At 38.2% G+C, this 71,514-nt stretch overlaps 1 protein-coding gene across 2 annotated transcripts; it reads left to right on the plus strand.

Annotated features, from left to right (window-relative positions):
* Positions 1-3,241: 3,241 nt before the first annotated feature.
* Positions 3,242-30,680, plus strand: PI15 (peptidase inhibitor 15). 2 transcript variants are annotated; one of them, XM_030971727.1, is made up of 6 exons: positions 3,242-3,535; positions 4,583-4,924; positions 20,179-20,297; positions 20,509-20,641; positions 20,801-20,916; positions 24,686-30,680. In XM_030971727.1, the coding sequence occupies exons 2-6, from the start codon at positions 4,652-4,654 to the stop codon at positions 24,819-24,821; spliced, it is 777 nt and encodes a 258-aa protein (XP_030827587.1). In that variant the 5' UTR covers positions 3,242-3,535; positions 4,583-4,651; the 3' UTR covers positions 24,822-30,680. The 2 variants fall into 2 exon arrangements, with proteins under 2 accessions (XP_030827587.1, XP_030827586.1); XM_030971726.1 differs by lacking the exon at positions 3,242-3,535 and adding an exon at positions 3,755-4,045.
* The last annotated feature ends 40,834 nt before the right edge of the window (positions 30,681-71,514 follow it).

A 71,514-nucleotide genomic window follows, 5' to 3' on the forward strand; every position in this document is an offset into this window, starting at 1 on the left:
CTAAAACACAAGAAGTTCCACCTCAGCATGAGGTAGAATTTCATTACCTGAGGGTGGCAGAGCACTGGAACAGGCTGCCCAGAAGGGGTGGAGTCTCCCCCTCTGGAGACATTCGAAACCCATCTGGACTGTTCCTGTGTCATCTGCTCCAGGTGACCCTGCCTTGTCAGGAGGGTTGGACTAGATCATCTCCAGAGGTCCCTTCCAACCCTAACAATTCTGTGAAATTGTTTCATGAGTCTTCCATATGCTAGTTTTGTCATTGCTGCCACCCAATCCTGCGCCATTGGCTACACAGTATATTAAGGATATTAATGTTTGTGTTTGGTGAAAGTTACGTTTTACCTTATTTGGAAAAAAAGTATAATGCTGAGAATATGATTATCCATATCATACTTATTCTGTCTTCTTTGTTTGAAGCTTTTATCTTTGGTACAGTTTGAAATACTGGATAGGATTTAGTTGAAGATGAAGCCACCAAAAATACTGTCTATATATAATCTGAGTGCTTAAACCTCCAGTGTAATTAACAAAGATATAGTCAACACAATCAATGATGTTCATTCAATCAACCTTCAAGAGTTATTCAAGCAACCTTCCAGGATGTGTGTCTGATGTGATTTGAGAAATATGAATGTGTGAGTTTTTTTAAACTTTACTATGCCTGGAGATACAGAAGAGGAAAAAAAAACCCTGCATTTTTAGACTTTGACTGTATGAATTATTGTCTGCCACTACAGATATAATATCAAAAATATCTCAAATCCCAGGCAGGTATTGTCAAGTTTTTCAGAAGTAAAATAAATTGTAATAAATATTTCAAGCTTAACTGCCTAATATTAGCAATCAGCATAAACTTATTTTGCTGTAAATATGCTATTTTTAAATTGCAATTCAACTTTTATAAATTCTTAATTCATTTACTAAAATAAATGTCACTCAACATGATGAAGTTCATCCCAATTTGTTGAGCAACAGGTAATCACTCATTACTCAGAAATTCAGGATTTATAGTCTTAATGAAAGGAATACATTGCAGAAGAATCATGATTACTGTGAGTAATCCCTTTTATTGTGCAGTGAAGGTAAAGATGCTATATGTAATTAATTTATATCCTATTCTTTATGACCCATGCCTTTGTACATCCAAGCTTTTGTCATAGGCTTGTGGTCCAGGCAAAATCTACGTCTTATGCTAATATGTTATATTGCCATTTCTCCTTTTTTCCCTATTCATGAGCACTGGTTCTATGAAAATGTAAATATTTTTAGTGAAACCTTGAAATCTAGACCATTTCCTGGAAATTAGTCTTTCAGAAGATAACCGAGTTATTTTTCTTTCTTAGTTTCTTCTACATTCTATTTCATTCTTGAAATTTAACTTTTCTCACTGGTAACATTTGCTGACATTAAGTACAAGAATTATTGCCCTTTATTTTTTTCCAGACTGCTCAGTAACCATTCTGTGGGCATCTTGGCTGGCACATTCTGATCTTAATTCGGTTTACAGATATTTTGACTCATTCAAAGTCTCACTAATGCTCTTGTCTCTGGTCCATAACGGTCTTTTATCACAGGTCTGATTGTTTGCTTTGTCTTTTTGGAGATGGCTGAAGAGTCAGGAAATAGTTCTTCTTGTGTATGTTGCAGATGGTTCCATCAACTTCTTGTTTTTCTCCTTGCAGATGTCTTTGATGTGTTTTTTCTTCATTCCTCTTCATTTTAGACATTCCTCTGCTTGGCACAGACCTTCATGAAAATTTCAGTGCGGCTTCATTGGTCTTGTTTGTTAAATTTCATTCCATATCTGGTGATTAACTCTTCCAGAAGAAAACTGAATGCACATGTGCGTGCGATTGCCTTCGCTATCTGACTTGTCAAGCCTGAGAGTTAGTATCATGTTTTCACTATTTGCAACTCCCTCTTGACAACTGAGCAGTACAACACACTTGGGTTGAGATACTCTCATGCTCAAGACCTTTCACATTCAAACAGTATAATGCTTATTAGCTTTGCTCATGACCCTTTTTTTTAACATTTAGGTGAGTAGATGCACTGACTGCTTGTTGACACAGAAGCAAATAATTAACCGGTAAGAGAAATAAAAGATTTTTCTCATAAACTGGTCTGTTCATAGGGAAGTACAGCTCAGTTTTACAGATGTGAAAGCTGTGGTAATTTCACATTTGGTTGTATATCTTTGCTGTTCTGTAGAGTGCCTTGTCATAAGAGCCTCCAAGTACTGCCATGAGGTATGAGGAAATAATTATAGCACTCTAAAATGTGACTAACTAGTAAAATCTACCCTCTGAACTTCCTGACACGTTAAGTTGGTGTCTTCCCTTTGATAACTTATTGCAGCTCAGATGAAATCAAAGGACCTGCGGCAATTCAAAGGAGCTGAGAATTTTTATTGTATTCAAACAATGGGAAGACAGTTCCTGACATTAACACGAACAAATATGAACTTCATTTCAGAAGAAAAAAAATTGAATGAAAGGAATCATCCAACATCTAGTCTTGCAAGGTCAAATTATGTCTTCAAGTTTCTTGTATAATCATGCAAAGGAATACCTGCAGCTTAAGTAGCAGTTTTGGACAGGCTGGGTGTACATACAGTAACGTAATTAATTATGATACTTTATACTTAACGCCTTTCATCACAAAGTAACACTATCAAACACTAGTCATTTGATCCTTACAACATGTCTGTAGAAGCCTATTATACTGTTGTAGAGATTGCACACAGAGATTAAATGGTTTGGGTTAGGCCACACAGCAAGTGAGCAGCAGAGCCAAAAGGAGAGCGTGAGTGTTGGCTTCCAGCCCTGCGCTCCAACTACTGGACTGTGCTTCCCTAATACTTAAATCCCATATTGCTTCTCTAACAGAGCTACTGAAATTTTGAGCACTCGTAAGTTTTGGTGTAACATCAAACCTGTTGTGTGTCTCTCTCCTAGCTCCTTTACGATGTCACAAACCAGTGTAACAGCACTTTTAAGGGCCTCATTTCACAGGCTGCCCTGGGTCGCCCAGCCCTGGTGGGGGGTCAGCCTGACATTGTGTAGCTCCCATACGCTGCCCCAGTACACAATTGCTGGCTGCTGCTGCTGCTGCTTTGCTCGCTTTCGTCATGGCCTCGGTGTTATGCCCTTAGCTCTGCCGTGTGAGTGGCTGGACCATTCTGTGCTTAAAGAATTCCAGCTATAGGCTAGCTAATGAGAAACAGATGTCTCCCTGGCACTGCCGGGAGCTTTCGGTCCTGCCGCTCCCGTAGCTTCCCACTGGCAGACGTTCAGGTAACAGCTTTGGGACAGCCACGGCCGCCCGGAGCTCTGCCCGTGCCTCGGAGGACAGAGTGCGAGCCAGGAGGAGAAGGGGGCGAGCGGAGAGGGCCCGGCCCTCGGGCAGCAGCCGTGCCGGCCATGGATGGAGCGGGGCCGCTCGCCCGGGCTGCCCGGCGGGGCCCGGGACACCGCGCTGCCGGGGGCCGGGGCACGGGGTCCGCTTCCTGGGACCGGGACAACAAACTCAGGTTTGCAAACTCCGCTCCACGCTGCGCCGTGGGGGCTCGCGGTGCTGCGAGAAACAGCGCTTCCCGAGCCAGCATGATGCTGGGAAAATGAGGAGAAAACCAGCCACGGAGGGAAAAAAAAAAAAAAAAAAAAAAAGTACAAAATGCCGAATAGAGAGTCTTGCAGTCTGCTCCTTTATGCTGTATGAGGCGGGGGTGTGACCGAGTCCCCCCAGCACCCACCCTCCGGGTGCCACCCAATGGCTGCCGTGCGCTCGCACGGCCCCTCCCGCCCGCCCCGGCTGAGCGGGACCCGCCGCGGCACTGCCCGCGCTGGCTCGCACAGGCTGAAACATATAAAGGCTGTCAGCAGCTCCTCTGGCCAGAAGCTTCACAACCAGCACGGTTTTGTTCTTTGGGGGGTTGTAATAAGAGACACTTCTTCACAAAGGTTCATATCATCACATAGGAGAGTGCTATATATACTGGGAGAACAATAGACTGTTCTTTTTTTCTTGGTATTATCCAGAGGTAAGCCATTCAGTTCCATAAGTTTGCTTTGCATGCAGTTTTATCAATGCTCATCACACTTGGTGAACTTAAGATTTGAATGCTGTTTCTAGGATGTCCTGCTTTCATGCTGTATATGTTTTCTTTTGCCTACTGGTTTATCTCTGCCACATTATGTCAAAACACTCCATGTCTATGGGGCAGGCATAGACTAGGATGTATTTTTATTTTCAGTGGAAAACATGATGTGAGGTTTCTTGCAGTGTCCCTGTTCAAGATCTGTAGTGTGGTTTATTGGATATCGGGTGTGATAGCACTATTTCAGGAATACTACCAGCTCTGACCATGTACTTCATAATGATACTTCATCTGGTGTGTTGTAGTAAGACCATCATCACTTAATACAGCTATTGAAAATTGCTCAGCAGCACGTGTTCTGCCTGGTTTGTTTTTATGATTGAGCTGACAGAATGATTTTTCTGATCACAGCCTGCTTGTTCACTTTGTCTTGCTACACAGATGTACAGAATCACATCTTTGGTATCTTCTCTTCTACAGATTTGTTTTCTGCTGCCCTGACTTAAAGCAGAGTACCTCTGTGGCCTATCTGTCTCCTTTGGCCCCAAAATGACAGTAATTGCTGCAATCAGTTGTTCTCTCTTATTTTCCATTCTCTGTGAAACAAGCGCATTAGTGTTACCCAACTCCACTGACCTATTCCTGTCAGACAATAATTTCACTGACATCAAGACAGCTTTGGCAGCTCATCTGGACTCTGCAAAAATTCCCAAAGCCAGGCGGAAGCGCTACATTTCACAGAATGACATGATTGCCATTCTTGATTATCATAATCAAGTCAGAGGCAAAGTCTTCCCACCTGCTTCCAACATGGAATACATGGTAAGTGAACTGTTTATTTCAGAGTAAAACAAACTGTAAATCAGTGATCTGATTTTCTTAAACAAATTGTAGTGGTTTAGTTAGCTAAATCAATTTTTTAAAATCTATTATTGCTTATTAAAATGTTCTGTCCTTATGTTTTTCAAGCTGCATTAACTTCAGCAAGCAAAAGCTGAATACTGAACTCTGAACCTCTTACTTGCCCTGTTCAATTTTCATTTCCATGTGTAGTCCCAATGAAATAAGTGAAGTGGTGAGTTAACTGCTTGTTGGCCTGAGGAATAGTATGTGATCACATGCAACCCAAAGTGTTTAAAATGCTGGTCATTAGCCCCATAGTTTTTGTGGAGTACACTGAAAGCCATTGCCCTGATGTGGGCAAAAAGACGCCCAATGAATCTTTCTTATTTATTTCTCACATATTATGTATGGAAGCAATATGGTAAGACTGTTTGCAAAGTAATTCATCTGTCTCCTCTTCATGTGTTTTTCTTACTGCATGTTTTCTGTGTACACCTAATACCTTTATCTTTCCATCAAGTGCAATGCTGCTTTTTAAGGTTTTTCTAGTATGTAGGATTTCAATGTGCTCAAAAAAGTATGTGGCAGGCTCATTTTCTCCTTATTGGAAAATACTTATAGGAAATTTCTGTTCCTGCAGGTATGGTAGAAGTTACACATTTGCTGTGGTCTCATACTGCTTTAGCACTACTGGTTGAAGTAGTATTTGCTACTTCGTATTCTAACTTTGCATACATGCATAATGTGGCCCTCTAATATTAAGCATAGGTTGTGCAGCAATTTTTTTTTTTACATTGTAATTGAGGTATTCACAGTGTTTTGAAAGTACAGACAAGTTGTGTCAGCACCGTAAGAAAGACAGTTTCTCATATGACAGCAGACAGGTAATAGGTTTGAGAAACAGGACACCATCAGCTTGACTAAAAAGGGGATATCAGTAATAACAGCTCCTCCTTTGTAGCAGCTAATGACTAACAATTTGGACATTTTTCTGTCACAGATGTTACCTAAATCTGGATTTCATCAAATAATCTGTTCAGAATATCCCAGCAGCACCTCAGAATGCTGAGTGCTCTCAGAATATTGCAGGATGAAGACCATAGGCTGAGTTTGAATTCTATTTAAGTGGAAAGGTCAGAGACAGAAAGCCAGAGTGGTCAGAAGTCAAGCTCAGTCATCACTTTCATTGCTGTGCTCTCCACTGATGTTTCCTTTGATTCTGTATAAATAAACTTTGTTGTAATGTCTGAGGGAATGGCAGCCTACCATACCCTTCCTTGGCTTGTGTGTTTTAGAAATGTGCTCCTGCAGTTTGCTTAAGTGAAGCCAGCACCCTGTCCTATTCCCAAGGGATTTGTAAGTGCAGTGTTCTTAGCCTGTTCAGTAAAGAACCTTTGTAAATAGAAAGCAAGCTTCCTGGATTTTATTGAACTCATATACATAAAATGCCAAGATTTTATCTATATTGGTGAGTATTCTGCTGCAACAGCTTTGCTGCAACATAGATACAAAATCAAGATTGAAGTCATGCTCTTTACAGCTGTTCTTTTCCTGTTCTTTTCCTTGCCTTTCTTACTAATGCTTTTGCCAGTAGCAACCAGCCATAGGATGTACCTGTGTTCCTGGCAGCATCAGCCCCAACAGTAGCCTCAAGTGCAAGGACTAAAGGCTTTCTTTTACATTTGATTTTCCAGTCTGAAAGTACTTTGTGACTTCATGCTGCAGAATTCAGATCAGCACCTCAAGCTATGTAGGTGATGAACCAGAGTGCAACTTGGGCTTGAATCCCCAAATGGCAGCCACCCCTCTGCCACCAATTCTCTTCTAAAATTGTCAAAGTTCTGTGTGTGTCCCATACAGAGCAAAAAAATGCTCAGTGAGCAGCATCACACATGGTGTGCTCTGCCATCTGCATTGTGATCATGGTACCATCTGTGGAACTTCTTACCTCTCTGACTACAGAAGGATTTTGGTAGGGAGGCCTGGAAGATGGCAGGGTGCTGTAAGCAATACTGAGAATGGAAACACTATTATCAGTAACTGAGTTTCCTTTGTCCATTCTTTGGTGTCTGAATAATTTCAGTGTGTGGTGCAGCAGCCGCTGTTGTGTCTTACAGGGACATGAGGTTGCTGCTGCTATATAAAAAAAGATGTTATGTTTCTCAATATTTATTTTCATAAATAAGACAACAAACACATTATCATTAACAATAGACAACGTGCATTTGTGCTTCAAAGAACCTTACAGAGTGTGTGTTCCTTTCCTGAATATTATGGAAAAGTTCTGGAGTAGTGAAGAAAATGGCCTATCCCATTTTCCCTAACAATGACTGAAACGGATGTCACATGTTAGAGAGCTGGAATTGCTTACAGATGCAGTAGATTGTGGAAATCTTTTTAAGCATGTTGAAATACAGAAAAACTAAGCAGTTTTGAAGCACTAGAAAAATATATTTTTTTCATCTTGTTTATGTTCACTGTCATAGTAAATTGTGTTTTGTTGTTTTTTCCTAATTCTTTTAGGAGCTGCTCATCTCATTAATTACTGTATCACATTCTCACTTCTGTGCAGTTCCATTTGCTTTTATTTCCACCTCCCTGGTGGAAATAAAACGCCTTCAGGGTTTGGTTGCATGGTTTGGTTCTTGTGATTCCAGTTCTCCACACCCAGCCTTTTTTGGGGCTTTTCTACTTGACGCATTCTGTTCCTCTCCCTGGTAGTGTCTGCTTCCTACATGTTCAGTGCAGCCACAGATACTTCAGACTCCTTGGGTGTTATTCTCTCTGCCCTTACTGTCTAGAAGGTTTATGTACTGTAGGACTTTGGGTGAGAGATCTGGAAGAACAGCTTTAAATGCCCATGGGTTAGGCAGGGGAAGTTCAGATAAGCAGAGCTGGGAAGTGTTCTAGTTCTCTTCGGAAGAGGTGGGTCCGAGTGCTGCCCCAGCCTGTTGTTGCACGCAGCCCCCCCCATGAAAGCAGACAGCTGGGGAGTCAAACATGGTGGGAGGCATTGTATAAGTTCCCAGGGAAAGAAACTGGTGTGTCTTGTGCCAGTTACACTTTGGTAAGTCTTTCTGTTGGGACATTGGCCCCCAGTGTGTTAGATTTTAAAGTAGTCCTCCTTTTGGTTCTGGTTCTGGAGGTACTGATGCCTTCAACTGTAAATTTTTCTACAGGTATAAATCTAGTCAGTATATATGTGAAGGAAAATGAAAGAAAAGAAGAACTTCCTGTAGATACAGGCCTGTAATACAGAATTAGTGAGTCTTTTTTTTTTAATTTGGACCTCTATCTTCTTCTTCCTGAGAAAGTCTTTGCTTGTGCTTTAAAAGCTGAGGGCATACCTGCAGAAAGAAAGATGACACCATACGTCTGGTCTGACAAAGAGTGAAAATCATCTACTTGTCTTTGCGTATTTTTTGTGGAGAAAGCAGAAAAATTCCATAAAATTCATGATTCAGAAAAAGTGAGGTGTAGAGTTGCCAGCAGCTGTCTAGTGTGAGAAATATGAATATCTGTAGTTCCAGTGGAAGCATGTGAATGAAGAAATTACTTTTTCTGAACGCTAATTCTGTATTATAGAGACCTATGTTGCCTTTCTGGAACATCTCAGCTGCTTGGTAGGCCAGTAAGTATTTTCAAGATATTGCCAACTGAAATTTGGGTCTCATAAAAAGTCTTTTAATGTGCATTGGCACTATCTTTAGGCTTCCAAAACATTCATTAATGAAATATCTGTTCCTATGAGGATCAGAAATTATTTTTACCTTTCCTATAGTCATTCCCACTTGAGGCCAGTTTCTCGAAAGTCTGTATGGTCTTTGTTGTATCCCACATCATGGTGTTTGTGCAAAAGCTGGTCAAGCAGGTGCTTATGTACAGACGTGCTCTTTAAAGCTTTGCATACAGAAGCAGTAACTTATATAAGTGGGCCTTGATGAGCACTGAGCACCATCCTCCATGGCATTCCCATGCAAAATGGGACAATCTGTTTTCTTTAAGAGTTCTCTAAGGTGATCTGAATGAGTTGTTGAAGAGCCATAGCAAAGGCCAGTCATGAGGAGTTTCATTGCTGGCTCTGCAAGGATGAGTCCTGAGCCCAGTATGGATCAACATAGTTATTAGTGGACTGGCAGTAGCCTGTCTGAAGTGTAATAGAGGGAGTAGGATTGCATACTCAAAAACATGTTTGTGGAATGCTGGCTGAAGATTTTAAGTGCAAAAAGTGCTCTAGATAAACTCGAGCCTGCTGATGTACCAAAGATGTTCAGACAGAGTTTCAATTCTTTTTTGTTCAGTAACTTCACTTTTATATTTGGGAAAGTCTGCCCCTGGTTAAATTTTGTCACTTTGACTCACCTTTGTAGAACTCAAAGTAGTAAAAGATTTCCAGACTAGCCTGAAATGAGTTAGTTTAGCTACCCAGGAGTTATTTCGTGTTTCTCATGAGCTGATGGCACAGGAACTGAAAGAGAATGGAGAATTTCAGCATATTAATTTCTAGTAAATCCACATAAAAGACCATAATAGACTAAACAAAGGAAACGACCTATTGTTGTAAAAGAAAAGTCGTTGTGTTCAAAAAGAAGCTCCTGTAGTCCTGTGAAGGAGTCCCCGTGTGTCATGCTGGAAATATGTATGCTCTGTGTGGCCCAGGGATGACTCTCTTTGCCACAGTGATTTATTTGGATACTTCCTGTCCCAGAAAATTTGCAGGTAACTTCCAAAGTCAGGTCAGAGAAGCAAGGTATAACCCAGTTAGTGCTCACAAATGCAAATAACTTCATTATTATTTCACTTCTAAGTTTGAAAGTCTTGATAAAATTCTTTTGCTGTCAAGGTGATCTTAAAAATATTTTGTGAATATGCAGTAAGTGATGGGTAAGACAAAGTCAGAAAAATCCCAGCAAACCTACTTCAAGTTTTCCAAAGTTCTGCTTAATACCGAAAGCCTTTTGTATGGACATGGAAAGAGTGAGTTAGGTTTTCTCTCCAATTCAATAGCATTTCTCATAAATAAACTTCTCAACCTGTTTACCTTTTTTAAATTTTATTTTTACTGTTTTCATTGTGGTTTCTTACAGACCATTCTAAATCTTTAAGGACATTTTGTTCTTGAGTCATTGGCCCTGGCTTATTTACATGGTCCCACTGAAATCATACATGTCTGTGAGTAAGGATCGCAGGGCTAGTTCCTTCAAGATTTATGTCTAATAAGTTGGATAGAGTCTCTTAATCCATGTACTTAATCCCTGGCCTGTTGCAGGACTTCCTTCTGCATTACATACATATGGTTTTCATCTTGTCTACTCTTGAACACATATAGTGATGCTGTCTCAGTCACATCTCTTGGCAAATATTTTACCTTAGGAATAGAAATTATTTCCAAATGTCTAACCTAAATATTTCCCTCTAAAGCTCAGATAATTAATCTTTATATGCATTTTTAAACTGCCAATAGAATTTCTGTCCTTTTCATTTCAAAAAATTACCCTTTACATATTTACTGGCAGTTTTCTTGGCATTAGGATGCATATTATCTTTCCTCAATTTGCATGTGCGTGTCATTACAATACTTCTGCATATTGGATCAAATTACAGTTGCACTCCATTTACAGTTCCTTAGTTAAGTTAGTGAACAAGACCCTTGGATGTCAAAGAAGATTAGGCCCATCATTTTAACTGTGTATGTCTAACTGCCATAATGCAATGAAGAATTTACTGTAGACATTACTGGCAGCATACTTTTTCCATTCAGTAGCCCTGTTCCCTTAAAATCCTGTATGCATAGTGAAGTTTGAAATAAAGTAACCAGATGATGAGTCAGGGTGCAAAGTTCTTGATATGCTTTTCATCATGCTAGAGCACAAAATAAGTGCAAGTGTAACCCACCTCAGTCTTCAGGAAGATAAGAGGTCAAGATACTTGGAGGTTCTCCAGTGTGGGCCTCCTGTCCCAGTCTGCCATGGCTTTTAGCTTGCTCTATGCTGGGAATTCACAAGTGAGGTAAGAACAAATGAGAAAGGGGTACAATGGTGGAATGTGTTCACTGGTTCCAGTTTCTGCCTCCTACCACTCGATTTTCTGTTTAGCCAATTAATGTCCCTTCTGCCTAGCGCCATAACCCTGCACCAGGAATGTCTGGAGATCATGGGAAAATGAATTCTGGAATAGTGATCCTCTCAGAAAAGTAAAATAATATGGAGGGAAGTGTGGTTCGCATGGTTACAGTTAATGGTGTCTGTCTGCATAATAGCCTGGAAAGGAAGCAGTTGTTTCACAGCAACAGCAACTCAGCCTTTATCTGCCGTGGAGGCACAACATGGCAACTGACAGAGAGAAAGCAGGAGCAAATGGAGCTTACTTTCTGCTGATTTTGGCATAATAGACTTACCTAGCTCTCTTTTGCCTCACAGGTGAGTTCAGCCACTTACATATTTCCTAGAGCACCACTGTCAATAATACAGCACTGAACTGCTTGACTATCACTGACATGTAGGGTGTTGCCCATTTTTTCTGCAGTTTCATTGACGGAAAACCAGAAAAGCCTGTTCAGTCTCAGTAACTGGCGTTCATCTAGGGTCAAATCCAAGTGGATGTTACTGATAAGAAGTACAAAAGCCATCTGTTATGTTCAGAGTGAATGATAGAACACCTGTTCAAGAATTGAATGGAAAAGACCCTTCCTAGAAAGCATTCCTTGAAAAATCTGAAGAACTTCCCCAAAAATGCTGCTGTTGATAAAATTTTGTGGAAAAGAGTGACTGTGTTAAAATTGCTTTGGTACTAGAGCTCTGTTCCAATTTTTATGCATAACAATTTTAAAACATCCATCTTGATGGTGTTTTAGAAAAGAATATTTACATTATTTAAATTTAGTACTAGCAGAAAGCCTTCTAGGAGTTTAAAGAAACAAAAAACAACTTAGTAAAGTCTCAGATAGAAAAGCAGCCTGCCCAGAGGCCTTGGAATTAGACATTCCTTTATTATTAAATGTAGCACCTCTTGAACTTCTTGGCTAAAAAGAGAGACAGGGCATTTTTCACAAGAATCTTGATCCAAAGTACACAATACTTTGTTTCATACATGAATGGAGATGATAGTAACCTTATACCTCTCAATGTTTTTGTCCTCTTTCTCTACCTGAAAAGATAAATAGTCTGTCACAGATCTGTGAAAATGTGTATCCTAGCGGCAGCAACAGATGGAAGCCCCAGGATAGCCCCTTTCTTGCTTTTTGTGCACAGAACCTTCAGTTCAGGCTCCTCCATGTATGAATGCATCTGCAGGTGCATTAACTGGTTTTGCACATCTATCTATTTGTCGGTCATATCTGTTAATCTGTATCAAGAGAAAGAATCTTAAATTGAGCTTTCTTTTTCTGAGAATAAAGAACTATTGTTCTTATTCTTTATTCTGCAGAAAGAGGAAGCTTCTATGTGTTTTCTTTTAAGTCATGCTGTCATATCTTTCAGCTAGAGCTACTTAGAAAATAGTGAGTATTTTCTTCGAAAACTTTTAAAGAAATTAAGAACATTTTTCCTTTTGGTGGAAAGCTTCAGTGGTTAATAACAAAGAAAAGCAGAATGTATATTTTTTTCTTAATGTAAGAGAAATGAAACACCACAAAACAAATACATTTTCATTCATATTTTGTGTTTGTAAGAAAATACAATTTGTTCTGATCATATTTAAAATGATAGAGGTCAGACACGCTCCTTTTCAGACTTCTGACCAATTGTCAGGGTGACACAGAGCTAGAGTTTGGTCCTTTTTGTTACCACTTCTAAGATAAGCTGTTGCCAATTAAAATAGTCCTTGCAGTAGGTTAGAAAAGCACTGAATATTTTAAGATATATAGCTGTGATATTTAACTTTTCCAAAAGCTAAACAAATAATAGCATATCAGAGAAGCTTATTGTTATTAAATCTGACAGCATACCAATTTTCTTTATTTCTTACTGTCTGAAAACCTGTTGCCAAACATGAAAGGAAGTTCAAACAACCTTTAGAAGAAAAGAAATTGACTAGTAACAGCGGTAAATCTTCAAATGATAGCACTTTGTGTTTGCACCATGTAGACACCCAGGAATATAAGCTTCTATGTAAAACACAGGCTTGAATTTTCAGAAGAAAAGTATTTCTGGTAGTGAGGTTTCTTGGGAATATGTCTGGTGATGCCTGGATTGAGCCAGACCTTCTAATACTGAGCCCTTCAGAAGTGTGACTCAGATGTTTGGAGGTTTGTATATATGAGAGTAAATTTACTACAAAACATTGCACAGTTTTACTTTGAGTTGCAGTGGATTGTTGGACAAGCAGCTTGATGTATTAATCCTCTGTTTATTTGCAGAAGAATGACATAGGTTATTGTGATTCCCATCCAGATATTTTTTCTCTAGAGAGTAGACTGGAAATTTTCTGTGTAAACTTTTTAATTATTACCTAATGCATGTGAGAAAGTACCTGCATGTGTGGTAGGCACCAATTGCAATATACATACAAAAATTTCTAACAGGTGGCTGTTGAGATAAAAAAACCAAAAACATATTCTTAGCGAGAGAGAGCCTAAAGTCCAAATGATCTCAGAGCCTAAATAAATATATAAAGTTTGCCACATTTGTCTGTAAGTTGCAATGAGCTCATATGTTTTTATCACACAGTATGTATTGAAAAAAGCGGGAGAAAAAGACGAAGTTCTGTCAGTCATTCTGCTGTAAAAGCATGCAGGCAGAAGGGCTGTTGGGTTGTTTTATTAAGCTTTCTGCCAGATTTGGGGTAGTGGACATGGTGGGAGGTCCTACAGAAAGTTTCTAAACTTGAAAATGCTGCATGTCTGACTATATGAAAGAGAAGGGGGGCAAAGGACTCCTGTGTGCCCTGCGCGCTGCTGTGGGGTTTGAGACGGGCGCCGCACGCGCAAGTGTGAGCGGTGCAAGGCTGAGTGACCCGTGAGGACAGGACCTGTGTGTTGGAGGGTAGCAGCCTACATCTGCTAATCCACTCTGGGACTTGCACGAGCAGCTGTGGAATGCAGCTGCACAGATGGACTGGACATGTTGGATTTCATCCCTTGGCTTCACAGTGTTTTTGTCACAGGAAAAAATTGCTTGAGTCAAGGTTTTCTTCTTTCTTGCTTGCTGCCATTCTGGAAGTAAGAGATTTTGATCTTCAACTAGGCAAACAAAGAGGAGCAGGGGGCTACTGGAGAGTAAAATAATATGTTTGAGGTGGAAAGGGTAATTTTTTAACTGATCAATGCTAAAAGAATGTCATACTGGCCATCTTTCTGAGATGCCTAAGAGTCGCTGTAGATCTGTTTGTGTCAAATAACAATCTGAATATCACTAATATGAGCCCACAGTAAACATATATAAATGAAAAACAAGATGCCAAGACTGGAAAAAAAATTGCCACTTTTTATTTGCTTCAAAATGTAGCAGTGTTGCCATGCAACCCACTTCAAATTGCATATCCCAGTATTTCATTTGCCATCTCCTCATGTAGCTGCACTTGTGTAAAGAATATGTGGCGGAAGGGAGTGGTTAAAACAGTGAACTTCACCTGTTTGCTCTGGATTTGTGTTCATATCTCTACCCAGTGTTTGTCACTTCAGCTGTACAGTTGATGGCAGCCATCAACTGGCTGGTCTGGTCACACCACAGCTGTCCTGGCACTATGGGCAGCAGCCCTGACTCAGGGAACTCCTAGGGAGGTAGTGAGTGACCAGGGTGTGTATGTTTTGCTTAAAGTACTTGTTTTACCATTTATTTAGCTGATATGTCATTTAAAAAAAACTCACAACAAACAGACTAAACACATACAGTGAGGCACTGAGGGCTGCTGCTGGTGTTTAATAGCCAAAACAATGCTCTGCTGAGGTTCTCTTGTGCTCTTTTGCAAGTTAGGAGGGCTTCCCAGTTACTAGCAATAAAAATGTGCTGGGAAAGATTAAAGATCATGATGGCAAAAGAATTGAAACACAGGTTTGGATTGCTTGAGTGTTTTACACTGATCATTAGCAGAGTCCTTAGGCTACCAAGTAAAAACATATCTTTATGGACTCCACAATTAGCCCACCTCTTCTGTCTCACAATCTGCCCACTTTGAGGGAAGGAGGACTCCTACTTACCAGATTTTTTTCATATTTTCTTTGTGACAATGAGGGCTGTAAATTTAAGTGGTTCTGTAAGCATCCAGTTTACCCACAGATAACCTCACAGAATGGGAACATAATGAATACGGTGTATGGCTGTGTATTCTGTTCCCTTTGCATTTAGATCACAAATTCATGCTATCTGTTGCCATTAATAATAGTTTCAGACTACTTGCAGAGATGAGGAGAGGTCATTGTGATTTGAGTGATTAGATTTGTCTCCTAAGACATTTCTTGAGCAGAAGGTCAAGAAAAAGTTGCTCCATTTAAATGATTGAGGACTACAGTTCTGTCTGCAATGAAAATGAGCAGAACCTTGTTTCTAAGTTCAAGTTATAGTTAAAAATTGTTATGTACGCAATTCCTCAAATTAAAACATAGGTATCAAAGTAGGAAGGGAACAGCCAATTATTTTTCAACAAATGTCGTGGACAGATCATTGTAATATTGTAGTTGTTTTCTTTTCTTTTTCACCATCAGGATGTTTATTCAGCTTCACCATTGTTTTAATACATAAGAACATAGTTGTGACCAGGACCTCCAGTTCCAACCAAGCACAAAAGGACAACTTCATCCTTTTTACATGGAAATTATCTAAGAACAACTGAGAGACAGCTATAGAAGCAGCTATAAAAGGGAAATGTATGAGGCAACTGTGATCCTCAATATTAAAAGGCTTTCCTTGGTGAAGGAAGCTCACTTTTTGGGTTTCAAGAAATTTCATTCAACATGAAAGAGATTTTGTTTACACTCTATTGCTTATTACACATCGTGAGGATTAAATATTTTACTATTTGTTTACAGAGGGAAACAAGCAAAATCTAGGATGAAATTCTGGCTCAGTGGCAAAATTCCTGCTTATTTTATTAGTGCTAAGATTTTACTTCTAACTCTCAGCAAGCACATGCTGTGTGAGTGCAGAGAACACTCCAGAGCTGCCTCATGAAGTGGTCTCAGATGTTGAAACTCCCCATGTAGAAACAGTGCCCTGTTCCTTGAGATGTAGTTTGGAAGTGTTGTTTTGCAGGGAGCAGTACAGAGAGCACAGTCAGAGAGCTTTCTAGGAAAATAATCTTTGGCTCAAGAAAGAAAAATAAATTGGCCAAAGGATGTTAATTTCAAGTTGTCAGTGGCAGTGTGGTGACAGGCTTTAACTCTATGGTGGCTCAGTTAGACCTGGTTGAGAAGTGGGAAGGTTTCCATGCTGGACCAAATCAGTGATCTGGAGTTTGGGGGGCATCTTTATACTGGATAGAAGGTGTCTTCTTCCTCAACTACTTGCAACCTAGCAAATGAAGATTAGCTGTCCCCAGGCTGTGGATGATCATATTTTGGCACTGGGAGTTTGCATGATCAGCATTTCAGGATGAGTCACCTTCTTAGATCTTAACCCACTGAGTATGGAAATATTTTTCCTTTTTCTCTTTTACAATTTTGTGTTCATGTCAGGCAGTTTTAAAGGATGTGTTTAATAGGAACACTGCATTGCCTGTATTTCAGTTTGTAATTTTGTTTATCACTCTGTTTCTTTTAAATTCTTTGCTAATTAGCTTGAGCTTTTTAATTTCTCCTTGTACAGAAACTGTCCCTCTCACTTTCAAGTTACTTTCAGGTTTCACTTTCTATGATATATTTGCATTTCTTGGTATGCTATTTATCTGTGTACACATAATGAAGCCACATGGCTTTAAAATCCAAATGTCTTTGCTCTGTTCTCTTACATGCCCAAAACAGGGGGTCTTAACTGTGATAAAAGTAAGTACCACTGTGGACTCAGGATCCGATTTTTTTGAAAGGGTGAACTAATGTCACAGTCTCTTACAATATTTTGATTCATAACGAGATAGTATTTTTCACTTTCAGCCTATATTAATTGTTTGCCTTTTTATAGAGGCATAGAATGGTTTGGGTTGGACAGAATCTCAAAGATCATCCAATTCCAACTCTCCTCCCGTGGGCAGGAACACATTCTACTAGACCAGTTTGCTCACAGCTCTATCCGGCCTTGAACGCTTCCAGGGATGGGGCATCCACAACTTCTCTGGGCAACCTGTTTCATTGCCTCACCAACCTCACACCAAAGAATTTCTTCCTAATATCCAATCTAAACCTAGCCTCCTTCAGCTTTAAGCCATTCTCTCTTGTCCTATATCTTGATCCCAGTGCAAAAAGTCTCTTTCCAGCTATTTTGTAGGTTCACTTCAGGTGCTGAAAGATTCTATAAGATCTCCCTTATGTATTCTCTTCTTCTGGTGATCATCTAGTCCTAAAAGGACTGAGACCACCTTTTCATCTGAAAAAATGAATTTAATAAGGAAGGTGAGGCATTTAACTTCTCCCATGAAAAACAAGTGATTTACATAGCTGTAGAGGACTCTGTAGAAGTTTTTCACCAGCCTGCTAATGAAGGAATGGAGGAAATTTAAAGATTCTGCATATGCATCCCTCCCCCTTATCCCTTAGTCAGTAGTTATTTTCCTTCTCCTTGTTTCTTTTTTTTTTTTTTTTTTTTGCCAGAAATTTGATCTGTCCAGAGAGGGATCAAGAGTGAATAGATAATGGAAAGCAGAGTGCACTATACATGAAAAACTCACAACATTTTAACTGAGTTAGAAACAACAACTCAAAGCTTTACTAATTCAGTGTTGCAGATGATTCCTGATAACCAGAAATGAAGCTGAGAAGCAAAAGTGAACTAGAAATGACCTTGCTGTCCAAGGCAGGGACTGTACCTTGCCTAGAGAGTGTTAATAGTGAAAACCTAGTCCATTCTTCACATTTTTTTCAAACACCTAACATGCTATTTTGCGAGGCAGTTCAGTACACAAAAATGTGCTGGGTGGAAGTCAGGATGCTGGCGCTCTTTGTGCGAACACAGTGCACGTTTAGATTACTGTGGGAGTGCAGACAGGGCGCTTGGGAGCAAGCACGCAAACCTCATGTTCAGCCTCCTGGCAGGAGCACTCGTGCCAAAAGTGTGATTAATCCCAGCAAAGGAGGGTGTTTATGGGGTGTCACAGTCCTGGCAGAGCAGCCCCTTATGGATGCACACCAGGCAGCTGTGTTTGGACCCACATGCTGGATCCGTGAGCTCCTCTGCTCCCCTGGGCCTGGGCAGGCTCCAAACACTGGCTGTGGCCCCAGCCTCTCAGGCACGCTCCCCAGACACACTTTTATGTTTGTACCTACTCTTTAAGCCCTCTTTTTGGGACCACTGCTGTACCACAGGGATTATAAAGGGATTTTTATACACCGGCCACATGCAGCTAGTAAACTTAGTGGCAGAGATACAAAGCAGAAGAAATGTCTATGCACAGTTTTCTTTGCCTTGGGCCCTAGAGCATATCCTGGGTTTTGGATTTTTTATCTCCAACTCCTCCAAGAAACTCCCATAATTTTTCAGGGCTGAGGTGTAACCAAGTTAGGCTTGAAGCCAGTTCCCTGGCTTGAAGAGTATTCCTTTGTAGCATGCTTCTTCTTCTTCTGCTTGTCTTTTGTCCTTGTACTAGCAATTTGATTTGACTTCGTCCTGGAAATTTTCTGAACAGTTGTAAAATAGGCCTTCTCTTCTTTATGCGCCACCCATTTTACCATCCCTAAGGTGGTTCCACTCGAATGGAAAATGATTTCTGTTAAGGAGAATGTACTGGTCTCTATTGTGCTTCTTCATCTTTAATCAAGGTACCTTATCCACTCCATATTTGCAAAATCTTGGTTAAGTGGTCTAGCAATTTCATAACATTTACTAAATTTTGTCCTTCTCGCTAAGAGAAATGTCACAAACTATTAGAGTAAGGGCAGGAATTATTGTCCTAGTCAATGAGCTGTCTTTTCACTCTTCAGGTTTGTGAAATTAAAGCTGAACACAGTGTTAAAAATTATTTTTAGCTCATAGTACAGAAAATATTTGTGATGTGGGCCACTTTATCTTTTGATAAGTTAATTTCTGACTTTGCCTCTTATTTCATGCCTTAGAGAGCATACTCTTTATTTCATAACCACTCAAGATATATGAGTTTATGTTTGTGTTTAAAAAGCACTGATGGTCTACATAAACAATTTTAACACATTCTGTTCTGCCTTTCTACTTGTAATTCACTACAACTATTCTGCACCTAAACACTCCAAGAAGGGTATTCCAAATATACACGTAATTCCAGAATCTACAGCCTACTTGGGTATCCTTTAAACACTAAGATATACTAAGATTTGTGTGCTCTTGTAATGTAACAGTGAGATATCTTTATCAGGAGTTCCAGTGGTGCTGTATTTTCTGTTGCCAATATCTCCATTATTTCTGAGACAAACCTGTTTTGCTGTGGAGAAAACAGCAGAGTTACACATCAAGCATGTAATTGAGCAGGAAAAGCATATAAAGGAGACGCTGTTTAAGTTCACGTGTCATGTTCCAATCATTGGGGAACTTAAGAATTCAAGTTGTCTATTCTTACAGAGCTGTTATCTTTTTTATATCAGGCAGTGAGCAATGCCAGTTCCTGTGCAGAATAAAGTAGTGAAATCCATACTGTACTTGGAAACTATCCATAGTCTTTGCCTTTGTGGAAACCCTTTCTTGACCTTGTGACCTCAAGTATGAAGAGCTGCCACACACATTGGCTCTGGCTATAGATGTTCCTGAGGTCCCATTTCCAATGTGTTGGGGTTTTGTGGGGTATGTAATACCTATGCTGAATTGTTATTCCCTGTGTTCCTCTCCTTCACTTTCTATCTGAGTCCCAGCCAACATTTCACTCCTCTCCACAGATGGATCTCATCAACACAGAAGGGAAAATGGTGGGAGAATGCCTGTTTCATAAAGGGCTTTTCCAGAAAAAAAGGGAGAGATCAGAATACTTGGCTTCCTCTAATGATTTGGGCAGGAATTCTGTCCAGCAGTAGGGCAAATCTCGCTGGATTCTGTACATGCTGCTCCACAGTTCTCTTCTTAGTTCCAGATCTGATGTATCATGATAGTATATTTGTGAGTTAAGGTATTTGCTTCTTTTGTTCTAGCACTATGATCATGATATGCTTTTTTTTCTGTTCTACTGCTAAGGATACTTTATTTTGTCAGGTTTGGGATGAAACTCTTGCCAAATCTGCTGAGGCTTGGGCTGCTACATGCATTTGGGACCATGGTCCTTCCTATCTTCTGAGATTTTTGGGCCAAAACCTGTCAGTAAGAACTGGAAGGTAAGAGGTTACCCTACAAAGCAATTATTTTGTCAGCCTTTGAGCAATCCAGATCTTGGATGGATGCAAGTGTCATCCAGTATTCTATGTCTATATCTGTAGAATTATCTATATCTGCCAGTGTTCCTTTGCTGAAGAATATTATTGCTTAATACTGTGATGATGTGAAGCGAAATCTAAAATGACATTTTTTTCTTTCTTTTCTTTCCAGGTATCGATCTATTCTCCAGCTGGTAAAGCCATGGTATGATGAGGTGAAGGATTATGCTTTCCCTTATCCTCAAGATTGCAACCCTAGGTGCCCGATGCGATGTTATGGACCCATGTGCACCCATTACACACAGGTTATATAAATTTCCTCTATTCAAAATCTCATGTCCAAAGCTAAACTTTTCTATGATGTATTTATACGCCTCTCTCTCAAATAAATGTATGTGTATATCTATAAATGTATGTATTTTCCTTTTCAATTTGGACTTCACCAATAATAAATATTTATTTAGATGGTTTGGGCCACTTCCAATCGTATAGGCTGCGCAATCCACACATGCCACAATATGAACGTCTGGGGATCTGTTTGGCGGCGAGCTGTTTACTTGGTATGCAACTATGCCCCAAAGTGAGTTGCTCTCTTTTATTTTTGTTTATTTTTACACTTTGTGCATGTTTTGGTCCTCTCATAGGACTGCTTACTTCTTTTTCAGCAGCATGACCTCTCTTTGTGCTTTTTCTGTGGGCTGCTCCTTTGTTCAAGCTTTCCATCTGAACATATGGAAATGTATGACTCCAGTGTACAAGGAGGAAAAGGAATCAACTTGATGTGTGTGGAACAAAACAAAAAACTGGTTTTCTGTTATTGCTGTTATTATTATTATTATTATTTTCTTCCTTCTTTGTGCTGACTTCACTTTACTTTGAATTCCTTATTTCTTCACTCTTTTATAGATAGGCATGGTGGACTAGACTTCCTTGGGTAGGCAATCCCACTCTAGATCAGGCTCTTGATTTACTGACAGGTGGGCCTGTGCAAACCTTAAGAAATTCAGTAAGGCCAAATACACCTAGACCGGGTTAATCCAAGCACAGGTACAGGCTGGGTAGAGAATGAATTGATAACAGCTCCGAGGAGAAGGATTTGTGGGTGTTTGTAGATGAAAGGACTTGTGGGTGTTTGTAGATGAAAAACTCCATTTGACTTATCAGGGCATTCATGCAGCCCAGAAACCCAACCATAGCCTGGGCTGCATCAAGAGAGATGTGCCCAGAAAGTGATTCTTTTCCTCTACTTTGCTCTCCATCTGGAGAGCTGCATCCAATTATGTCTTTGTTAGCACAAGAAAGACATGGATCTGTTAGAGCAGGTCCAGAGGAGAGCCACTAAGTTAATCAGGGCTAGAATAGCTCGTTTATGAAGGCAGGCTGAGAGAGTTGAGGCTGTTCAGCCTGGAAAGGAGAAGGCTCCAGAGAGATCTTGTATCAACCTGTTGGTACCTAAAGGAGCTGTACAAGAAAGCTGGAGAGGGACTTTTCACAAGGGCATGTAGTGATAGGACAAGAGGGAATGGCCTTAGCTTAAGCTAGGTGGGTGTGGATTAGACATTAGGAAGAAATCCTTTCCTGTGAGGTGGTGAGGCGCTGGAACAGTTTACCCAGAGAGGTTGTGGACTCCCCATCCCTGGAGTTATTCAAGACTGGACAGGATGGTGTTCTGAGCACCCTGGTCCAGTGAGAGGTTCCCTTCCTGTGGCAATAGGTTTGGAACTCGTTTGTCCTTAAGGTTCCTTCCAACCCAAATAATTTTGTAATTCATCCTTTGATGCGTGTTGTTGCCCACAGGATACCTTTGTTTATGACCATGCTAGCATTGCTTTCATATAAAGTCCATCAGCCTAAGCTCCATGTGTGAAAATCTATCTCATCTTGCCTTCCATATTAGGGTCTGTTAAAATACAGCTCACAGATGCCCATAGGTGGCCATATATCCCATAATTTGCAGAGGTCGGTGTTAGGTTGAAATGCAGAAATTAATTTTCTGCGAGCATTTCCTAGACATCATCCCAAGCTTGCCTTTGGGTGCAGAATGAGTCGGTAAAGTGTGGCTCTGGGAGAGTTTCAATTTGCAGTCTGGTTTGCACCCCTGTTGCAAAAGCTGCACAGATAGTGTAAGTGGCTGCTTGCTCTGACTGTGTATTGGGCAAAGACACAGTTCTGTATAGGAGCCTCAGTGTGATTAACTGAGCATGTTTTCCATAAACTCTTGGTGGCACAGGTCCATTTGTGGTAAAGAATATGCAAGAATAGGTCATTACTGTAGCTGTTACATGAGTAAAAAGAATTTTTAAAGGTTTTGCAACTGAAAAAGAGATAGGATTTTGTAAGAAAATTTACTTGGGGAAATAACCACCTTTGGAAGTCAAGGAGATTTCTCTGTCCTTTTGTCTTTAATATTTACTAGAAAAGGATGGTAAGAAGTGAATGTGAGGGAGCAAAGAATAGGCAGCAAAGACTCTATCTGACTTATAGCTCCACAACATGGACAAGATAAAATCAAAGATTCTAAGACAGTTTTTTTATCTATCCTAATTTGAAAAAAAAAAATTAAAATTATAAGCTTTCTGGAATACTTATCTCATTTTCATATATTGGAATAAAATGGATTCATACATTAGGCATTTTTGGAAACTCATTTAGTGTTTGTGTATCAGCTAGCAATGAATTAATGACATTTTATATTTTCTGAATCTAAAAATCCCACAGCTTCTCACACAGCTAACCAAAGCTTGAAGTTGCAAGCTCTTTCTCTGTGTGAGATATTGAGCACACTTTTCAGTCACAGGAAGTGGAATCATGATTTTCACATCTACTTCTTGCAGGGTCACAAAAATTATATTGAATGATCTTCCCTGGATTAATTTTGTATTTCTAGATTTAATTGAGTTGAGGACATTGGGCTTAGGGTCCTTGGGCACACACAGAAGTCTCTTTGCCACTCAGTAAAGTCTGTGTCCTTCTGAGTAACCAGCATACCAGAAACTCCTCTAAAGAGGAAGGGAGTGAATATTACAGCCCCAATCTGTTACTAAGATTGGAATTTGGCAAAGATTTAGGATTTAGAACTCCAGTAATTTTCACTGATGCCATGCTGTAACATGGAAAAATATTTATGCTTCTGAAATGAGTGCAAATCCCCTGAAGTTAAGGAGGATGATTGTAGTTTAGAGAGGCCCCAGATTATCCAGCAGTCTCACACAAATCCGCCATGTGTTGCATAGAAAATTAAGCAGAAAGCAGTTTTGAGCAAACTCCGAATTTCCATATCTGTTATCAGACTAAATATATTTCCTGAGCACTTAGTCTGCTGTACTCATTTGGAAGAGAAGTAGGAATGAGCAAATTATTTGAGATTCCTATTTTCTTCCAAGGCACAACCCAGACTAAGGCTTTTGATCCAGTGTTACTGGCTGGGAGGTGGGGAATGACAAAATGTTTCATAAATAATTGCATTACTCACAGCTATTCCATGTCACATGCAAACTAAAGGAAAGTTCTCTGCTCTGTGAGACATAACATTTAAATAAAAATCTAATTTTAACTTTCTGCCTACATCATGAGTGTTACACGATTCTCTAAAAGTCCGTGGTTTACATAAACCCCTTTAAGTCTGGATGTGTTTTTCAGATGTTCCTAGATGTTTCAGAGTTACCTCTTTTCATATGATCACTCTCCAGACTTTGTAGCCCTTTCTCCCTAGGGTCTATTGCACACCTCTCTTCACCAAACACCCTACTTCTGCTCTCATTTGCATCTGTGAGACCTCTGACAATGCCCCAGTCCAGTTCCTTTTAATAGTTTTTTCTTTCTTTTTCTCTAATCATGAGTTCAGTCTCAGAGCTTCACCATGTGAATATAGGCTGGTGCAACCTAAGAGTAAGATTTCACTCAGTTTGTTTATCCATCTACAAAGCACAAGCTTTTAAGATAACTGCCAGAGAAAAACGTGCTCAAGGAAAACCTTGCACCATTGTTTATTTTGCTATTTTTCGTAAATATAGATCCCCAGTAAAAAATTCTCTGTCATGAGATCAGAGAACCAAAAATCACTTGGTTGTAGCAAAACCAAGAAGACTGGAACTTCACTGAGACTAAAGGATGTGGAATGGCTATTGCTGGCCTGGATTCACATGGTCATTTTCCTGCTCTTGGGAATTGCTAGATCAATGTTTATCAGTAAACAACAGCAATGAACTAATGTCATGTTTTTAGTAACAGAGCATTTATGAGATATCAATGGAGACATTAACTTTAATCACTCAAAACAAGTATGGCTGATGATTTTTTTTTTCTTCCACTGAAATTATTAAGCATTCTGTTTAATTTTTTATTTTCAGGGGGAACTGGATTGGAGAAGCACCATATAAAGTTGGAGTTCCATGTTCAGCTTGTCCTCCAAGCTATGGAGGTTCTTGTATCGACAATCTTTGTTTCCCAGGAGTAACATCAAACTACTTATACTGGTTTAAATAAGTTAAGATTAACATTATTTTAAAGAAAACCCACAGATGAGTAACAAGAACCTTGTGTATTGAATTTTGCACATATTATATATAGAGAGATATTGTAATAATACTCTGATATTTTCTTTTTGTATGCTTTTGTATAATTAGCTTTCAAAGTACAGTATAATTTGGTTTTAACACTTTGGGATTTACGACTCACATTATCCCTTTCAGATTAACATTTTGTTAAAGGAGAGTAAACTCATTTTAATCTTAGCAAGTATAGTTTCCTGAAGATTAGATTATAGTAAAAGCACATCAGAAGACAGAATATGACTTCCTTTTAAAAATAATAACTGTAGAAAGAGAAGGGTCATTGTTTAATATTGTGCTTTAAAAATGGAGTGTGACATGCAAAGGAACAAATTGTCCTCACACTCCCAATGGTTCCTCCTGTTTACACCTGTGCTTTCACCTGCAATGTCAGTGGGACACTGAGCAGAGAAAAACATATGTGCAAGAGAAACTGCAGGATATTACCTACCTCATGCACAGCATCAATTCGTTTATGGTGTTTCAAGAGTTCAGCACATGGCTGCTGCTATCACATGTCTGTGTGCAGACAGGAGTATTAAAGAGAATGAGGAATCACACTGACTAAAATGCAGTGGCTGTTAACTCACGTGCCTAAAGTCTTATCTAAAAAGAAGGCTACATCACTGTAAAAATACTGGTATAACAGCACAGCTTGACTCTACCTTCCTGTGTTTCTGAACACAGTCATAGTTCTATAATGGTGCTTTGCAGGAGTATATTCATTCTTTTACAGGAAGAAATATATTGCTACAAAACAATATACATCCATACATGACATCCATAGTGGTCTTTACACTATAGGTTTACCAGTATATATGTTATCCCTCTGACTGAAATTCAATTGAGAATCAGGAGACATCAGACCTAAAAACAGGTAGGAAGATTTCTAAATAGAAGACCCTAGGGATCTTTAAAATTTATGTAGATGTTTTACAAAAATTCCAAATTTCTAAAGCAATTGCCAGTGTCCATTAAAAATATATTACACTGTTTCCTGAAAATATCTGTGTGCATTATTAAAAACCAAATCTGCCAAAAACTTTCTGCCAAAACCTGAATGTCTTATGAGTGCCTAATAGAGACATTAAAACCAAAATATTATACAGGTACTTTTCTTGAAAAACAGATTATTAAATGGAAGAGATCAAATGACTGCCACTGTTACTAGGTCATTGAAATAGCCTTGAATTTTGGCTTTAAGTTGTTACAGGGCAGCATGTACTCCACTTTAAATATAAGTGTTTAGTCTACTTGCACTGCTACATTTAGACCTCTGAAATTTATGAACTTTGAAAAGCAATACTGAGTAGAGCAAGTGGAACAACAGAGGATAATTTCACTAGAGCTACATATGTATGTATCTTTAAGTCACTAATTCAGTCTTTTTAGGGTATTGGAGATAGTCTGTCACCAGAATATGAAGTAACATGCTGGTGATAGAAAAATAAAGATGAGAATTTGAATTCTTCACATTAGTCATTCTTTTTGTCAGCAAAATATCTGGGACAGGCTGTATAGGGTATGAAATGTAGCAGCCCCTCTCTATCTGTCTGTACTCTGATCCCTCAGAGAACGTCAGCAGCTGATCTGTGGCTCTTCAGATATTTCTGGTTAGTGACACTTCTGTATCTGACAGGACAAGAACTAGACAGGCATATTGCCTTTAGATGTGTCCATGTTGTAAAATGATAACTCGCTGTAATATTCTACTAACTTTTATCCTGACAGGTACAATATAAACATTTTTCCTTTTGTTTTCAGAGGAGTTTGGACTTGAACAGTATTCAATCAGTCAAATACTTTGGCAGAGTAAAAGCCAGTCCTGTTTTGGGAGTGAAAGACAGCCTCTTTGCAAGATCTGTGTACACACTGAAGTAAATGAGTGAGACAAAACTACTTGGTGGGTGACTTGCCCCTCAGTCAGTACAGTTGTTGACGAAGGTGCAGGTGAAAAATGCATTTTTGTTCTGCATAAGAAATCTTCTATAGAGGTAAAGACGGAACAGTTAAAGCAGTGCATCTAGCCATTTTCAGTATTTTTATTTTTGAAATACAAATAGGAAGCAGAGCATAAGAAAAATTTCAGGTTAAGCCATGAAACCTACAACAGTAGGTCTAACAATAAATGACTATGCACTTTGAAACTTGCAACTTGTATATTGTATGTTACACTTTCCAAACAGGACTAGACATTGTAAATTAATTTATAATTCTGTAATTCAGCTGAAATTATTATCACGGGTATATATGTTATCATATCTGTTACTTTTTAAGTTGCTACAAATACCTTGATTTTGTGGAATATTTTGTTTTCTGTGAATATAGAAAACTTTGCTTTTAAGAAACAGGTATGCAGGTTTTTTCACAACATCCCATGATGGTGCTAGGGATTAACTATTGTAATCACACTGTAATTGACAGCAGCAAAATATGATCTGGAAATAAGCTATTTCATATGAGCAGCTCCTGATAAAACCAGCCTCAAGCACTCAAGCATTAGCTGAATATGTTTCATTTAACAGAGAGGTTTACAGATCATCAGATATTTGATTGCCACATGAAACTTCCACTTTAAAGTGGAAGGCCTTTCTGTACTGCCTATTTGAATTGCCCCAGTTTTTATTATCTTTTTGCTCTTGGGCCAGGTAATGACAATGCCAGTAAAGCTCTATTTTGATTGCCAGTGCCAGTGCTTCCTGACTGACTACCTGACACCAAGTGCTGCTACAAAAAAAAGCACTGAAACATGCAGAAGACTTCAGATGTCTGTGGCAGCTCTAATGCATGCTGAGCTTGATGAGTTCAAGGCCATGCTGAGGCAAACCACCTCCAGTTGCTATTCTGATGGCCTTGAAGTACTAATTTCTTCTCAGCAGAGGGGTGTGCCTTTAAAGACAGAGAAATTAGCTCAGACTTCTGTTCTAAATATAAAATTGTAAAAGTACGCGCAAGCTAAAATAAGGCAAAAATTATTTTTTGTCAAAATACTGTGAGAGACGTAAGAGTAAAAAATGATATAACAAAATTGATATAATTAATTATTGAGTGCAGCTGTTTATAATAATATCTGCTTGTGACTTTTTGCGTCATTTAAACATCTAAGGTGATGGGTAGCCATTGATACCTTTTGGTGCTAACCTCTGTGTTCTGGTGCTGAAGTTACAGATTATTTTTTGTGGAACTATTGCCATATACACTCCAGTGTTTGTGAGATCTTTTTCAGCTAAACATATAACTTGCCACTAAGTCATATTTGCTTTTGGAGTTCTTTTTTATGGTTGTTTCAGGCTCTAATAAGAGTTTTATGTGCATCAGAGAAGAAAATGTATTCCAGTTCAAATCCAAAACAAACAGTACCCTCCCCTCCTCACAACAGGCAAGTGCTTGTGGAACAAATTATGGGGAGACTAAGACCTCTGAGAATCATGACTTCAGATTGATGCTGAGCAAGTTTTAGTGATTCCAGATCATCTCTCTGAAAAATAAATTACTTCAGAAAATCTGGGCTTGACCTTGCACACTTATCCTTGGGATCTATTCTTTGAGATCAGTTTTTTTCCTTCTGAATTCGAGGTGAGTTTGATCACATCTCAGAGAAAACCAGAGGAGTTTCAATATAACTTCTGCAGAATGAAGAATTGGACTCCATGAGAGCTTTGTGAACACCAAAATTAGACTTCATATGCCATCCCCTATTAATACTGGGAAATACCATGGGGCTTGGAAAGAGGAACCCTCCCAGAGCAAAAGTACTGTGGCTGCATGGAAAGAGATACATCTGTGTTTATTTCCATGTCTGTATCTGTGGGTAGGTGGATAGGTGTATGATAGGTGATAAATATATATGTTTATACATCCTCCCTGAGGATTGGGTTGCAAGCATGGATGCCCTCTTGTGGTTGAGAATGCCTCTACTCCTTACCTAGGAACCCAAGAGGTTCTGGGATTTTTTGAAAACAAACGCAAATCTAAAGTTTTTGGCCTTGATTTTAGAGACGCATGATTTTGTCTGTTTCCTTTGAGAAGAGAGGTGCAGTGCAGAACTCCACCATTTCTTAGTTTTATATGATTTGTAAGTACAGAATTCAATTACAGTTTTATTATCTGATGACTACCTAACATACAGAGTTTTATGAGTATGAGGTAAAACAGAGTTATTCAGATGCCAGAAGAATTTTTAAAAGTGTTAAGTCAGATATAGTTCTTAAAACCCAGGGTGTGGGAAGCCTTATTACTCAGATACTATGCTATGATGAGCCCCAGTAAAATTTTAAGGGCCCGAATTACTGTTGCAATCTGCCCATTGCTGCTAAGTTTTTAAGACAAAACTCTTGCTTTCCCGTTCTAGAATGAGATGGTCTTGGAATACAAGCACAAAAAATTTTTGTGGTGCTTTTTAAAACTGCAGAATTGAAAATTTGTATGCTCCAGTTCTCAGATCATACATATTTGGTCTGGTGGTCTCAAAGTGCACAAACTTCTTGTTTAAATTTGCAAGAAGAATGTTGAAACTCTATCAATAGAAGCCTGAAATAGCCATAACCTTCTCCAGCTGCTTTCTTTCAATAGAAAATAGTTTGAAAAATTAAGAAAAAATAGCAATTACCCATCTGATTAATTCAACAAATGGGCAACAGTCTATCTGGTTGATTCAAGAAATGATGAATGAGATTGGTTACTATTGGTAATTTCAATACTTTCTTTCTGCTTGGCCTTCATTTCCCAACTCACCCTCAGGGTAGAGTTATTTTCTGTTAGAAAATAATTAAAAGGCAATGCATTTTTAAATTCACAGAAGTCAGTGGAACAGATAGAAAGCTTTGATTGTTATCCACATTCTGTTGAGTTCCCCTGAGTGTGAGAAATCCAGACTGAAGTGGTTGCAATTCATTATCTCCTTCTGACAAAAGACAAAATTCAGAGTGGAAGAAGATTTTGGCATGTTATCATTGAGTAATAAGATTGTAAATTCTTTTAAATACTTTAATAAATTCTTTAAAAATTACATGCACTTTCATATTGAAAGTGCATATAAATTATACTTAGGGTTATTTTGGCCAGCAGGAAAGAGAGGGAATATCTCTCAGGTTATATGTTTAGCTCACAAAAGCCATTGTCATTCAAATCACTGGCTTTTCATCATGCTGCTATCTCACTACAGCTTCAATAGACCATCCTGTAAGTCAGGAAGTATCTTAGATATGGCGTTTAAAGTAATAAAATTCTTCCTTAAGAGTGAATGGTAATGTTGGAATCAATAGCTCTTAGGAGTTAAACAGCTTTGTTTCATGTAGGGTGCTCTAACGTAATTGAAATGGTGCTTAAAGGTAGGATTCATTTAAGAAGCAAACCACCTACAGATGCTTTTTTCCATATGCAACAAGGACATATTTTTCTGAGGCTTAAAGATGCTGGAGATTGGAAAATAAGTATATTTCTATGCTTTTTAATCTGAACCCATGTAAAAAAAAGTTCAGTGTTTGTAGAGTGAAATGCTCTTTCCCCCCCTCTCATTATATATTTTCATTTTTCTTGTTCAGGTTTTTTTGATAATTGTGTGGGTGGGCTTGTATCTGGTTTTTTGGAGAAGAAACCTTGTTGTCTAACACGTGTTGCAGTGAACTTACCAATGTATCATTTCTTTCGTGTTGTCATATGACACTATATATATATATGTTATACCTGAGATATAAATTTGTATCCCTGTTTCAACTTCTAATGCTATGAAACTGTACATCATTTTGATATATTTTGTAACATCTATGCATTTAAATAAATAAGTAAAATTATCAATATTTACAATTGACACTCTTTTGAGACATCTTTTGTTGTTTCCTTTTTCCATTTGTACCCTGAAGAAGGCAAGTTTTCAGGGAAACAGTAAAGGACAGATCTAAACTGAATTTTAATTCAGTTTTAATATATTTATATAAGTGCATGTGCTTTACACTGGTGCTCCATTATGTACTTGAAATCTGTCTTGATGTATCCACCCATATGGATAGGAGCCTGTCTTTTGGTGTTGAGAGATGGAACTCTTCATCAGAATTACTGTTCAGGGTATGTTTTCTTACGTGCCTCTGGCCAAGAAGAAAAATCTGAACTGTGACCAAAGGAGATATCCACAGAAAATCACAGAGGAATGATAGTCAATTGGCCAAGTTTTTTTTTTCCATGAAACGAACCATGCTACAGTCAGAAAAAGAATAGTTCTTTGTTCCTGAATGATTATTCTTCCTCCCAATGTTGTACTAGAGCTGTAAAAGCTACATTTGAAAGCAAAACCCGGAAATTTTTAAATAAGAAGGAACCTATGTCACGAGGACAAGGGAGAACAGAGGGAGGATGAAAAGGCATTTTTAAAATGCTTAGACTTAGCATCACAAAAGCTATTCCAACTCAGTGTTTAAATCCTTGGTTCTCTTTGGTTCATCCATCACAAGCTGGACACAAAAAACCTACTTTTCTTAAAATTCAGCATGACACTAAGTTATTTTATGTATCATTTAGACATTCAGCCAGAAGGATGCAATCTTACAGAATATAGGAAAGGATAGAAGGAGGATCAAATTCTTTCAGAATGCCACCATGCATTTTCCCTCGTATACTATTTTTTTGAATAATGACATTTTATTATTTTTATCACACCTATTTCTGATGTAGAAGTTTAAAGAAATTGGGGTTAATATTATGAACAATTGAATAAATACAGCACAAGCTGTTGGCAGTCTCTGGGCAATTGTAATGGGATTTTGTCAAATGTCAGTATCTGAGCAACAATATTCAGTGTTGCTAGTCTCTTCCTCATCTGAGCCCAGTATTGTTTGGACTGTGACAAAAAGAACGTGATTATGCCTAATTTCTTATTTCTCAACAGACTTGTTTCTTTTTCTCTCTTTCTCTCTTGCCTCTCTCCCTTCTTTCTCATGATCTATGAATTGGTCTGCAGTTTTTGGAAAGACAATGCTAAGACACATTAATCCTCTAGAGTATTTTTCATTTTCTCTGTGTTGTCCTTTTATCTAGATCTGAGAATGAAACAGAACTGAGAATTGAAGTTTTCTACTTAGTGCCATGTCTCAGTCTTCCAATTTTCTAGTCATGGTTTCCATCTGGCCTTCACACATTGATTTTCCTCCAAGAGGAACCAAAACGTGGAGAGGCTGATGTGTATATTTCACCAGTATGGAAAGTAGATGAGGATAGAGTGTGGGAGTCTGAAAGCAGTTATGGAATCCACAGTTCAGATGTAATGAGGTGCTCTAAGCTGTGATTACGGCAGGAAAAATTACATCACTCTTGCCAGGAGGCACCAAGTCCACATTTCATTGTGGTGCTATGGTTTGGTGGGCCCTTTTGTAATTGCACAATGGGTATGGACAGGCTGAGAACCTCTCATGTAAACTAGGAAATTGTGTTTTCCTTATTTTTTAAGTGTCTACCATGCCAACAGAGTATGTGTCCATAGGGTAATAATCAGATATACCTGTATATCTACAGATAGTCAGTGTGTCATTGTAGCCATTTACAGCCTAGGAGAGAGGCAGACAACTTCCTTTTCATGCAATCATGCAGTGCCTGAGAGCGCAGTTAGAACAAGTTTTGCCTTAATCTCTAATTCTGCAAATCCTCAGTGCCCTTGACATCAGAGATGTTAATTTATTCTAATTTGGTGCTTTTTTCCTGTTTGGGTTTTTTGCTAGGTTTTTTTTTCCATAATTTTTTTTCACAATAATGTGAAAATTGTTTTTTCATCCAGATGAGTTTTTCCTGTGTCTTTAACATAGTGCCTTGTGTTTCACTGGGAAACCATTGTAGTAGTTGCATTCCTTACATATATGATAGGCCTTTACAAAAGCATAATGAAAACATGTAATGGAAAACAACATAAAGAGTTCTTAATAGATAATAGCAATTGAGAGTGTATTTTCTCAACTTGGCAGTCCTTATGGCTTTTTTTATTTTCTGAGGGATTTCATCCTGAGCTCTAACTCCATCATTTTGAATCCTCTTTTCATCTGATGCAGGACAGGTTTATTTGATTTTGTCTGTGAAATCTAGCACTGGACTTGCTCCACTTCACTTTTTTGTCAAAAAAGTTTGAAAATATGTCTGTAAGCCCAAAACTCTCTGAGGTGCCAATTTGCAGTCCATACATCTGCAGCTACAGCCTTGGAGTGCTGTTTTGCAGCATTTTGTAGGCATTGGCAATGCTGAAGTGGTGATATTTTCAGCCAACAAGGACCTTGAATAACAATGGGAGATTTTTTCACCCAGGTAATATCCAAAGTCTCCTCTTTAAGTGAATGTATTGAAATTCCCTTTCGTTAGCAGCCATGGCAGCTGAGTCTATACTTGATCATACTGTTGTACTAGAACATAGAACAGAACACAGAGAGGCATGTGCTAATATACATGTAGAGGGTGAATGAATAATCTGTATTATTTAAGTAACATTCCCTGTTCTGTAAAATTTTAGTATCTCTACATCTGTTTAGGCACTGTAGGATCCTTTAACCTGGGTTTTATTTTGTCCCCATTTTTTTGCATCATTCTTGAAAGAGTCTACGTATTGCCTCCTTGTTTACAGGATCAGGTGTGTTGATAAATTCTCCATACTTACTATGATCTACCTGCAGATCTTGCCATGTAAACCTCTCTTCCTATTTTCATTATACAGAAGTGGTTTTTACTTGTTTAGCTTTATCCAAAATCTCCAGCTTTTCCCATAGCTGCATGATCTTGTAATCATTCTCATCTCATTCTCCTCCCAGTAAAAAGTGTACTATTTAGTGTGCTGTATACCACCAACATTTTCTATTTTCTAATGAAAAACATATGTGCCAAACATAACTGTGATGGCAGTCTGCAAAAAAACAGTGTCTTCCTATGGGTGTGTTGAATGTGCACAGACATGTGGGTTTTTTTCCTATGGGTAGTGCCAGAATCCTGCTGATATATCAGACATGGAAAAATGTTTGTTATTAGCCATCTCCTGAAGGATTTTTCCCCTCACAGGTAGTGGAAAATATTCCTCTTCTACATATCTGTTTGATTATTTTGGATTTGTCCAAAAGCAAAATAAGCACACTGGTTTTAAGTTAGTGTATCTGTTTTATCTATTATTCTAACCCCAATGTAGTCACCTGGAGCTATATACCTAAATCTAATGCCTGGGAACAGTATAGATCAGTGAGCTGAGGGCAAGGAATGCTCCAAGGGTGGCTCAGGAACAGAAGATGTCTTTGGGAGCCCTACAATACTTTTATTTCCTTGCAAAACAAGCCTACATGGGCCCCAGAGCCGGACTTCATGATGACATTATGACATTTCCATCTCCAGAGTCTGTTTCACTGCCTTCCATAAGCCATATCATGAAACCATCACACTGAAGTACATTTGTTTGTATGACAAAGCTCCAGCTAAAGGTCTAAATATAATTCCTATGGCAAGTCAGGAGTCATAGATAGGAAGCATCTGTTTTATTGCTGGAACAGCCTGACTAGAGAATGCACAGCAGTGAAAGATCCTCCCCTCTTGAAAGTGTCAAATTCCTTACCTGTTTAAGTTCTTTTCTTTCTAAAGCATGAACTTTCTTCATAAGACCAATGGGGTGACATACTTCTAATGAAAAATGAAAATGCTTTTCACTCAGCTTTTACTGAAGTTTCTATAATTGCCATCATTTAGTCACCCAGGCATGTAATTCCTCTACTCTTTTTTGGGAATAAACTCAACCTGAATATCCACTCATCTTCTATTACTTGTAGGTCCTCTGAAAACAATGTGAGGAATGTTTCAGGAAAAAAGGAAGCTAAATTTTTTAAATTATCTTTCCTTCTATTTCTATCCATTTATTATCTTTCCATGACAAGAAAATGTTTTAACTATGGTCTGCAATCATTAATATATGCATAAGTTTTGAACTTAGTTGTCTCTTTTCAGCTTTTTATTCCTCCATAAAAGGTATTTTAATTTCTTTTTTATCTTTATGCTTTTATCTTTCTTTTTATCTTTATCTCTTCCTCAGGTGTTTTCCAGAGGTTTATGGTGGCCCATGCATCTTTTGAGCCAGATAATTCCCCACTCTCAAGACTGGGTTATCAATTCACCCTCAAACACCACCTCTCTTTTGTGTCATCTTTACAGCTGGTTACTCACGCTCTGTGGATGCTGATTTTATTGAACCTTGCTGATTTTATTGCATAATTTTCTCCCTGCTTCTTGCAGGAGATCATATTTTCTGATTTTTTAATTTTTTTTCCTCTCCTAAGCTAGTGTCCTAGTATCCATGGATGCTAATAGCTTTTTCACAGAGGTTCATGTAGTGATACCTTCTAAAGCACTCTCCTCTGAAATAATGCCACTTAGGTGCATGTACTGCTATAAAGACATAGAGCTATGGACTCAAACATCATTTTTTGAAGTCAAGAGTCACAGGATAGGCAAGGTGGACCACACTGGGTCTTCTGGTCTGACCTTCCTGCTCTAGCACAATCATCCCAGAGCACATGGCACAGGATTGTGTCCAGAGGGTTCTTGAATATCTCTGGTGAGGGAAACTCCACAACCATCCAGGAAAGCAGAGCTCCATTTTACATTGCAGTGACTTGTGAAGACAAACACCATCACTCCCAACACCTGCCCTTCCTCCTTCTTTTCCCAATTATAGATGCTCAGCATGACGCCAAACAGTATAGAATATCCCTTTGGGATGTTCTGCCCCAGCTGTGTTCCCTTGCGCAGCCCCAGCTGCTCGCTGGGGTGAGAAGCAGAGAAGGCTTTGATGCTGATCAATAATAAAAACAACCATATATTATCAACCCTGTTTCCAGCACAAATTCGAAACATAGCCCCATAACAGCTACTATGAAGAAATTAATTCTATCCCAACCAAAACCAGCGCAAACCATTTTAAGAAGTATCACTTTCTCTCAGCAAGTGGAGGAACTTTAGAAATACCTACAAGCTTTATCCTCTTCTCCAAAAGGTGCATGAGCATACAACAGAGGGCAGGGTTAGAAAAAGGAAAAAATCCATCAGAAGGAGTAAAATCCCACCTGAAATAAGCTATGCAAATGGAAAAGATAATTTTAACTGTGAGTCTTTGAAAATCTCTACTTTAGCATATGCTGGTTTTGTGCATTGAAGATGTCATACCATGGAACTCACTTTAAGTGTAAAATACTTTTATTTCTGACAGCTGCATTTTCAGAAGAAATAGAACCAATAAAAGTCGTTAAACTGAAAAGGATGATATAAGTAAAATATCTGATTTGGGCAAAAATTATCTTCTTTAAGGGCCCTTGTTTTCTTAAGCTAAACAATGTTGTTTATTTACTGTAAACCCAGTGACATTAGACATTAGTTTCTACTCTAAATTCCTACAATTGTATTTGTTAAACAAATTTTCTCCAGTTACATTTTAACTATATTTTTGTCTATTTTATTAGTGTTGTGATATGTCCTTTTCAATGATAAAACAGTCTTTGGAGTCTGCCAATCAGAAAATACTGGTTCTTAAAACTGCAGTACATGTTTTTCTCTCTATTTTCATATAAATTATGTGCTTTCAAGATAATATGTATTATATTAGTTGTAACTAGTAATTCAGAGTGCTGCTTATATATATATATTCAAAATTTCTCATCATTATATTAATAAAAATCTCATACTTCCTCACTAAGAATGTGAGGTACTGAAACAATAGTCCATGCACCACATGGTACAACAGCTGGGTAAAAAAGGCAAAATTTCAGAAAGGAGAAAGTAACTTATTTATTTAAAGAGCTACTCAGACAGAATATAAGTATCTACATCTAAGAAAGTGGCTGATAATTCTTTCTTCTACTGACAATGTCTTTATATAGATGCGATTACATAGAAGCAGAGCATGTTCACCTCTTTTCAGTGGTAAAAGGAAAACTGAATTTTGACATCCCAAGTATTGAGGGCCAGAGCCTAGAAGAGGAAGAAACAGAGGGCTCAGAAGAGTTACAGAGCATGAAGTTTGTTCCTTTTGCTGTCTAGGAAGAAGAGAAGAGGCTGGAGTTTTGGCAAAAAGGGCTGCTTATGTAAATGTTTAGATTTTTTACATACTATTATTTTTTAGATAACCCTTACAAGAAGTAGGAGCCTCAGAGTTACTTTCATCCTTATCCGGAGGGGATTCAAGCCCTTTATCACACTTTCTGTAGACTCCTAAATAAAGCTTTCTGTTAGTGCACAAGAGCATTGTCAAAAATCATTGGCAAGGATCTACAACTGCACAGCCAGGTGTAGAAGAGTCATGTAAGAGGCCCAAGGGAAAACAAAAGTGGTGGTTTGGATACCTAACTGGAAGAGTTACAAATCTCAGCCCCTGCTCTCAGAAGTGTGGCTGCTGTGGACAGTGATTTTGGCATGCAAAATGTCTAACACTACACAATGAAAAATGTCTAACATTATGCATTTATTTTTAAAGATAGAATGTAAAATGCATCATTTCAAGGAACACAGACTGGAATCCACCATCTGCTATGGAACAGTGTACATCTTACCTGATGATAGGGGTATCACTTCATCTCTAAACCTTGCATAGGCTGAGCAAGTCCCCAGAATTGCTAGGTAGAAGCCAGCTCTGATATGTGTGTTATTCATGCAGAAAAAAATCAAAAAAGGAAGTAGAAATTAATCTGAATGATTTTTAAACATCACGAGTGCACTCTCTGGGATGTTTTCTAAATGCAAAGTGAAGGAGAGCCTCATCTGATAAGCATGGATCTTATCCTACAGATAAGATCCAGGGGTTTGAGGGGTGTGAGCTCTGTATCGTTCGGTCACAGAAGGCCAGATTTCGCTACTTGTATTGCAGCTGTGTAGTTGAAAGGGTTACTGAATTTATGTAGTGGGATTAATGGTAAAGTAAGATGATACAATGGTATAGTCATGGTAGAAAAACAAAGACTATGCTATTTATCTATGCATGTAAAAGTATATTTGGGTCTGCGTATATTCCTAAGCTTTCACATTCCTCATCCATGAAAAGTTTGGCAAACCTTAACATTACTACAAAGAGTATATATTAATCCATAGAATTTACTTCATAACTTTTTTCCCCTGCACCTTAGCCAAGTTTCACCATGTGTGTGCATAAGAAACCCCTGACAAAAGCCAGCTGAGGGCTGAAATGTTGGGAATTTGCCCTCTTCACCCTTATGAATAAATCTTTCTTTAAAAGCAAGGAAAAAATCCTCTTGGCTTGGAATATCTCAGCGTGCTGACTGTGCACAAACCAAGGCTGGAATAATTGTACATTACTGTGATTTGTTTTTGTAGTGCCTCCTTGTCATGTTTTAAAAAAAGAACACAAGTATTATAATTTCATATTGCTGTGCACCAGGTGCTTGCCAGATAGCTAAGGAGGGCCAGCTGTTAGCTTTCAGGAGATGCCAGGAGAAGAACTGATAAACTTTTTTAAACCAATGCATTCAGAAACCTGTAACATTCCAGCAAGTAGTACAGTATTTTCTTACCCTGAGAAGGAGTGCTAACAAAGCACTGAATCCAGATTTATCTGTCTTATTAGAAAGAAGAAGAAAAGAAAAGAAAGGCAGCAAAGTGTGCACTGTGTGATGAGCTAATTCTTCATGGACCACCAGTGAGTGTTCTGCAAGCAACACTTTGGGAACCATGTCTGTAAATGATGCCAAATGAAAGCATGGTCTGATAAACCCAAAGAAAATAGTTCTGTCTGTCTCTACCTACCCATAAGATGTACGGTGAAAGCGCTGAGGCTTGTTCCACTCCTACCCTTGACACCTGGGTTTGTGAAAGCTGCAGGTACATGAAGAGAGTTTATATTGAAAAGAATGTGCCATCAGAAAATCTTAGTACTATCAGTTTGCTACTATTGCAACAGCATGATTTTGGTTTTCCTGCAGTTAAAACACTAATTTTCCTTATTTGCCATTTGATTTATTGCACCAGCTGAGTTTTCTTTTGTTTGTGCAGATGCTTTAATAACCAGAGGTGTTTTTTCTTGTTCTATCCCATCCTTTAAATTAAGTGGCTTTCAATTAAACTCAACTCCATATATCTGATCTGGCACTATCCCAGGTAGCAAAGTTTGCCAGTGACTCCAGTAGAAGTTGGTTCAGCTCTTCCCAACAGTGTGTTTGGTAGCAGCAAGCACTGCTGATTTTTCCCTTTCCTGTCATGTCATGCCACCATGTCTGTGGTCTGTGAAAGATGATAAGAAGATAGAACATACATGGAGAAGGCCAAAATTTCACTAAGAAAACACTAATGATACCTGAGGATATCCAGAGCAAGGCTACCATCTTGCTACTGTGCAGTCACAAAGTACCTTTTTCACAGTCTCTGACTCCTCTGATCTTATTCCATTGTTTTGTGCTTATAATAAGTAAATACTTATCTCAACCCATAGTCACTAATTTTTGTCCCTCCTTTATCAGAAGGGTTAGGGGAAGGATGATTTGGACTTTAATTTCCTGCTGGTATTAAAACCAACACATCTGACATTGTGAAGAAGATGAAAAATTTGCCAGTTTATATCCAACAGCAAAACTAATCACTGGCCACCAGAATTAATTATTAGGCAGAATCAAAGTTTTTGAAAACTATACTGTACAAAAAGTCAGGGAGTCTATACCCCGAGGAAACTATTACTTTTAGGGGTAATGAAGAAAGAAACTGTTGCTCTCTACTAAACTGTGTGAGACAAAGACTTGCTAGAAGAGATGGCATCCAAACCCAATTCTCTGTCTTGTGCTCTTGGTCTTCCTTCTAGTCACAACCATGGGATAGTAAATTTGTTTGGCTTAAAAAATCTATTTTGTATCAGTCATTTCTCTTTGAATTAGGGGGTAAGCTGGCTGTAGGTACAATGGATTGCATCATGGCAGCATTAGCAGCTGAAATAGTTTGCAAAGAAGCATGTTCATTAAGAAAGCAACAGAAAAAACCTCAATGAAATACAGTTGGATAAATAACTTATATAGATAAAGAGGTAAGAGATAGCAGTTCCTATCATCTGGCTGGTCTCACTCTTGACATGGCCCACTGAAAATTAAACAGACAAAGCTCTACCAACCAACCTTCAGATCAGATTTTTTCCTAACTGGTTTCCTGCTCCTTCATCAAGATGAAAATGTCTTTTTGAGTTGAGCATCTTTTGAGAAGAGAAACTAGCTCACTTAGTAGAAAGAATCTTATTGTTCATACTTTTGTATCTGTTCTAAGATTGCACATGGACATGCTCAGATATGTTTCAAAAACTTGCCTGCCACTACCTTTGGCAAGTAGCTTCCCTTTCTATTTCAGAAGCTTAAGATCTGCATACATCTGAACTGTGCCCCTGGACTCTATATATTCTAAAAAAGGGAAAGTAAGATTCAACTGATTTTTTTTTCTGTGATTTCTCTCACCTAGTCCCTGAACCAGAAGGTGATTTTAAAGGCAAAATAAAATATAAAAATCTGACTGGATATAGGGATTAGAATTTGAGGAAGAAATAAAAAAATATGGTTTGGGAGCTGTTTGTACATAGATTAAATTGCTGATAGATTTTGCATAAAAATGAATCTGGTAAATCAATACAAGTAAGGACAAGTAAGAAGTAGGGATATGACTGCAGCATCTGATCAGCAAAGCAGGATGAGAATGTAGCAGGCATATACCAGAAAGAGAAGATTTCTGCCAAGAGAAGGCAGAAATCAGAGAAAGTGAGAGAAGGAGGAATTGCAGAAAGAGTAAGAGGCAGAATAAACACAAAGATGATAGAAACATGCACATTAGATTTAACTGGAGTGACAGTTAAAAGAAACCTCTAGCTTATATTATCTGCTGGCAAAGATAATCCATTTTTGGTAAAATCATTTTTAATCCCTGTAACTTGTAATTCTATGGCATAGTTTTGCATACCAAAATAAACTTTCTCCCACATTCTATATCACTCTGTCATTATGACTGTTATTTCAACTTTCCCTTTTGAAAAACATTCAGCCCTCTAATAGCCAGTAAGGGAGAGAAGATTTATTTTATCCTTTTTTTTTAAAAAAAAAAGATCATAGAAGCCAAACTGTACTGAAGAAAAGTGCAGCAGAGTAGTTCCAACACACAACACTTTTTCCAAATGCAATGAAGGTACAAGACAAGTTGGTTGCATGAAGCACATGACTGCTACTGAACAAAAGATAAAAGTTATATCATGTTAGGCTGTTCCTCCCTTCACTGGGAGAAGAGTTCTAACTTCTACCCTTTGTACCTCTTCTATGAGTGAGAAAACATCTAAGGGTAAAAAAGAAGACAAATCAAGACTGCAATGTATACCCACCTTCCCCCAAGGGCAAAGGACATGGCATGGCTTCTAGTTCCTTCTACATGCATGTTGAACAACATGTATTGCTGCTTAATTTTATCTTTAAGAAATCTCATGGGGTTTTTTTTTCCAGGCAGTTGGCTTGCTTCCTTCCCCTAAAACCAGCTCCTGTTAAAGGGAATGAAGGGGAATTTTTGCATTCTCATTTCACATTTTTCTCCTCCTACGCCACTTTTGTACCATTAAGCATTACTCTGTTCCTTTCAGCATAAAGGTTCCTGGTTTCCTCACCTGTAGGAGAAGAAAATGAGCAGATCTAGATATTCTGTCTGCCTCTCTGCTTACTGATCTTTTTGCTGCAGAACTCATATGCAGCACATACTTCTGGGGCCTGAGAATATTCAGCCTCATACACGCATTTTCTCTGCTATAGGAAGCAGTTGTCATTCATTCCCACAGCTGGAACATTGCTTCAGGTGCTCGTGTGTCCTGCCCCTGGTCCTGACTGAGTCTGTCCTGCCTCACAGACATGGAGAATGCTTCTCTATCCTTACTCATTATTGAAAAATTGAATAACTTAAAATAACAAAACCCAATTTTGTTTTTTCTAATCTGGGATATCTTGCTCATCCCAGTACTTTTCATTATTATCTTCCTACATTTCCTATTTCTCACATCTTTACCAGTACTGGAGTGTACTTTGTCAATGCCCTTGGTGAGACAAAGAGACCTTCTGGCCAACCTTCAGAAACTGGCGACGATAAATACAAACAAGTTACAACTTTTATTCAACATTTTATATGAATTATAGCAATTTTCAGTCAAAGGAGTTTTATTGAGGACATGAAAGAATCATTCTCTCAAGCAATATTTCAATGAATCAATGAATCCTTCTTTTAGAAAAAAAAGCATAGGTCAAACTTGAACTTTCGGCATACTAAAGATTTTCAGGGAAGAAGGAAAATTCATAATTCTACAGTTTCGCCATGTATTGTTCCCGTGCTTTGTTTGAAGCAGAGGGGAGAAGCTGACAGTTTTGTCATCAACAGTACAGAGACATCCAGACATGGTCTGGTCTGCTACATATAACCTTCCCTCCACTGTCTGCCTTCATCTATAGAAAAGTGAAACTAGTAAGATCCATTTTATATAGGCAGAAGGAGTTATATCTACAGCAGGGAGAGCTAGTCCCTGAGAGCTCCTGTAATCTGAATTCAGTCAATTAATTAAAAAAACAGATTCAAGTTTTTGGGGGCATTATAGGAATAGGAAGGAGAGAACCATAATGTTGAAGAAGTGAGCATGGACACTTGAAAAAAGTGTCACTAAAATCTGTGCGGCATACATTGATATATTTTTTAATATACATATTCTACTTTTAAATAAAAGAGTCATTCATTAGACAGCTTAATTTTAAAAAGTTTTGCAGTCTATTTTTGTGTATTTTGGCCAGTTTCTCATGCTGTATTACTATCATGAGTCCATCTGTGAAAGATTTAATGCTGCATCTTTAGTGAACAGTGTTTATCACATTAATATGAGTTGAAAATGTGAAGAAAATAATCCCTAAGTTTCTAAATTAAGGTTTCACCACATAATGAGCCTTCTTGTTCTCAGCTTAATGAGGGGTGAGGATCTTGAAGATCATGTGGAAATCAGTATGACTAAACAAAGGTAATTTCACCACCCACCCTTCTTCCTTAAAACAAAGTGTTCTAGACAACTATGTGTAAATAGAGAACTACAGCTGTCATCACATCAAGTCAGACAACATATGAATTATCTTTTCAGAAGCTGTATTAGACAAAGTTTATATTATATGCTTCTTTATTGCTGCTTAATTGTGAGATATTTGTTTTGGACTAACAAAAGGTTGAGATTATGCAATGTACTTTACATTGTGGTACTCCTGCAGTGTTAATGATTGAGTATCTTCCAGCTATGTCATTGTAGTTTTGCAATTTTCAAATTTCCCTAGTTTAAATTTCCTCTCATTATTTATTAACATATCTTATAATCAAGTATTTCAAAATCCTATTAAACAACAGTCTGTAAAACCCCTAATACTTATTCTGTAAGAACAATACCATTTTTCATGAAATAAACCCAAAATTTCTGTTAACATGGTAGAAGAGTAAAGAGTTATGAAAGTAGTTTTAGCAGTCTGGTTAGAAATTCCCTGTCAACATCTCACAGGAACAATTTGTCTGCCAGCCCTCTTTGAAAGACCAGGTGATTCTTCTAAAAGATCCTGTCAAACAGCAATCCTCTGAAATTGAAAATCACAGACTCAGTCAGTTTGAAAGGGACCACAGTGGGCCCTCTGGTCCAACCTCACTGCTTAAGCAAGATCATCCTAGAGCACATGGCACAGGATTGCTATCCAGATGGTTCCTGAATATCTCCAGTGAGGGTCACTCTCCCGCTTCTCTGGGCAATCTGTTCTAGCGCTCAGTCACCTGCACAGTAAAGAAGTTCTTCTTCACATTCAGGTGGAACTTCCTGTTCATCATTTTCTGCCCATTGCCTCTTCCTCTATTGTTTGTCACCACTGAGCAGAGCCTGGCTCCAGCCTCTTGACACCATCCCTTCAGATACTCACAGACATTAATGGGGTCTTCTCTCAGTTGTCTCTTCCCGAGGCTGAACAGGGCCCCAGTCATCTTTGTTGCTCTTAGTTGAACCCAGTCCAGAAGTTCCATGTCTCTCTTGTCCTGACGAGCCCAGAACTGGACACAGCACTGCAGATGTGGTTTCACTAGGACTAAGTAGAAGGGCAGGATCACCTCCTTTGACCTACTGGCACTGCTCTTCCTAATGCTCCCCAGGATACCATTGTCCTTCTTGGCCCCAAGGACACATTGCTATCTCATGGACAGGGTATTGTCCGCCAGGACTCTTAGCTCTGCGGAGCTGCTTTCCAGCAGATCAGCCCCCAGCCTGTACTGGTGTATGGGTTATTCCTCACCAGGGGCAGGACCCTGCATTTGTCTCTGTTGAATTTGTGACAGTACTTTGCCCATCTCTCCAATCTCTTGAAGTTCTTCTATCCTGCAAAAGAGAAAACAGCAACACTCAGCATGTGGGAACTCTTGCTTTCCCTGTTTGCCCTGCAGCTGTGCTGGTTGGCAGCCTTTCACCTGCCAAGGGCCATGTGTGAGTGAAAAGACAAAACTGTGCTATTCTCAAAGAGGACAGTTTGGCCTCCTTGAAGCAGCAGAACCCTGGCTCCAGCTCCCTTCTGCAGCATGGAAGCACATTGAGGTTTGCAGTGAGGAGTGGGAGGAGTGTAACAGAGTGTAATGATTGCTGCTGCCTACTACTAGACCTGTCTATGTGCCACCATGGGGTGGAGTTTTCTGCTCGTTTCTCTTCTCTCTTCTCACATAATTTGGGAATTGCTGCTGTAATACCTCACATCCTTGGATTCTTGACCCTGTGCTCCCATTTACTGAGGACCCACTGGAATAATTGTGCTGTATTGAGTATGGGCACTGCAGCATTTTTAACGTCCCTCCTGAAGAACTTATGGCCTTGCTTTCAGCCACTTGAGGAATGCATTGGGAGTGTGAAACAGCTTGTGCTGGGTGAGGAACTGAAATGTCCACTGAGAAAAGAATCATAAAATCACCAAGGTTGGAAAGCCCTCCAAGATCATCAAATCCAATTGTTGCCCCCAAACCACCATGTTACTGCTAAACTATGTCCCCCAGAAATGCTAGCATAAGAGGTAAGAAGCCCATCCTAGAACATTAAGGGAGAAGAGCTTACTCAGGGTCCAAATTCCTTAAGAAGGCAGAGTAAATGAAATTCTTACTGACCACATTACATCTGACTAATTATAGGACCTTTATGAAAAAATGACAGCAAGGATATTTCTTTCTTTGACATCAGCATTTTATGCGAAAATTTACCCTGAAAGTTTCCTCTCATGGTTGTTACATGAGGGGCTTGTTGAAGGCACAGGGGACAGAATTAGGAAATCACTGTAAGAGCATCACAGGGACATTTTAGCATCTGCTCAGCTATGTGAAGAGGTCATTGCATCTGATCACGTGTGGATTTGCACAGAGAATATGCTGTACCATAGCAGTTGCATTAGGAGTCTGAAACTGCTTGTTTTCAGTGTAGCTTGTAAAGTGCTCAATTTTTTTAGGATCAAGCTGCAGGCAAAGAAAGCTTGGACCTGAGGCACTCTGAAGGAATAGTTTGAAAACCATGAGTAAGTTCAAAGCAAGTCTCCTACTGAGAAACACAAAGAGATGTTTATTTTCAACAGAAAATAACAGTTGGTTTCAAAACAATCTTGTATTTCCAACCGAGTTATTTGTAGGAAAAGAAGTATGAAAATATTGGAATGAAGTGCCATCACAAGAATGTAGGGTGAAGTTAACAACTGCAAAACTGCAAGCTTGTCATTATGAAAAATTCTAGGATTCTATCTCTCTTGCCAAAACATACATAAATGTATGTAACACTGTTAACAAGACGCATACATCTATCACCAGACAGTATAATTATGCCTGAGTATTATTATAAAAGCTAAATAGATGTTAATTGAACACTTCCTTTTTTTTTTTTTTATTTTAACTGGCCCCTCCCCTTGTATCCAAGATCGTTAGCTCCTTGGCAATTGCCTTGTGCCCTCACCACAAGACTGAGGGGAACTCCAGCCAGTGAAGATATGGAAAAGGCCCAGCAGTTCCACAATGTAACTTCATTTATAGTGCTGAATAGGAGATAGCTTCTTTTAATATTACTCCAGCACATCTGTTGGAGAGAATGACATTAATCTGTAGCTGTTTCATCCCTGGAGCTGGCAGAAGGACATTATAAACATGATGCTCATTAAAGGGGTAAAAACTTCCATCAACTGGAAAAACTCTAAACTGCTTTGTAGGGACAGGAAACCGTCAGTGATATCAAACCTTTCATGGCATTGAACTACTGTGTCTCCTTGTAGAGGCATTAGTGAAGAGTTTTATAGTCACATTTCTGTGGCTTAACAGGTAGAAAAGCAGAATTTAGCACAATTAATCATCTTTTAAGAATAGACAGTGACCATTCCTGAGGGAGAAAGACTTCTGATCTGAGATTTATGTTATTAATTTCTTTCAGAAGGTACTGAATGTATTTGATAGAAAATTCCTGGAACTTCTCAGGTATCATTCACAATTTCCGAAGGAATGTTTTTGTTGTTATTTCCTCTGCTAACTCTGAAGCAAAGTATGGTCCAAACTATTTCAGTAGGAAAACTTATGTTTCTATGCGAAAATAATTCTGCCTTTGCTCCTCCTGTATCCAATGTTTTAGAGAACTATTTTGTTACAGTATACACACATTAAGTATATTACACTATGTATATAAAATATTATTCCATATTTTTCAGTGACTGATGTAGAGACTTTTGTTCAAAAACAAAATCCAAAATAAATTAATACATTGGCTATTTTTATAGAGGTTCATATCAGCAAAATAGTCTTTTTAGCTCCATTAGCCAGAAAAAAAATTATTGTTACTGGAATAAATAACTTGACTCTAAATATAAACTGTAGGCAAAGTTATAAATTCTCAAGACTTTTCTGGTTGATATTTAATCCGCTTGGATAATGTGAACAGATCGGTCCTTCCCAAAACAGCAGATCAGAATATGGTTTTAGTAGAGATCTGTGTCACTTCTCAGTATCCTTGTTTTGTGCATGATGATTGGATTCAAAGTCTAGTCCCTGCCCCTGCCTGAATGGTGATTAAAACCTCAGCTCCAGGATGCTGTGGTTTAGTGCCAGGCTCTGCCATAGTGACACGCAGAAAACCCTGAAATACACCACAGTCAGGCTGTTTATAGAGTGTGAAGAAACTTCTGATGAAAGAGGGATGAAAAATGCTAAAATCACCCAGAGCTTTAATGACTGACCTGTTGAGTAAAACAGGAGTTACTATTTCAGCTAGCTTGGGAATGTGTGGGAAGGGGGGAATGGGCAAGTGTTGATAAGTATGATCATCTACCAAATCAAAGTGTATTTTGGGAGAAGTGGAGGAATGTGTATTTTATGAGTCCTGAAGGAGTTGAGCTTTGAGAGAGGAACTCAAGGCTACTGCTGCCAGATTTCAGGCAGATATGTACATACCCAGTAAAAGGGTTTCAGTTCCATGGCAACATTAGCAATGGAAGTACAAGCTCCAAATGAGATAGGTTTTGGAAGTCCTAGGCTTGTGATTGCCAGAACCGACTTGGGATTAAGTTTTTCTTGAATTTAGATGCTTAAGTAGCCATTGAATGTCTAATGGTCAGATAACAGTTTAACAGGCAGTCAGAAGACTGGATGCATGGAGAAAAAAAAATTGGGGTTGTTTTTATCTTTTTAAGATTCTTCTCCTGATCCAGAATGACAGGATTAATAGAGTTCTGATTTCATACCCGTTGAAGATCTGACTATTACTTGTTGATTTTATATGTTTTTCCCTGAAATTACTTGAAAGCTTTCTGGAAAAATGTATCTAAGGAACATGTCTCTTAACAAAACTCAGCACAGAGCTAATTGAACAAGATGAACAAATTCATTCCAAATCCTTTGGGATTAGACTTTTAATGTAAACATCAAGGGAGAATGTGAGGGCACTTTTAATTTTTTTTTTTTTAATTTCCAGCCAGTCACATTTCTTCAATATCATAGCATATCTTGCTTTTTGTTTTTCTGTGTTTCCACCAAATGTGATTTGTTTTTCACCTTCCTTCTCACTTCATATTTAACGTCGATGTTGAATATTTGTAAATATTGTCTTTGGGTAACTTTATTGTAATAGTTCCACAACTGAGTTGACATGAATGACAAAGGTTCTTGTTGAAGGCTACCCAGATAAAGCATTTTGCTTTCTCCAATTTTAATATGCTCTTATGGAAACCTGTCAGGGGAGGATTTCTTTGTTGGAGCTGATAATGTTGTATGATACAGAAAATTATACCCTTTCTTCCTTTTTAGTTTTGTTTTTTTATTCTTCTTCCATCACATAAGAGTCATGGATTTAGCAGACTTGCTACTTTGCCTTTTGCATTTTCAATTTTCTACAGTACACCCATTACTTTGCTGTTTATTTGGCTCTATCACACCACTCCACCTCTAGTTACAGAGACAGAAAACACTGAACCATTATGAATTAGGCAGGGCTGAGAAGGGACTCCAGAGGAACCATTAGCCAAGAAGAATGCTCATCTATTTCAAAAGAGACCAAGCATATCCCAAGGCTGCTGTCAAATATAGATCTGTGTGAGAAGCTTTTATTTTGCTTAACCTTCTGGTACCTGCTAATGATGTGATCCCTGAAGTACACATGTGCTGCAGTGAAAACAAGATGCATCTCCTCGTTTGTTTGCTCATCAGACCTCTATTGGCTGATCTAGTAGAGTTGCTGTTTTAGCTCATTGGGTGGAGGTCTGTGGTTTTGGAAGCCACATTTAAATCCCAGTGTTGTGTTTGTGGCTGGCTGATGATGCTGGGGTCAGTTTGTCTGTGGTCACAGATCATTACACCCCATAGACAGCAACTCTTGTACCACATCACCAAAAATTATACCCTGTGAACACAGCCATGTCTTCTGAACCATCTGAGTATTTTAAATGACTATTTTTTTGAAGATTGTGTATAATAATTGGCTTGGAAAAAATTGGATTTATGAATTTTAAATTTTGTCACATTTTAAGAATTTTTTATATATATAGTATTTTTTGTGTTTTTTAATGAATACGAGAGAAATTTCTTTACATTAGCACATCACAAATAAAGTAATTTGAGAGCATCTATTATGGAAAAAGAACACAATCCTTCCACTAACTTCAGTAGGTGTTGGATCAGTGCCTGAGTACAAGAATATGTCAAATTCAGATCAGGCACAGAAATAACAAACAGGCCAAAGCTTGCTCTTTTTCTTTATGTCATATATTGGAAAAATTAAATAAGCTCTTAAATGTACATCATCAAATTCTCTACATAAATGACTCCTATATCTTTAACTAAAAGAGACATTGAATCAATTGGAATTAAAGTCATTCTGCTTTTATAGTAAGGCAAAAGAGCACACACAGCAGTGCTGCAGTTGGCAAATATGGACTGGATTAACTTTGCAGGCATGAAGACGAAGCTGTAACCTGAAGTTAAAGCATCTGTGACTCAGATCTGAATAAATATTTGTTTGTTGGAGTCCATTTCTTCTTTACTAGAAGAGGCAGAGGCTTTCTTATGTGTCTCTGGATGCCCTGCAACTTTCTGTAATTGCTGGCTGCACATGTACAAGTGTTGGCTAAAAATGGCCTGGCATATGTGAGAACACTAAGCAACTTCTTTCATGGATGAGGAAATAAGACAGAATATGAAGATTTTTTTTTCCTTAGAGATTCTTCTAAAAATACTTTTCAATATTCAGTTTTAACCATTGGATGAAAATATATGTGTTAGAGCACTTCAACAGAGTTTGATTTTGCAAATCTGTTGACTATCTGATCTTCTGAATAAGTAGAAAAAATGCAATGCACACCTATAAACTAGCTGATTTATTTCCCAATCTACCAGGATTCTCAAGAGCACCTTCTTTTAAACATATGTGCTGGGAGAGATATCAATAATAGCACTCAAAACTAATTTTATAATTCAATGTATAATTTTATAATTCAATGTCACTCCCTCCAGCTATGATCTTTCAAGGTGCAACATATGCACATATGTTGCACACAGTATGGATCCATTAATAAAGTAACCACAGTAAAACAACCAAGCAGCAAAACAAAAATCCCAGGTACTTCAGTGTCAACATATTCTGGACTGTGTGCTTGCAGACTATTATACACAATGAGAACACGTCTCAACTCCAAAAAGACAAATCTGAACACTTTAATGAGTTCACTACAAAGTGGCTTCCACACATTTTTTCAAATGAATTTTTCCAAACTTCACTGCTTTCTAGAGAACAACACAAATAGGCCTTTAACATTGTCCTGGATGAAAGAAACCCCATTTTGCAGAAATTTTGTTCATTTTAAGGTTAAGATGTTGTATTAGGGAATCGTGTTTGTAGTTCCTCTGTATACAAGCTGGACTTTTAGGTGGGAGCCATAATTTTAGCAGCACTGACTCCCATACTGAAAAGAACCTTATCGGGATTTGCATACTTCAATATTTGAATGCAGGTAAATATCCCAGGTTTTTTTTTTTTGCTACCTATTGTGCTGATCCCTTCCTATTTGACCCAATGTACGTGATTCAAGGAGTAAGACAAGGGAGTAAGGAAGGAAGTAAATCTCTCTTCAGTATTAGGAGGCCCTGTGTCTCTCCATCTGAGTGTGTCTAAATCCACTCTTACTTCTAAAAGTACTTAACTGCTATCCCCCATTTCTTAGTGTTTAGATCAGTATTGGTCAGGCACCTGCCTATCCTGAGCACTTCCAGATGCTCCACTTCATCACGCAGCAGTTCAGGAAGCTGTAGTTTGAAAACAGAGGCACATAATTATACCATCAGTCACAGAGTGTCCCTACATCTGGGTGTGCCAGAGTTGCTGGACTCAATTGCCCTGCTTGGAGCATGTTCGGTGTTGGAGCATGTTCAATGCCTCTGGAGAACTGACAGAACACAGGCATCCTTATACAGATGTTAGAGAGTGAGGCAGAAAAGGGAGGATTTATGGATCTTATGCTGTCTAAAAGATAAGGAAGTGGACTGAAAGTTTATTTTAACATCAAATAATGAAAAAAAATAACAACTATAATTATGATTTAAAACACCCATGCAGTACAGGGCACCCTGTTCTGTAACACATGGGCCCCAACCACAAAGCTCTTAATCAGAGCAGCCCAAAACTCTGATTTTACAGATAGAGCCATTGTTTTGCTTAATTTGGAGAAAGGCAAACTATCACAATGGTCATCAGGAGTTTTTTCCCAAAAAAAGTCTGAAAATGCTTCACTATGTTTGCAGGTATTTTGCATGACATTTTACCATGCAATTTCCACAGATTTCTGCATGTGGGCTAAATAAGGCAGAACTAATTCTTTGCTTGTGGTGCTCTGCAAGTAGGTTTCCTCTCTCCCTGTTGTCTTCTTCCTTGTTCTTTCTCAACATGTTAAAAAATTACACACTTATCAAATTTCAATCTTTTTTTCCTAGCATTCAGTCCCACCAGCCCCTTCTCCAACCCATTTTCTGCTTATTTATTCTACCCGTTCAACCATCTTAATCCATTGCAACCTCCCACCTCTTTGTTTTCTCTGGCCTTCACTGGCTGACAGGATTATGAGGATCACAGAACCATTTAGGTTGGACAAGATCCTTAAGATCATTCAGTGCAACTGTCAATATCACACTGCCAAATGTACCATGAAACCATGCCCCTAATTGTCAATATGTACTGTCTAAAAACAATAATGACTGCATTGTCAGGTGTTGTGGGTTCATGCTGGCCTCATGCCAGGCACCCACCAAAGCTGCTCACTCACTCCCCTTTGATATATAACAAATATAACAAAGGGTTCATGGGTTGAGATAAAGACTGGGAGAGATCACTCATCAAATACTATCATGGGCAAAGTACGCTTAACTGACAGTTATTAAACTAATTTATTACTAATAAAATTAGAGCAAGATAATGAAAATTACATTAAGCCCTTAAAAAACATCTTCCCTCCTTTCAGGGCTACGTCTTACACCAGCAGCATGAGACAGGGCATGGGAGTTATGGTCACTTCATCACCCATGACTTCTGCTGCTCAGGGAGAGGAGTCCTTCCCCTGCTCCACTGTGGGGTCCCTGCTGTGGGAGACAGTTCTCCATGAACTTCCCCAATGTGAGTCCATCTCATGAGCAACAGCTCCCTGTGACCTGCTGCAGTGTGACGCCATCCCATGGGCAACAATCCATGCCCAAGCTGCTGCAGCATGGGTGACTCCTCTATGGGGTGCAGTTCTTCAAGGCCAGGCTGCTCCACTATAGGAGCAGGGCCCCACTCTCCACAGGTCTCCCATGGGCTCACAACCTCCTCTCCAGCACTCACTCATCTGCTCCAGGGTGGGGCTCCTCCACAGGCTGCAGGCAAATCCCTACATCCCCATGGATCTCCATGGGCACCTCCCGTTCCTCCTTCTGCTCTGACCTTGGTGCCAGCAGTGTTCTCACTCCACTCTTCTCTGGCCGCAATTAAAAGTGTGAACCAACTTTTTGTTTTTATTTCATTGCCTTGGCCAGCGGAATGTCCATCTTTGGAGCCACCAGAGATTGGCTCTGCTGGACATGGAAGAAGCTTTTAGCAGCTTCTCACAGAAGTCACTCCAGCAGCCACCCCCACTACAAAAATCCAGGCCATGCAAAAACAATACATCAGGCAATGCAGAGATAAACAGAAAAGACAAAATAGTAATCAAAAATGTAGAATGACTCCATTTTGGGCTATAGTATATTGGGGAAGCAGACTGAAAGCAAAACACCCCTTACAGATTGAGCTCCTCTTTTATTTCCATGCAATCTCAGTGCAAATTTTTATGGAAGACAGCAGCATAATATCTGCTGTTAGTTTGCTCTTTGCATTTTGTGAGAGGGTTGTCGCGGTGGCTTTTGGATGTTTATACCTGGTGAAGCAGGTACCAGACTCAAATAGAATTGCTATATTGCCATACAGACATTTCAGCCATAATATGCATAGATCCCAAATGCATATCCATTTTTCAACCTTAAAGTTTCAGACCTTTCAACAATTAACCTTTTGCTACAAAGACAATTTTTTACTGAAAATGTTTTGCTTTTGCAGAAGAATTCCTCTTTAAGAGCGTAGGACAGAAATGCCAGAACTGGAGGGGAGGGAATAAGGAAGAGTTTCACAGAAAATAAGCTGTTTACCACTGAGCTCAGTATCAAGGGCAGGTATCCCATATTTGTATCACTAATCCAGCCCATTAGTCCAGAACACAGCCCTTGTTCAGAAAATGCTTTCTACTGCTGAAATTGGTACAGATTAATGTTGTATTTCATACTGTTTTCCCACTTTCTTCTCCATTTGCCTTATTGCCATGTCGCTGAAAGCCCATGGAATAGAAAAAGCAAATCCAGTGGCTATAGAGAAAATACAGGACAATCCCTTTAGTTCCACCTGAAGAAGGGAAGTGGACATTTCTGAGAGTCATATTCTATGTTTAAGTGAGCAGATATACTCTGCAGATATGCCTAAAGTGGTAAACAAGAACCAAGTCATAAAAGGAGAAGATGGCCAGGTGTATTCAAAAGTGGCAGATCATGAGCATCTTTGGACAAAAGGAGGGAAGGAGGTTTATAGTCTGCTCTCATTTCTCTGGACTGATCTGTTTACTGCCAATCTTTTGTTGAAATAGTGTAGGATTTTTGTTCCAACTCACTAAACTCAGATTTGTTTATAGCAAGGAGTCTCATTATTTTAACATTCTAATTAATGTCCTCATGGAAGGTGCTTATTATTATTGGCTCTACCCTGTCTGTAATTCTGACAAATTAACAGATTGAGGGAGACTGTGTTGCTGTTGCCTATAGCTGTTTGTGGCTTTCCCATTTAAAAGAGTATATTAAAGTTGGATCCAGATTACAAATGTTTAATCTGGCAAAGGTATTTGGTGGCCTCTAAAACAAATATTGTGTCATTAATATAGCAGTATCCGTAAATGGGACTGGCGACATATAATGGTGCGTCTGTGGATATTTTCAAACTCTGTTTAGGATCCTTAACTAACCCCGTTCTGTGTAGGTAGTTCCACCTCTCCAGTACCTAAATGCAACAAAATAAGTTAAGACTGTATTTTTAGTATTAACTCTAAATTCTCATGAGTTTGTGGTTTTTAAGTGAGACCCTTAGTATTATCTGGACTTAGACTTCCTTTGTGGTTCAATAGAAAATACACAGTATTCAGTTTTTCACATTTGGCACATTTTTACAGTGGCATTAAAAATAGTGAAACCTTTCAAGTTTATTCAAGTTGACATGATGGACCACAATTACATTGTTTAGCACAGTTTATTGTATAAATACAAGCTTACATTTTTTGAGTGAATTTTGATCCAATGCCAAAACAGTTCTTTGAACTACTCAGGCTGATTTTTGACGTGATATTTAAAGATGTATCATCTCCATCCAAACCACTCAGCTATTATAATACTGTAACAGGAAAGAGGTGTGAGCCAAAATGATACAAATATTGAAGTAAGGAAAATATTACTGCATAGTAACTGATGGTAAAAAAAAAAAAACCAAACCAAACCAAAACAAAACAAAAAAACAAACACCAAAAAAAAACAAACCCAAAACAAACAACCAAAAAAAGCAAAAAAAAAAAAAACCAAAAAAAACCAAAAACACCACCACCCAAAAAGCCAAGAAAAAAACATGGTCAATTTTATTAATTTTCTACTAACAAAGCAGAAAATTTGAATCTCTTTTGCCAGCTGCACCATTTATGGACTGTGTGGAATAGCTGCTTCACTGCAGGGAGCACAAAATGGTAGGCCTGAATTTTGGGCTTTTACTGCTAGAAAGGCAGAAGTGAAACCTACCACTAGAAGCAAACCCCCAATGTCTTTGCTTAGAGTTTGCTTTGAAGCATTCCATATCACAAAACAGATGTTAAATTTAGTCCTTATGGGAACAACAGAGGTCAAGTAGTGAAATTACTTAGGTAGAAATCTCTTTCAAAAAATTTAACCATCTGACAGGCAAAACCATTGCTTAGGAACCTTCCCTTGGTATTTTCCATGCTATCTTCCTTTTGCTTCTTTCTCTGTCTCATACTGGTCTTACCAAGATCTCTTTTGTGTATGCACATTTTTTTTAAAGTTGGCCAACCAACTTTACCTGGAAAAGTGAGGAAAAAATTTGGAAACCTTAGAGAAGTTCCATACTCTTGCAAGAAACTATAAAGAACTCTTTTTTTAGTAAATGGAATTATAAATGCAAGCTCTTTATTAAGGAAGCATTTGTTCCATGGAAGGGGAGGGGAAGACGTGTTGTGAAATATAGATCATGTTTATACAGTGGATGTGTAATTTTTATGGTTATCAGATATGTGCATCCTTTTGTAAATAATTCACACCTGTCCTTCAGCTAGTTTTTAAATAGCAAATATCGCTTTGCAAGTACTTTTCTTTGAAGATGTTGCCAGACTGAAAGCACAATCATAAAATAGGGCATCGCCATTTTTTTGCAGCTCACATTGTTCTGAAGTGCAAATAAATTATCAGTTTTAGCTTGAAGCCTCATGGTGAAAAGACAGCAAGGCCCTTAGGAACAATCAATCAAGATCTGTGACATTTTTGCTCTAAGGTTTTCTGAAAAAATCATACTGCTATGTAATGAAACTTGGAATGTTACATACAGGGGAAAACATCTTTCCTCCTCTAAACTCCAAACACAACTCATTCTCTTGATTGCTGCAAAACCTACTCTTTTTATGTAGTTGATACAAAACCTTCAAGTAATTCAGTAAAACATTCTGTATTTCTCAGAAGTGTGAACACAGAAGCATCTTCTTTATATACTCAGGTTCAATTGGTCACAATCCTGGAGACATGGAAGAGATTATGCCGTTTTAATCAAGAGATAAGCACTGGAATTTATCATCACCTTGTCACAGTGATTGACATCTAATAAAAAAGAGAGGCATAGACTTTTGTGAAGCTTAAGAAAGTATTTTAAGAGTTAAGAAAGGAGGAACAGAAGCAGAAACAGTCACAAAAAAAATCAGAAAGCAAAGTCTGGATTATGAAGCATATGAAAATTTTGAATTCCTATGAAACATCAGGTCAGAATTTAGAGATAATTTAAATTTCTGTGCAGCATTAGGCCGTAATGCATGGGCTCGTTATTTTCACTGCAGAAGACATTTAAAAATGAAATCATAAACAAATCTAGTGTTTTTTTCAGTCCTTCACTGCCCTCTATTGGGCATAAAGTGTATTGAATGTTCTTAAAGAAAGTTAACGAGCAAAGAAACTTCAAATTAGTGATTCTATATCAACGTCATCCACTAAAAAAGATGAACTCTCCACAAAGTGGGACCATGGACCCCCCACCCCTCCAAATTGTGATGATATTTTAGGAAATGCAGGGGAAAAGCTTACATCTGAAATTGTTATGTAAGTAAGTCAAGAAAAAGGTCAGCTGAAGGAGCACCAGGAGAATGGGAAAATGCAGCATCCTTAGTCTCTCTTCCTGTTAAGACAAGCAATACGGAGCTTTCCCATTTACAAAGAGATCACAGCAAGAAAATACAGTAAAAACAATGGGGTTTATTTATATGCTTATTTATTTATGTTTTTATTGCATTGATTAGAGTAAAAGAAAAGTTTTCCAAAAACCAAACTCCAATGTTCTGTTTTTCACAGACTTCCCTTAGAGCAGACACAGTACATCTCATTTCTGTTTTCTTTGTGAAGTATAGAATTATGAAAATATTTATAGATGTATTTATATATGCCCCTCCATGAGGTTAGGTATCCTTGAGTCTTGAAGAAGTCATAGTCTTCCTTCTCTCAATATAACAGTCATAAATTTCTAAGTTCTTTTTATCTTATTCTGTCTTGCAATTCTAATTTTGTGAGTATTCTACCTAAATCACTTCTTATCTAGGCAAACTAGATTTAGATATTCTTCACCAATGAATGTTAACTGGGAACAATACTGACATCTGGTACAGGACTCAAACTCACGGAGATTGAGTGCCTCCTAAATTTTGCTCAACAAAATGTTATATTTAATTTTAGCATTCACCCCAACTCCAATACATTCATGGAAGAGGTTATCGGCTATAAAGTTAATTTCCTGACTAATGACAACTCTATGAATATTATAGAAGAATACATCCACCCACATCCCACTCCTCAAAAGTAAAACAATATAAACATGAAAATATTATTTTTTTGTTGTTGTTAAAACATTTCTTTGCAGTTAAACAATAATTAAACCTGCCCTTTAAGATAGGTCAATCCAATTGTCATCAGTAGAAGACAGCAAAAGATTGTGGTGAAATGAGGTAAATGAAGACACTTCTGGGAAAGCACCATCCTATTCAGCATTCCGAACATTTTTTAAGAAATAGTTTAGTGAAGATTTTTGAACATTATTTTTAGTAAACCCATCTAGTACATGTCTAAACATTCCTGAGAAGAATGGAAGGAGTAATATACTCCCCAGGTCAAGGAGGAAAACTGTGAGGTACTTTGAGGTACTTTCATCTGTTTTGAAAACAAACCAAAAGGCAAGAAGTTTTGGTTTAGAATTTTAAATGTACATTTTCAGCATTTTCCTGGTGTAAAAATTTTAAGCAATTTAATATGATTCTTTCACATATCTTTTCAAGTATCTTTCTCATTTTCAGACTTATAAAGGAAAATTAAATAGGGTTGAATAGGACAGGTTGACCAGTAGATAGATAATCAATTTATATTATATTTGCCTAAGTATGGCTGTCAAAAAGATAAATTAAGCTTTTCTTTGTCTTCCCCCAGAACCCGTATGCTATACAATAATTTTTGTCCTTTCTCAAAGGGATGGAACAACTGCATGTTACATGTGGGGTTTGGTGACTGTCATCATGCATGTAAGAAATGTTCTCTTTTCATCTGCATTCTTAGGAGTATGAAAGTTAATATGCAAATAGGGCTTAATGAGGGTCTTGGCTGCCAGATTTTTCCCTCACCCCAGGCACCGTTCCATTGTTAAGCCTTGCTCCAGCCTAGTGCAGGATCAGCAAGTGCCTTAGCTCGTGTCCTCAAGAAGACTTATCCATTCTTCACTGGCTGAAGGCAGTTCTGTAGCAAGTCTGATGATTTACCACAGCCTGCCAAGAGGGCTTTTGGAACAGCTCACCCTGTTACCAATGGAAAACACCCCACTGCCCTGGCACCTATAATGACCATGGTACTTGCAGAGAACGTGCATCAGTCGTTCGCTGGGCTAGAGACTCATAGTGACCAAACCTGAAGCTCTTTAAGCCTAGACAGAAACAAGAGGCACTGAGTCCTGTGCACTGAATAATAAACTCATACATGTGGGCTGTCTTTCATGGAAAAAAAAGTAAAAAACTTCTTTCTCATGGTGTGTTTGTGGGAACCCAATACCTCATCTCTCCACATCAGCCTGGAGCCAACAGATTCTCTCCCAGCAGAAGCACACACCTTCAGAACTATCATATTCATAGATGCATCTACACTGTTGAACAGAAAACATAATTCCAAACTAACTATTTTTTTTGGATCATGCATTTTCAAAATACCCAAAGAAAACTTCTTGAAGTGCTTTGCTCAGACAATATTCATTTTTGGAAAATATATTTTAAAAACTGATTCTTTACATCCAGAAGAGAAGCTAGATGTCTTTGGTGGTAGAAATGGCCACTTCCTCCTCTCCCATTACAGCAAAACCCACAGACCCAGAGATTTCTCTAACCAACAGGTAAACAGCCTCTAATTGTTTTCATGATACTTTGGCCCTCTTTAAATAGCTTATTCAAAAGGATTAAACATAACAGCCTCACTGCCTGTGTTCTCCTGACAGTGAGGTTATTTCTATTTACATGTGCTAGAGGCTGGAACATGACCAGCAAAATTTCTCAAGGTAGGTTTCCTTTTGCTTCCTCCAAAATTTCTTCTGGATTGAGTAAATGGCTCAGAGGTGTTTTATGATGTTTTATACTCTGTCTTTTAAGAAGGAAAGCACAGAACTGCCATGCATATGCTTAGTCTTCTTTGTTGAATTAAAGTGATTTAAGCCCTTACTTAGCAATTTAAGACTGCATCTGGATGTTCTAGATCATGATGAATTTCATACTGATGGAGTGTAAAGCTGGCAGCATATTCCCCTTATGAAATAAGGGGGAATATCTAGGGAAAGGGGCGAATCTAGTGGCCTCATGAAGAAATGAGGGCTGATGTGCATAAATGCCCCTCCATAAGGAAAGATAACATCTCCCTTAACGTATATGTATTTTCTGTTGGTTTTGTCATACCCCTAACTATTTTTAACAGATTTAGGGATAAAAAGATCAATTCTTGAGTCATATCTACTCTACAACAGATGTAGATGATGTTAAATAGCCACCTCAGATATGGATAACCTGGAGGTTGAAGCACAGAAGACACAAAACTATGTTAAGAGATCAGTAAAGTGAATGTACATACGTTTCTCCATTCAAGCAGCTTCCTCCAAATCGCTTCATTTAATGCTCCTCCTTCCTCAGATCTTATCCAGGAAGCAAGAGTCAACAACTGATTTCTATCTATCCTTTTTATGACTCTTGGGATTTTTCAGGATTCAGCTACACTCACACTTCAGTCATATCCTTTAATGGAGCGGGGAAAAGCAGACAACTGCATTAACAGGGAAATTAAAAAGAGCCTGCAAATAATCTACAGGTCCATAATGCTTCTACCCTTTACAAATAGCAGTTTCTGTGGCTCATGAGAATGAAATCTAAGCACTTTTTAGTTTGAGCCTAGAAGAGTAAACTGAGTTTTCAAGGGATTAATTTTTTCTTTATTGGGCAGACACCTTCCATACCATTTGTCTACACTGCAATTTCTACACTGCTGCTGTTAAAATATCTACATATTTTGCTGAAAATAGTTCTTCCTTCATAATAACTTACATTAAGCCAAGACAGAAAGAAAGCAAAGAATAATTTCATGCAGTAAAACTGACCAATAAAATAAGCAATGAGAAACTGCTGGTCACACAGCAACTAGACAGGTAGGCTTGGCTACATTATGATCACCTGTTCAAGGAAGAACATATGAAAAATAGCATGAGAATGAATATAGTTTAGACCTACATCAGGACCCTGTTTGTAAGAAGACTAAATAGACAGAATAAGCAAGGAGACCTACCAGTACAGGATAGATAATTCTCTGCAAAATGGATTTTTGTTGTTTTTCAAAGTCTAGGACCTCTGTTCCATGAGATTTTTGAACCTACAGCAAGTTTTTACCATTAAAGAAATCCACTGGAGCCTTTTCCTCTGTGGATAAGAAGTTATTTAGAGCAAGTGTTCCTGTTTATTTTCATCAATTGCAGGTTTCTTACTCAGAAATGTAACAAAGTTTAATTGAGAAGAAAGTACTGAAGCTTCTCCAAGTGTAAGAGTGAGAATGAATTCCAATGACAGTTGGTTTGGATGTTAGATGAGGAGAGTTGTTTAAGCATGTGAACAAGTGGCGCAGCCAGTTTGCAATGGAGAAAAAAAAGAACGGTGGAAAACCACCAGGGAGTAGAATTGGGACATGGACCATAAAGATTTCCTAATACAGTGACTACTTCTTCATCTTGATAAATGGTGCTTATGTGCTGAGAACTAGGAGCAAGAGTGGTCAATACCAAGATTTGGATGACTGACAGCAGCATGGGACAGATCTGGCTCACTCACAGCAGCAGAGGCAGGTGCCCTGCTGTGTATCTCATGGCAGTAACATGCTATATATTCTCAGAAGTAAAAGAAGCTATTTGAGACTACAAGATCAGGAACTGCAACAGACTGTGCCTGGAAAAGCTTTGAAAAACAATCCAGAAATCAAGAGTAGGAAATTCAAAATCATACAGGAATTCAAATAAACCACACAAAGCTCAATTTTTTGTTTATGTAAACTGTAAGGGCAACTAATTGTTCATTCAACAAATAAAGTTGAGAAATAATTTAGTTATTTTTCATGAGGGGCACTCACAGACTTTGAAACTTTTAATGTATAGTCTAGGTGTGCTATAAAGGAACATTTGAGACAATTCTGATAAATGTTCTACTGTATTTCATGCAGAGGCTAATATGGTTTTCTAAATGTCTATGCAAATAGAACAAATCAGTTCCTTAAAAAGGAAACTGTCTGTTTTTATGCAGCACTAGTTACAGCTGTGATAATATTTGCGGCACTGTTTTCCAAGGAAGGAAGGAAGGAAGGAAGGAAGGAAGGAAGGAAGGAAGGAAATCATGCTTCTTTTTCAAAAACTTGTAAATGTATTCTTACATTAAAAACCTAACAGAAGAGATTTTACTGTGTCTGTCAGATGTTAAATTTTCATTTAAATGTATCTTGATCCTACTACTTTCTAGTGCTCACTGTCATAATGCTACTAAGCTATTGCCAGTCTGCCCAGAGAATCTTTACCACCAATACAGAGTGAAATTTGATTACTTCCTCTGAAGTGGTATGAACTTCAAAGACTACCTCTGATCACTTTTATGCCAATTATTTAAAGCAACCTGCACAAAGTAAATATTTATCTTAATCTATTTAAATTTTATTATAGAAGACAACAAGTCCGGTTTTGGTTTTGACTCAGAGCACCCACGAAAATGAAAGAAAAAAACCTCAAGTACTTAGAACAAAAATCAATCTTATTCCAACTGTCACACAGAAAATAGGTTTAAGGGTTTTAAAAAAAGGCATATTTATCAGAAGTTCTTTTGGTTTTAGTGTTTCATCTAGTTTTAAAGGTTCTTAACGGTGATGCACTTGTTAGATATTTTATGTCAAATGCAAATCTTTCCCTTGAGCAAAACTTTTCCAAGCGGAGGTGAAAGGGATTTGAGGCACAAGAAGCCGGGTTTTGGTTTTTTTTCATTATTGAGATGATGCTCAGCGTTTCCATAGAAGCCCGTGGCATTTGAGCTGTCTTAGCTGCTGGCAAAAAGTGCCACTATTGTGTGGACTTAAGTTTCAGTTCTGCAATGTTTCTCGCTGGATTGTTGCCTATGACACCCTGGAAACAGAGGTTGCATTACAAAACACCAGTTTTACTCACAACAAGAATCTGTTTAATTTTGAACATTCCATTTTGTGGAGTTTAGTTTTCATAAAGAGACCTTCAACAAGTTGCAATAGAACTTGGTCTTACAGTAGTTCTAATTGTCTGACAGCTGTGTGCAATTCCTTATCTTTCTAGGCTATTTTTTCCTTTTTTTGACAGAAAATTGCCCAGTATTGGAACTTCTATTTACTTATAGAAATCATAACTAAACAGGAATTTTCAGCAAGTCACTCAAAATCTGCATTTTCTGAGAAGAACTTCTCCGATGTTGCCATGATAGTAAGTTGTTGGATATCAGGTTTTCCTTGTGTTGTTATATCATAATAATCTGTGATTTGAAATATCTTTCTCCCTCTAGTTTGTTCTAAGTCCTTTCCTATATCCTTTCCTGTTGAAGTTTACTTTCCTGTTAGCCTGTTGGTGTGACCACCTCCTGGTTTCTTTTTTGATTTCCATCATGGTGTCTTTCATTCTATCTAGAGAGATATATTTATCTTGACAGATCCCTCCCCAAAGCCTAATCTACACCTTCCAAGAGGTTTTTGCTTATCTTTGAATCCCCGACTCCAATCACTTTCTGATCTCCTACAATGAAACTGGCCAAAGTGTCTGATCTGTAACCAAGGATGGATGGTTCATTCCAGAGCTTTTGAAAAAAAATTCCTTAGTTTGTCCCAACTCCCATAAAGTATCATGAATTCTAGACCATTTAGGTGCTTTATTTTCTTAGAAGTAAAATATTCATAAAATTTCTCAATGGCAACCAAACAATATTTTTTTCTTAACCTAATTTGGTTGTATATTTTAAATGCAGATTCCTGCCTTCTTCCTAAACTCAGAGGTTTGCACAGAGATGTGAGCCATTCTTATACACCCAGAAGAACTGAACTGCCACAGAAATTGTGATGACCAAACTTGAAATAGGAAGAGAAATGGTCTCCTCAGGATGTATTTAGCTGTAAGGAAAAACATATTAAATGTCCTTTTCTCACAAAAACATTGCTCTATTAACATTAGCAGGCATTTCCCCCTGACCTTGGAGGTCAGCACAGTGCTCAGCCAGGTATCAACATCAGGTTCTGGCAGTAGAAGGTGCTTTTGGGAAATGTGTCCATTTCCCTCTGCCTTTCTCCAGCAGTGCTGTTCACACTGCCTCTCAAGGAGGTGACTCGTGGCTCCAGCCAGATCCACCAGATCCAATTTGTCCCATGCTCCCTTTGAGAGTATCCTCTGCCTGAAGCCTCTCTCCAGAGAGAAGACGATCGCCTTTTTCCTTCTTAGCTAGTGTCTGTGACTCCAAGTGGCACAGAAATCCTCAATATGTTCATCTAACACTAAAATATGGCTTTATTGTCTTTTAAAATTCCTTTTTTTTCATTTGTGCTCTGAAACTTGAAAATTAATTCTTTGCCTCAAGATGTCAGCTTTTAATACATGACAAAAAGAACATCTCTAAGTCCCATGGTTCTAAAGGGGCAAAATTAATGAATTAGTCTGATTTATGATATTTTATATTTTTTGGTTGTGTTGGGACTTTTGGGATTATTTTAATTATTTTCAAAACTAGCCAAAAATATCTAGCCTCACTCTATCAGAAGTAAAATGTTTTAGATAATAATATCAGTTCTAAATTTTAGAAAACAAATAAAACCCTCATAAATCAAACCCTTACACATTGTAATAACTTAAAAATTGACTATAGATGGCTTTTGCTCCTAGCTTTTCAGGGAAAAGCTAGGAAAAAGAAAATTGTATCTTTTGAGCTTCATAATAAAGTCTGGCCACGGTGTCTTTTTTGTTACTGGTGCATTATTGACTGGAAGTTCTGCAGAACTAGAGGTTTCTGACTAGTTTTAGATCATATGTTAGGCAAGTGGAAGCCTCAGATTTGATTAGAAACAGGGCATAGCAAACTCTGAGAAGCAAATGTGACCTTGGGTTGGTTGAAATTATGAAATGGAACAGATTATAGATGTCCTTGTAAAATGATATTCTGGTATCTGTAGATCCTCAATAAGATTCTTTTCTTCTCCTCTGTAGAAGTAGGTAAAAATCTTGTGTGCCTGCTTCAGAAATATCATCAGATGTATTTAGTAGATATACTTAGCAAAGCTCCTTTCCTTATTGTACCCAGTAAAGTGCAGTGACATAGATCAGATCTTATGATGAAATAGTTCTTAAGTTTTACAAATTTTTAATAAGTGATCAAAAGCAAATATCAATAGTTAGCTGGATAAAAAAAACTGTTCTGCAATATGGAAGGATGTCAGGAGAGGGAGCAATCTACCCATGGACGTGCAGCATTTCAACGTCCTTGCTTGAGTTTCAAAACCCATCCTATTTAACAGATGAGGCAGGAATTGGACTTCTCTTTCTTTCAGAAATGTGGCACAGTTTTCTTTGTGTCTAAGAGCATGAACGCAGAAGGAAGGGAAGCAGGAAATCCTTATGCAGGTGAAGAAAATAACTTGTGAAGTAATTTTCAATTATATCCTGAAGAAAACCTTGCAGCAATAGCAGTCTTGAAGGAGGGGAGGCCTGGCAGGCAAAGCTGAAATTAGTAGGAGCAGAGGCTTCATGGCTTTCTGTAGACAACTCTCTAACTGTTTTACAATCCATTTTATAAGGTCATGCTAAACATAACAAAAAACCGTCTTGTCTTGGCAAGTTTCTTGCACAAAATTCTTGTGTGGAGTAGAAAAATTGCCCTCATATGAATAAAGGCAAAATAATTCTAAAATTTAAGGGCAAGAGGAAAGTAATAAGCATTTTGCTTTGCATTTGAATATCTTTCAAAATATACCTGGGCATTAAATACAAAAGCATTTTAAATTTAATCACTTACAGACTCTCTCTTCTTCAACAAACAGCACTCTTCACACAAAATAAATGTATAAAACCAGTAAGATGATCATAATTGAAAATCTTTTATATGTATTTCCTTATTTGATTTTTTAATGTTGTAAGTTATATTTGTATTTTTCTGTTATGAATATTTGTCTTTTACATGAAGAGGCTCTCAAACACCCATGCAAGCACATTGCCTCAAGTGACTCCCCCATCAGGTTAATATGCACAATTTTTCCACTTGTATCAAGCAAAATTATTCCAACACTAGTCTGAAGGGTTTCATTAAGAACATTTATTGGCAGGCTAAATTATTAGTACACTTTAAAATGGTACTCTTTGCAGTATCAAGGATGTGACCATGTATTTATATTTTAACATTTATTTATTGATGGCTTTCCTAATGATGGATGAACTGCAATTCCTACTCATGTGAGTAGCAGTCTGAAACTTTTGCTGTAAAATGGCATAATTCATATGAGTAAATGCTGCCTTTTAGAGCCCTAAATTCTTTATTATGTTCCCAGTCTTGGCAAAGTTTACCCAGGAAAATAGTCATTACTCAGCTTGGGGAGTACTTTGAAAAGTGCGAGCGTTCAGAACTTTATCCTCGGTGGATCTTAATTAATCAGTGCTGATGAGATAACTCATGCTTTCATAAAATAAGACCTCTGAGATGTTGAACTATCCATCTTAATTGCTAGCAGCTGAAGGATTTGGGTGCTGTGCAGAATTAGCCTCTCATTTGGAAACATTTACATATCAGATGCATTGATACTATTAACTAAGACTGAAAATTGATGGCTTGCTGCCCAGGAGAGCTTTCCCTGTGGGGGAAATAAAATATCAACAATCAAAAGCCAAACCAAGCCAAATTGAAACTAAACAGACAAAAAAACAAACAACAAAGGAGCACACCTCCCTGGCAAACAAATCAAACCAAAACAACATCCTAAGATCCAAATCAGGATAGCCATAATTTTCTTCTCCCTCATTCTGCAGCCTCAGGCTGCTAGCTCAACAGCTAATTGATTTACACCTTGCTAGCAGGGTCAAGACTCTGCTAAATGCTCCTCATGCACCGTTGCCTTCTGCCATCAGAACAGCCCAAGGCAGGAGGAGTTGTAGCTTCTGCCAAGCAGAAATATAGCACTGGGTGCTCACCCTTCACAACCTCTGCCTCTGCTTTTTCCAGATGCAGCAACACCAGAAAGCAGAGGAAGCAAAATTAGAAACTAGAAAGTGGAGTTCCAAACCAGATGATGATGGGTGAATAAAAGGTCAGGCACACTAGGCAAAAAAAAGTTGGGTACAGAGAAAATAATGTCAGTTAATGAATTAGTTTGGAAAGGTGTTATTTGTGCTGTAGGATAATAACTGAAATTTGGACAAAGGCACCACAAAAGGATAAGTAACCTTATCCCTCTCAGTGCATGATGACAAGTGAGGGTGCTCCTTGTTTCTTATTCCCTCTTCTCTCAGAAAACCTGTTATCCTCAGGAAATACACACCAATCCACTTTTTTAACTTAAAAATCTAATCATTGAGATGTGACCTGGGAGAGCTGATTGCCACTTGCAGCTTTTCATTGTCACTTGGTTGCCAGGTTCCTGATCATTTTATCATACTATATTATTTATTTACTTATATTAAATAGTTGGTATCTTATTTCATATTTCAAAGATATTAAAATGTTTTCCATAATGAATCCCTTCCAGCTGGATATATTATATGATTCTGTGAACATACAGATATATTTTATAGCTTATTTGTTAAAATCAGTCATCATTTTAAAAAGGTACATTGCTGGTTGGTCCAGGGACACCTCTTCAGAAAGAATGTCTTTGCCAACAACTTATCTTAGAAATCAAAAAGAACTTGTGATAGACTTGGAGGGAAAAGGTGACCCAAAGGAATTTACAAAAGATAAGGAATGTGTAATCTGTCTTTGAACTCAGTAGGACAGGTTTGGACAAACATATAAAAGAGGAAAGGACTACATTCGCAAACACTTTGGCTCTGATTAGTGATACTTACACACAGGCCTAACCAAAGATGCCCCACTAAAGTCATTTCTTAAAATTAGGAAAATGCCTAAATTCTCTGACAAGCCAGCTCTTTGAATGTTAATCTGTATAACCAAACCAAATACAACAGCATTCTGATGTGGGATCAGGACAGAACTTAAAATTAAGCTGCAATTGCATTCATTTAGATAAGGTGCCTTTTAGTCAGCCCAGCCTGAGTGGAAGTTTATTATACTTTCCCCACCTCAATTCTGGCAGCTGGGACAAAGACTGACGTAGGAATCAGATCTACCAAGGGAATGGGTTGGCTGTTGTATTTTTCCAACATGAAAAGCACAAAACATATTTTTCTATACAAATAAAAATCAAATACTTTCAAATAGTTTACAGATCTTAGATAAATTAAAGGTATGTATAGATCACAATATCATGTGACTGTATAATCTTTCAAATTGGAAGAATCCCATAGGATCACAGATGAGGAGGTTTATTTTCTGTTAGGGTTAAAAGAAAGAAGTAGACACATTTTGTTATTGGGTCTGTGTGGTTTCATTTGTTTTTTGGCCTTCTTTTCAGATTTTCTTCTTGGTCCTATGAGCTATATGGCTCATGACTATCTGGGGAAAAAAGACAAAGTACATGTTTCAAGCATTCACACTGTTCAGGCAGGTGGTATATGTTCTGTCTGGGGTCTGTATAAATGTTTGTGCATCTTGCATGTGCATGCACATGATTGTGTAAAAAATTGTATGTCCTTGTCCTCCATACCCTCTCAGCTATTATCTACCCACAGTCAAGAACAATTTCTTTGGGATGCCACTCAGCATTTACCAGAGTCTTGGGCACATGGCAACCAGAACCGTAGAATATCCTTTTGATAGATACACAGACACACAGATAGAGAAATTACTTACAACACCTTTGGATTGAAGAAAAAGCTATGGCAGTACCTTTGAAATCTGAGCAACTTGCTAATGGAACTACTTCTGTACCTAGTACATTTCCTCTATGGGCCATAGTTCAGCACTGTCCACATACCATTTTTCTAAAAGGTTAGAGAAAGCTCTCTGCTTTGAAGGAAAGATGTCCAGATATTATCCATAGCTATAGTTTGAGGCATTAGCTACATTTAATCTTTCTCTTCAAATTGTGTTGCTGTCCTCATCCCCACAACAGCTTATTGAGCAATAATTAATCAGCAGGATGTGCAAAATATTTGCCCCCACAGATCTGTTTTGACAGAACTTAATCGATACCGATACCATGACTAGCTGTGATCTCTCACAGAAGGCAATGAGGGTGAGCAATGAGGTTTTACCCTTTGTTTAGGTAACTTGAATTTTACCTAAAAGAAACTGAAGGAACCTCCAAGATGATGGACTACAAAAGCCCAGAATAATGCAAGTGCATATAATTCCTTTCATAAGTTGCAGAAAGTCTGACTAAAAATATTTAAGCTTTCCCCCAAGAACTTTTTCTAATAATCTATTCTATTCTTGCAAGTTTGTGGTTAAAAATATTCTTTTGATTTGCAGCCTCAGTACTGTCCTAGTTAATTTACGACTTTGTCTTTTTTCACCTCTGTCCTTTATTTAAACAGCTGTATTATCTTCCTGATGTTGAATGAAAAAACACTCCAAAGACATTTTTAGACAGACTATTTCAACCTTTGCTTTGTTAAAAATACAGTTGCTGTCACTTATTATAAAAAACAACTTAATTCTTGTGGTCTTCCTAACAGACCTTCTGTACCTTTGTCCCAGTCTAAATGCTGCTTCCCTAGACATGGATGACTTCTGTTATACATGGAGCCCTACCAATGATTCATATAAAGGCACTATTGTTTCACTCCTTCTGTGTGGATAGATCCTTCCTTGCCTTCTTCACAGACACATCACATCATCCAGATTTACTGTGATGGATCAGCATACACAAGTTTTCCTACTTTTCTGTGATTCTCAATGATTAGGTCCCAAATTTATAGCAGAAATTCCTGTTATTAGTCTCTAAGTTCATGACCTTATACTTTGCAGTCTTGAATTCCTTCCCATCTGTAATACTTGGGTCCTCAAGGTCATTCAACTTTTGTTCTAATCTCTTCCTTATCCAGCTCAAATACCGGTTTTTCATAAAGCACACTGCAACACAGCAGGCTGTCTCTAAGTTTGATTATACTTTGGTTGAAATCCTATTTTTTTCCATGCTTTCATTTCCGATTTCCAGCCTGTCTTTGCCTTATGCTCAGTATTATTCTTACTGAGAAGGAAAACAAAATATTAATCTGGTCTGAGACTATATTTTTATTATCTTTAAACTGTACCTAGTCATCACAGCATGGCATTGTGATTCTTTATTCCTTGACCTCTTCTCCCACACAGATACAGGTCTAGGAAATCCATTATCTGTTTTAACTTTTTTGTTTGTTTGTTTTCTTTAAAGATACAGCTTAGTTTAACTTTCAAAAATCCTCAGTTTATCTCAGTATTTCTTGGCTTTCTAGGCAGAGATCTCTTAACTGACCTCTTGCCATATGATTAATCTTAATGTGTGCCTTTCAGACTTCACGATTCTTCTTCAATCTTTTGCTTGCCTACAAGATCCTCACAGCCTTCGCACACAAACACAAGACCTCTGAGACTTCTCACCAGTTTCCTTCACTTCTCAGTCCAGCAGAGTCTCACATGGGGGTGATTCATCAGTAGCATTCGTGATGGTTGTGTTTGGACAGACCCTCCTGAGTGTCACGAGAGTCCATTTGGTCCATGAAGGATGTTGAGATGCATTTGCAGGGTGCCTTCCTCTCGCAGCCTGCACTAACAATAGTTAGGAAATCTGCAGGTGTAAAACTGCAGGTGCAACTGAACGAGAGCAAGGGAAAATTACTGTCCGAGAAGCTCTGGAAAATACTACCCTGGGCAACCTGAGCAACTGCAGAGCTGGAAGCCAAAAGCCAGCTGCAGAAATTGCAAATGAGAAGCCCTCTACATTACATGGGATAAGGCATTTAGGCAAGTATGCCACAAAGGTTTATGTTATTTCTATCGTATCTAGTTTCATCTGATGTGTGATTGAGTGTAATATTTACTACTAGAGCTTATTGTCATATAAATACTGCAAGTTTTTGTTGTTAATTTTTGTCTTAATTTTTTTCCGTCTGTGTAAAATATAATACTCTCAATAAAAGCATTGCTCTTGTTATTAATTTTAGGACACATATTCCTCAGCTGTGTCTCACTTTTAAGTATCTCCATTCTTCTTATCTTCCTTCCTTCAGCTGTGAACTAAACCTGAGCGAGTTCATGTAAGTGTCTTCCAAATGTATCCTACCTCTTTTAAAGAACTTTTTATCAGACGTTCCCTTCTTGATGCCAGAAGTCCCATTGTCCAAGTGCTCAGGTGGAGAGTATTTCCTGCTTGGTGAATACCTCCTACATGTTCATGATTCCAATGCCTTTCCTTAGTCAAAATCCCAAAATATCTCAGGATGGAAGAAGCCTGATGCAACCCCCCTGCTGAAAGCAAAGCCACCTAGAGACAGTGGCCCAGGACCATGTCCAGAAGGCTTTTGCATATCTCTAAGAAGGAAGGTTTTACAACTTCCCTTGACAACTTGTGCCAGTGTTCAGTCATACTCACAGTGAAAAGATGTTTCCTCTTGTTCAGATGGAACCACTTGTGTTCAATTTGTGTTCATTGTCTTTGGTCATGGGCACCACCGAAAAGAGCCTGGATCTGTCCTCTTTGCTCCCTCATTTCAGGTATTTATAGACTTTAACAAATATCCTCCTGGAGACTTTTCTTCTTCAGGCTCAGAAGTCCCAGCTCTCTCTGCATTTTCTCATAGGAGAGATGCTCCAGTACCTTAATGATCTTAATGACTTTTCACTGGATTCTCAGCAGTATGTCTGTGCTTCTCTTGTATCAGGGGCCCAGAACTGGACCCATCATTCCAGCTGTGGCTGTACCAAGAGGGGCAGAATCACCTTCCTCCACCTGCTGGCAACACTTCTCCTAATGCAGCCCAGGACATCATTGGCCTTTTTGGCCACAAGGGCACACTGGCTCGTGCTATTGTCATATCATGTGCTTGTCCACAGGACTGTCACCCCTTTTGTTTTCCTATAAATTTTTTGGAATAGTTTCTGAATTTTCTTGGTTGAATTCATTAGTACTTCATCACAACATACCTTTTTAAATTTAAAATTTTCTCCTTGATGTCTGTGTAATGACTATATTGCTACCTATTTATCTTGTTTTTCTCCCCAGTGCGATCTTTATTTTTTCTTGAAGTATGTCCCGTTTTTTTAAAATCAGAGAATAATTATGAATCCAGTATCTTCCAAATTTCTTTTCATGTCTGATTCAGACAATGTTTTAGATTTAGAACACTGTGTGAATTAATTTGACTATGCTAGAAGGAAGCGATATTACCTTTACTTGAATATACTTTAACCGACAGTTTTCCTTTCCTACATGTGATTCAAACTATGTCTGTAAACACATTCTTCTCCTTATTTTTAAATGCAACAATTAAAAAAAATGGATGTTCCCCCTTTCATTGTGAAATAATTTATACACATTTAGGCAATCTCCTTCTAAAATATTGATTACTGTAAGTGGTTAACTTTTCAGAGCTTATT

The sequence above is a fragment of the Camarhynchus parvulus genome, chromosome 2, assembly GCF_901933205.1.
Source record: "Camarhynchus parvulus chromosome 2, STF_HiC, whole genome shotgun sequence".
Taxonomy (NCBI): domain Eukaryota; kingdom Metazoa; phylum Chordata; class Aves; order Passeriformes; family Thraupidae; genus Camarhynchus; species Camarhynchus parvulus.

Bases quoted from the DNA above. Each gene is read 5' to 3' on its own strand.
- PI15 (XM_030971727.1), top strand. From the start codon at position 4,652: ATGACAGTAATTGCTGCAATCAGTTGTTCTCTCTTATTTTCCATTCTC. The intron at 20,642-20,800 runs GTTATATAAATT...ATATTTATTTAG, and splicing joins TGTGCACCCATTACACACAG to ATGGTTTGGGCCACTTCCAA. The intron at 20,917-24,685 runs GTGAGTTGCTCT...TTTTATTTTCAG, and splicing joins GTATGCAACTATGCCCCAAA to GGGGAACTGGATTGGAGAAG.